The sequence below is a fragment of the Heteronotia binoei genome, chromosome 6, assembly GCF_032191835.1.
Source record: "Heteronotia binoei isolate CCM8104 ecotype False Entrance Well chromosome 6, APGP_CSIRO_Hbin_v1, whole genome shotgun sequence".
Lineage (NCBI taxonomy): Eukaryota > Metazoa > Chordata > Lepidosauria > Squamata > Gekkonidae > Heteronotia > Heteronotia binoei.
This window is the reverse complement of record NC_083228.1, coordinates 106,989,187-107,059,827: the sequence shown is the minus strand read 5'-3', so window position 1 is coordinate 107,059,827 and position 70,641 is coordinate 106,989,187. Positions and strand designations below refer to the sequence as shown.

Below are 70,641 nucleotides of genomic sequence, written 5' to 3'. Positions count from 1 at the left end.
GTATGTGGCCTAATAAGCAAAGGAGTTCCTGCTACAAAAAAAAAAAAACCTGGATTCCAGTATCACTCTTAAAGATTAGTGTGGTTATAAAGTTTAAACAAGAAAAGGAAGAGGATTATGGATCCACATAAGTTTTTCTTTGCAAAAATAAAAATGGGATCTCAAGATTTTAAAGAAGTGATCCTACCTAATCTCATGAACACAGATTTGAAAGCACAGATGTCAGTAAATCTCCCTGCCTCCTAAACAAACCCCCATATGCCTGTTGGGGAATTTTTATTTTTATATAATTCATAAACACTCTCTCTTACCACTGTTCCCCAATCAACCTTATGCTCTCAGGATCTAATACATGAGACCAAGAAAACTTTTTCAAAACAACAAATAAGCTTTATTGTACTCCAGTTTTCTCTCAGGACAGCGTGCTTAAACTATATATAGAAAAAGTAAACAGTTAAGATAGCAAACTCACATTATGCTCTCAATTAAAACACTTATACATTATCATACAGTTATACTCCAGTTTTAGTAGTTAGGCTTACAGACTCAGTTAGCAAATTTCATACAATTTTATACCTGCTAAAAGTCTAAGTTTGCTTAAAGATAACAGCTATGATTCTATCAGCCCAATTTTTGTTAGAGATCTCTAGCCAGGCTCGTGGCTTAAGCTTTCCAGAGTAGCATCTTAACTCTCTGATCCAGGCCAGCAAGTCTATGGGAAATTTCTGAAGATTGTATAGATTCTAGCCTGAGAACTTATCACTTATCTCCAGCCCCAGGACAGATGAGGATTGGGTCACTGGGGAAGCTGCCTTTACATCCTATTGGCCCATCCTGCTGGGTCCTCCATTTTCTCTCAGTGGCTGTTGTTAGGCAACCATAGTATTCTAAGCTTGGTTCTGTCAGTAAAAGGGGGGAGGTCCTATTTTGACCTTTGAGGGAGAACTCATTGGTGCCAGTCCTGACTGTAGTTGCCAGCTCCAGATTAGTGGGAAATTCCCATAGATTTTGTGGTGGAGTCTAAGGAAGCCAGAGTTCAGGGAGGGGACAGGCCACACCTGAATATATATAGACATAAAACTGGTTTCATGTTGGGAAATCCCAGTTCCCTCATTGGTTGGGACTGGGTGGGACTGCACTGCATCAATCTTTGGCCTGTCAAACTATCAATCAAGAGTACTTGCATGCCAATGATTCAGCCTGCTCCTCTCTCCTGCCCGAGTGGCTGTTACTAGCCAGCAAAGCTGATTTTCTCAGTGAAATGCATCCAACCTTAGTTCTGGCAGTTATTGGCTCTCCCTGCTTTCCCATTAGCTGAGCCGCCTTTCACACTGATTCACAGAAAGAAACTCTAACCTAGAATGACTGAGGGACAGAGAAGGCAGGAGATAAGCCAGAGAAAGGTTTCCTTTGATTGGCTGAGAACTCCTTTGGAAAGGGGGGAAATGGTGTCCTGTGCCAACAGACCAAATACACAGAGACAGAGAGGTTGCAGTCCTGTGCTTAAGGCCAACAATATTGTTAGAGAGAGACTGTTGGTCTGAAAGGTCTCACTACAGGTCTCTGAAGCAGAACTCATTGGGACCAGTTCTGACTATGGCTGCCAGTTCCAGGTTCTGTGGTGGCGTCTGAGGAGTGCAGAGGAGTCAGGCCTTCAGAGTGGGGCCTGCCAGCCCCAGGTTCTTGCTATGGGAGCTGACTGGGTGATTTTGAACCAGTCACAGACTTCCAGCCTATCCTGCCTCATGGGGTTGTGAGAGGAGAATGATATAAGCTGCCTTGGTTCCCCCCATCCCCCTACTCCCAGTTAGGAAATTCCTGGAGATATAAGGGGTGGGGCCTGGAGATGGTGAGGTTTGAGGAAGGGTGGGACCTTAGACAGGTACAATACTATTTCCCCCTGGGGGATCACTGTTGCCAATCTCCAGGTGGCAGCTGGAGATCATTCAGAATTACAACTGCTCTCCAGATGGCAAAGATCAGCACCCCTTGAGATGGGGAGAATCAATGCCTTCAATTGGGTGGGTGGAAAGATGGCAAGGGGAGGGCACTCGCCCAGAGCCTCTTTCTAGAGCCCATTTTATTTTTCTTCACCTTATTCCTAGTAATGCCATAAAGTCCACCCTCCAAAGCAGTTATTTTCTCCAGGGGGAGAGTGATCTGTTGTCTGGAGTTCAATTGTGATACCAGGAGATCTTCAGACTCCATCTGGAGATTGGCTACCTTAGACCTCACAGCATTCTCTCTGGGTGACTTGATGCCACCTGACTGGCAAGACTTAACTAGGCCTGGCTGCTCACTACTGTTCAGCAGCAGCCCCCCATGACAGCCAGTGCGGCATAGCAGTTAACACTTCAAAGCAAGGTCTGCCAGGCCCAGATTCTTGCTATGGAAGCTGACTGAGTGATTTTGAACCACTCACAGACTTTCAACCTAACCTACCTCACAGGGCTGTTGTGTAGATCAAAAGAGGGAGAAAAGAATGATGTAAGCTGCTTTGGTCCTCACTGTGGAGAAATAATGTACTTTTCCTAGGTAGAGGCTGCAGGGAAGGGGGAGGAGATGGAAAGCTGAAGTCAGAGGGGCAGATAAAGGTAGATTGATGGTTGGCTGAGAATAGTAAGTTGTCTTGTCATCTTCTTGCTGTTGAACAGAAAACTGTGGGACAGTGTGATGTTCATTTTTCATTGGAGCATCTAGGAGCAGGGTCATATGCTTTTAAAGAGGAGGCCATATTTATGTTTCTTCTTCACTTTGATTTCTCTTACAGAACTTTACAGGGATTAAAGTATGCTAATGTTGTTAAAATGGAATAACAGAGGGAATGGGGTCTAAATAAACTATTTTGATGAACCATTGAGAAAACAAATTGTCCAGAATTTTTAAATATAAATCTTCTAGTTCTAGAAAAGTGAACCAGCTGATCCTAAAGTAGGTTTTGGAAGCGAACATCTGTCAGATATAATTTACATTTAGTGAATTATTTCACAGTTCAAGGGGTTGCATCCTAAGGGTCTGTGCCAGTCTTGTGATGCTATATTTAATATTGTATTAGTGGAAGCAAAAACAAAATGTACATGAAGTTATCGAGCAAGAAATTTTGAACATTTCAACAGCATTCAATATATTAAGGTCTAGTTTTAAATTAAGGTTCTCTTTAAGCTGTATACACATGCACACACATTCACACAAGCTTGTTTCAACTTACAACTTACTACATGAATAGTGCATGGAAAGGTGGGTTCTTATATAAAATGTAGACAGCACACCAACATGTCTATGAAAGGGCAATGAAGATTTTCTCAAGCAAAGTCATGCACCAAATGTCACTACAATGTGTTTCCACATGTACTATTTTAAAGAAAACAACCACACTAAAAATAGCTGTGCTAGGTGGCCTGATTTCTCATCTAAATATGAGTGTAGGAAACTTTTTTTCTTTGAGACTGGGTTCTTCCCCAAGCATATGACATCTGAGTGCATATTGCTGGCACACTTCTTGAATTAATAAGAGTCATACAGTGGAAAGTAGCAAAAAGACCTTATTAGAGATCCTATTAGCAATGAAATAAAATAGAAGCACCAGTATTATCATCACTACAAATTATCTCCCTTTGAAAATAAAATAAATGTGGTCCAGGCCTGGGAGCTTTGGAATCATTGAATGTACTTGAGAAAGGAGGCACAGTTTTCAAATGGGAGTAACAGTGGCTAAAGTACGGTTTATATGAAATATTGTAGAAATTAGGCAAAATGCCTAAATCCAAAGTTTTGCATCTCAAATACTGTTTTTGAGATTTAGATGAATGCTACTTTAAAATATATTTTGATACTTGTTGATTTATTTTAAATCAATAAAATACAAACTTAACCAAAATCAGTATTTGAGCACTTTGGTGGGAATCCAAAGAACCATCAAGGGAATGACTTGATGGAGGTTGCGGGGATTCAGATTAGGAAAACATAAACAAGAAACTTCTCTTCAGGCCTGGTATGAACTTGTGACAAGGGTTCCCCACATACACAACAATCTATCCCATACACACAATCTGATCAGGCATGAGAAACATCAGCTATTTCTTAAATGACATGAATAATCCATATTTTATTAATAGCTTTCAGTCTGGGTCAAGATTTGCCAAATTCCTGAACCTGAATAAAGTGTGCCATTTTCTCACTTCCAAGTGTGGATCCTGAGTATTAGCATATTCACAATAGGAATATTTTTTTTTGTTTAGAATTTTCCCCAAATGCATCAGTTTTTATAGTAAAGATTGTAAAGAAATGATTTTGTCCTTGGATGGGTAGATCCTGTTCACATCCACCGTGTACCCCAAAAAGTCTATTGTAGGAACCCCCAACAGACATTGTTTCCCTCTTTACCTTGAGCCCCGCCTCGTTCAAACGCTGTAGTACGGTGTGGAGGCAACTGGCGAATTCCTCTTCCATTGCTGCGGCGATCAGCACATCATCAAAGAATGGCTGGACCCCGGGAATCCCTTTTAAGAGAGAATCCATTAAGCTCTGAAAAATCCCCAGGGCCACGCTGACCCCGAACTGGAGTCGCTTTACCTGGAAAACTCCCCGATGTGTGACTATGGCTTGGGCCTCAGTCATGGCAGTGTCCACCGGCAATTGCTCAATCGGTGAAACTCGCAGCAGAGTGACAGCCGGTGGAGGGCCACAATGTAGTCAACGGCAGACTCGTTGGGCCACTGTCTGCTCTTGGAAAAGTCGAAGCGACAGGTCAGGACTGACAACTGTGGTGCGAAATGGGTCGTCAGGGCGGCGGTGATGTCCATGTAGGAGGCATCCTTGAGGAGGGTGGGCGCCATTAGCCCCTGGGCTAGCTCCTGGGTGTTCATCCTGCACGAGCTGAGGAATGGTGATCTCTTTTTATCCTCCACAACTCTGTGGTAGTGGATGAAGTTCTCCAATCGATCCAACCAGATATCCCATGGCTCTGGGCTGGTCACATCGAACTCGGGAATCGTTCCTGGCGTAGCGGCCATTGTCAGTGCTGGTGGTGCGTGCGTGGTGCGGAATGCCCGTAGCTGCTGGCCTCACTTACCAGGATCCCACTTTTGTCGCCACTATAATATAGTGGGTTCTATACAATAATGAGGCGAGGTGGTAGTGAACTTAGCTCCTTTATTGAATACAGCATGGTATAGCGCTGCCTACAAAGACTGAAGACTAGGGCTGCAGGGCCCTCTCTATATACACACCCAAAGTTCCCGCGCTGCCTGTGACTAGACCATTCAAGCCATTCGGGGGCTCTTGATTGGAGCAGGGGTCCCCAAGCTCTGTCCTTCAAGAACTCCAGCTTATAGATACAATTCTAAGCACATATACAACAGCCCTTCTATGTCCACTGAAGTCAATGAATTCAAAAGGATGTACCTCTGCTTAGGCTTTGCACTGATATTTGGTAAAGCTAACTATTGTCTTCTGTCACACAGTACATACTGCCAGTAACTATACCAGCATCCCTATGCAATACATACTGCAGTAGTGCATCAAATGTACTTCTGAACCCTTTGGATGGTATGCCCTTGTTTTTTTGTTGACTCTCAGTTGTGTCATTCCTAGGTCCATGGCTAAGTAGAGCATACCATGTGCAATGATGATGATGATGAAGAAGATACTGGATTTATATTCCGCCCTCCTCTCCGAATCTCAGAGTGGCTCACAATCTCCTTTACCTTCCTCTTCCACAACAGACACTCTGTGAGGTGGGTGGGGCTGAGAGGACTCTCACAGCAGTTGCTCTTTCAAGGACAACCTCTGCCAGAGTTATGGCTAACCCAAGGCCATTCCAGCAAGTGCAAATGGAGGAGTGAGGAATCAAACCCAGTTCTCCCAGATAAGAGTTCGCACACTTAACCACCACACCAAACTGGCTCTCTCCTGAATAGATCTCCTGAAATATTAGAAGCTGTGTGAAAAGGGGAGTACTGGCAGATCCAAAATTTCTAAACCCTTCACAGAAAGCTGTGCCTGCCAAAAGTTTGTCTTCTTCATAGCCAAAAAAATCTCCACCCTACTTTACATCTAGATGCCTTGTTTATGACTTGAAATGGCCCTTGTTTTTTACTGTGGTTGACCTTCCTAAAGCTTTTCTACAGTTGCCATAGTCTCACTATAGTTGTCATATACTAGGGGTGTGCATCTGAAACTTAAGTAATTGGTAAAATCAGAAAGGTTTGTTTCCAGCACCCAACAGTGTCTGCCTTAATGTTCAAAAAGCTGAAAGGCATGGAGACAGTGAAGCCGATTTCCCACTAGCCTTATGGCGCTCTCACTCTCCTCTTCTCCGCAGGGCTTTCGTTGGATTTCACACTACCTGCCCCAAGGCTGCAACTTGCTCCACCTCTTTCACACAGCAAACAAGATCCTCTAAAAACCAGTTTCTGTTTGCCACATGAAAAGGGTGAAGCTAGTTTCAGCCCCAGGGCAGATAGTGTGAAATCTGATGGAAGCCCCAAAGAGAAGAGGAGCTTGAGAGCGGCATAAGGCTAGTGGGAAATCGGTATGAGATGAGCAGGATTCAGCAGATCTGTAAGTGAACAGAATATTTACCATTCAACAGACATATTATAGGGTTGCCAGCCTCCAGTTGAGGTCTGGAGAGATCCTGGAATTATAATTACCGTAATTTCTAGACCACAAAAGTCAGTTCAAGAAAATGGGTGTATTATATTCCCTCCATTCTCCAAACCCTGCTCTCCCCAGGCTCTGCCAGCCAAATCTCCAAGAATTTCCCAAACTGGATCTGACAACCCTACATACAGATCTTGTCGGTAAAGATGCTTGTGCTGATAGGTCTGTCTATCCAAAGGGTACCAAGCACTGTCTTGGAGGAATGACGAACTGATTCCATATAATCCTATTGGTTCCTGTCTGCAGGCTAATTCTTCTGTTCTGTCTTGGATTGAGCATGGCAGGTAAAAAGCATTTTTTCTTCTTCTTTGCTCATGCTACCATACAAGCAAGCAGTGCTACGGACCAGGAAGGGAAAAGGCATATGCGCACTTTCACCCCTGTCCATCCACAGCAACAGGCAGCAAGTCTGTTGTCATCTTAACATGTATGTGCTACGATCAGCAGCACAGAGACAGAGAAACAAAGCAGGACCAAAGCAGATGAGACATAAGAGATCAATGATGAGAATGAATCTACAATCTCTCAACATTTAATTTCATTTTAAAGCAGCCACACTGTTTTCTTGGGGAAAAATCACACCCACAGCTGCTATTAGCCCAGTAGGATCAAAAATAGGCAGTTTCATGTTCACACAGTAAAGAAATTGTCGAGAGAGCTGTTCTTAATTTTTGAAAAATATTGTCATGTCTTACTGAAAAACCTTAATGCTGCCCCCTAGCACTTTCCTTTTCCCTGGGGTCCATTCATTTCAACCCATGCTAGCTCAATTATGATGCTGGAGGTGAGATATCAGACAAAGGTTCCCCACTTGGATGACTGGGTTGTGTGGCTCAGTGGTAGAGCATCTGCTTGGCATGGAGAAGGTCCCAGGTTCTGTCCCCAGCAGCTGCAGATGAAATGTGGTACTAGGTGATGCAAAAGACTGGCCACTGTGTGACACAGAGTGTTGGACTGGATGGGCCACTGACCTGATCCAACTTGTCTTCTCTTAAGTTCTTATGTTCTTACTGTCAGAGACCCTGGAGAGCTGCTGCCAGGCGAAGTAGATAATGCTGACCTTGATGAACCGATGGTCTGATTCAATATAAGGCAGCTTCATATCTTGTTCATGTGTGTGTTTAAGCACTGGGTCACAGAATGGAAAGGAAATGGCTTTTCCCTCAAATCCAGGCAGGGTTGGCAGCAGCCTGGGGAAAAAAAACCTCTGTCCTCCTGTATGGAAATGGGAAGCCAAAGCTTTTCATGTCATGGTGGTAAATTAAAAAAATTGATAAATAATGCCCATTTAAGTCTGTTAAAATGGCAGGAAATTTTTCTCCGTGTGCTGTTGGGGGAGTGGAGGGATTGTTAAAAATAAGCTCACTAGAATTTTTTTGTCCACTACAGCCTGCTTCAGTCAGCAGCTAAAGATCTGCCTCTGCCACTGTGAAAGTGAACATTCTAATTGCCTGTAAAATGGGGGCGAGGCTGATCTGCTGAAATTGGGCTGGGAGGATTCTTTGGGTAAGAGAAACCATCCTGAAGAACTTCATCCCAGGTGGCTGAAAGATAAACATTGCAGGCAGTAATAAAGAATAGAATAAAGACAATGGACATTTATGAGAATGACAAGAAAGGAAAAATCAAATTTAAAATGAGTGGAAAGGGATGGAAAATGAATATTCCTATGAGGAGCACATCCCACATGGAATATTGCAAAGAATGACCATACCCAATTAAGCAGAGATGAAGTAGTCTATCGAAAAGGTGACCTGTAGCTTAGAGGAGCTTGGTGTAACACTTATGCAGTTCCTTTTTTCCAAAATGGGCCTGTCTTTACAGAAGCAATTTTGATTAATGAAGAAGTATAACCTTTTCTCTTATTCAATGTATGGCTTTGATGTTAGAGAGTCAAAGGCAAGCTCAGATGCTGAAAGTCATTGCTAGATTAGTTATCATGACTGTCTTTACCTTTTGTTTTTCTTCTAATGACTAGTTATAAGGTTTCACAGAACAGTCCCTCCACCATTCGTCCTTATATTTTTATATGTCCTTCAACCACCTATATCTCTTGCCCCACTTATGACTCAAACATCATTTTCTGAAAGCCTTTCAAAAAAGTAGTGCACACAATTCTAATCCTATCCCACACATACACATATGAGTTCTTTCATGATCCTTGAATGTGGAACCCTCTTCATATAAAAAAAAAAACTGGAAAAGCTAAAGGTGATTGATAGCTGCTTATTGTGTATTTGTTTACTGAATTGAAAGGCAACTACTAGAAGTTAAAATAAGATCCTCCCATGTATGATGGGCAGGAAAACCGTGTTCTACCAGCATCTGCCACCTAGTGCAAATTCTTCACCTTACTTTGGGTTATGATAAGGCTGGGCCAACCTTGAAATGCCTGCATTGGGCTGTTGCACAAAAAAAGAGAGAAAAAAATCAGGAAACCTGATTGAGAGAGTTTGCCTCAGACTTCTTGCTGAGTGTCCACTCCATTTCTGTTTGATTTGCTTGAAACTGTGGACCAGGATTTATCAAGAAGGCTTGGGGTGATGAAAAAACCAGCATGACTAGTAAATCTGTGGCAACAGGACGAGCACTGACTTTCCTCAGTCAGTTGCTGAGGAAAATAGGTACAGGGGAAGTATTTGTCTCTGGTATCAAGGCAACCAGGTCTACGCCCTGGGCAATGAAGCTGTGGGAAAATGAGGCTTGTCACAGATGAGAGTGACAGCTGGCAGCACGTCTCTTCCTCTTCGTTTCTGTGAAGGGGAATTCACCTGGCCTCCACAAAGTAAAAGCATAACCGCTTCCCCTGAAGGAGCAGAAAAGCATAAGGGCCTAGCACAGCATGTTAGGCCATTACCAGATCATCAGTAACCACATGTGAGGATGAGCTACCCACTTGCAGTCAGGCCCTGCGCATAATATATCCGGCAGACCAGAGTCCTTAAAGTTGACCAAAAGCAGCTGGTAGCTTTCCCACAATGCTGCAGCTTGTCAGCACATATGGATCGTATTTGCCTGCCTGGTGTTAGGTTTGGTTTAAATGGTTTTTGCAACAGGAGCTGGAGCCAATTTGTCTTCTCGACCACATCACTATGCTTTTCAATGTAGTTTGTCATTTGGTATGCACTGCCAGACTCTGGTACAGCATGTGCTGCCACAGATCTTTTCTCTCCCAAGTGAATTCAGATGACATTTTTTCCCCTGACTCTGAAAAAAAATTCTTCAGACATTGCATGGCAATGAGCATGCGGAAGGAATTGGACAAGGTGAAAGGTCCGGCATGCATCAGGATCAGAGACTGATATAAATTTGGCTAAGCTCAGAAACCACGCTGCTGAATGAGCTTTCCCCCTCTGGGCTAGATTACAATTTACACCTCAGATGTTTGGAGTGTGCATCTAAAAACATTAAACTGCCTGCGGGGGGGAGGGGTTGTCTGCAACAACTGTGTCCTACAAATGTGTGATAGAGTTGTATGGGTCCAAAGCAAAATCCCAGATCCAAAGCAAACCAAAAACAAAACGCATATAATAAAATAAATCTGTTAGGACAAGCACAAAACAGCAAAACAAGCACAAAACAGCTCCAGAACTCTTCAACAGGCTTCATATTAAAAGAGAAAACAGAGAAGAAATTGGTGTTTCAGTCCATTATCTTGAGACCTTTTATAAGCATCTTGTGTTATGTAGGTTATGTAAATAAATGGTACTGTGTGGAATCGATGTTAAGGTGAATCTTGTTAGAGAGCTCTGATTGGTTGTTAGAGAGCACTGAATGGAGATTCAGTGGCAAATTCTGGTTTGTGTGTGGGAAATGTATGCCATAGAATACAATGGAAATGTACAGTCAAGTGTTATATCAGAGCTAAAGTTGAACCAGCATTAGCTTTTGAATCAGAGCCAAGACTCAACACTGGAACATATGAGGTAATAATAAAGAGTGCGAGTTTCTGAATCTTTGTCTTCCAGGCTGACTTGACTATCAGTATCTCTCAAACGAAATCAAGCAATGATTGTATCCCTCTATAGATATAAAAACAAGTGTCCTGGATGACTGACTCATCAATGCCCTGCCCAAATCCCTGGGCCTAGAAACCCAAACTTCAGGGAGTGCATTCGTTCCATGATGTAAACACCCACTCTGAAGCGATTTTTAGAAATTTCACCCCTAAGGGGGTGAAAAGGGGTAAAATGTGTTTCCACAAAGAGTAAAGCTTTGCGGTATGCCTGGCAGGTTTCTGCCTGCTTGCACACACCTCTTTCTGATTGGTCAGCTGTGGAGCTCTGTGTTCTAAGGTGAAAATCAGTTAACAGAGACTGCAGACAGTTGAACAGGTGTCCTGACTGACTCATCAATGTTCAGCCCAAACCCCTGGACCTAGAAACCCAAAATTTGGGGAGTGCATTCCTTCCATGGTTGCCTGGGAAGGAGATAGGGTTGCCAACTCCAGGTTGGGAAATTCCTAAAGGTTTGTGGGGTGGAGCATGGAGATGGTGGGCTTTTCCTAGGTAGAGGCTGCAGATAAGGGGGAGGAGGTGGAAAGCTGAAATCAGATCAGTTCCCCTACAGAAAACAGCTGCATTGGGTGGTTGAGAAGACACCAAGGTTGGGGGGAGTAAATGCCTTCATGTGAGTGAGTGGGTGGGAGGTCAGTCTCCTAGAGCTTCTTTCTAGAGCCCATTGTATTTCCCTTCACAACAGGATTTATTCCTACTGCTATTATATTACAAAACCAATTCCAAAAACAAAGCACCCTTCCTAAAACACAAAAAGCTATATACCCAGAAGTATTATAACTGGATTAAAGGTAGTTAAATACTGTAGCAAAGCAAAGGTTTCACTCTAGTCAGTGAGAGTGTCTTGAACTTTGCATATTAAAATTAAAAATGAATAACAGTACAATCCCAAGCAGAATTAGAGAATGGTTTAAGTGTATTTTAGACAGTACTGCTATCACTATTGTGTTACTGCTGTTGTGTTCTAAACTAGAACCTAAATGTTTTGCTTCCTGTATTGCCTAGATCTCTAGCTGACAAATGTAAAGAGAGACAGTTTTGTGGAGCAGAGCAGATACTGAAGGGGCAGCAATATGAGTTTTATCTGCGGACTCCATCTTCCTTGAACCAGCCCCAAAAAAGTTCTTTAATCTCCTTTAACCCCAAATACTTTGCAAAGTCCTCCTCTTATATATCTCAGCTGTTTATTGGAGGAAACAGGATTAAAGATTCCTTTTGAGAGGTTCACACTGGAAAGATAGGAAGCTAAAGGACACCTTGACTATGAACCAGGTGATTCTCACTATCCCCTCTGTCATTATAGCACTATACTAAGGTCCAGGGCATGATTTAAAATCGTATTTACTTCAGTTCTACACAGTATATTTACTCACCTTATAACAATCTCTCCCAAACTAATTTTTCTTTATATGTTTCCACTTATGAGCCAGTTTATACATTATGCAATGCCAGCTTGTAAGCAATTATGGAATTCTGGACTATTCCCCTTCAGATTGTAGGTGGGGGCTCATTGTTATGAATGTCATATTGCATAAAAAGCTCTCTTGATATAATAAACTGACTATCAAAGAGTGGGACCTGTTGCTAGAGGTGCTAGAGGTGAGCACAAATTCTCCCTCTTTTGCTGCTTCTGATATTTTTGTGAATAGTTTCAATTTCCCTCTTCTGGCTGTTAATTTTGTAGATTTCTTTGCATTTTGTACACATTATTCAGTTTTTCTGCACAACGTGTGAAAAGGTATAAATCTAATACATGTCCTATATGTGTAATATATGTATCATATATAATGTTAACTTATTGATATATAATTAACTTAGAAAAACATGTACATTTATAGGGAAATTTTAATGCAAAAGAAACAGAAAACAGTGCATAAAATTAAAAAAATGAATTTAGTTCACACAAGGTAGAAAGGAAATGCATTTGGAAGTTAAAATAGCAGGAATCTTTTCAAAATCATCCCTATTTATTGCCTGATGTTACTTGTCTGTTTAGAGTTCATCAAGGCTTCAGTGGTATGAGAACCACCCATAGTGATAAAATTAGAAGTGAGTAGTATTCAATACACAAATGAGAAAATAAAAATATCATTTTGATTTGAGCCTTTTAAACGTACTTCGACAGGCTTGAATGCCTAATGGGCACCCCAGTGTGGGGTGCAAAGGAAAGGTAGGTTGGCTGGCGATAGGAAGGAGAGAAAAGGAGCTGGAAAATGGGAGAGGATGAGGGGGCTGCCAGGAGAAGAGAAAGAAGAAATAGCACACAAGTAGCTACAGGGAGAAATGAAGTGCCTCTTGCAAGTCCTTGCAGGTCCTCCACTTGTTTATTTTATCCAAGTGGAGGGAGAGCATATTACACTGAGGCATGTGTGATAATTTTGCTAAAATGAACTCAGTTCTAACCCTTTGTTCCTCATGGATTTCATTTCAAGACTGAATATGCCTGAACCACTCTAACAGGGCTTACTCCCAGGTAAATTTGCACAGGACTGCAGCTTTACTTTGAAGAGGACTCCATCTAATGGAATATCACTGGCTACTTAAGCTTGAAATATTAGATAATAGACAATGTATCATAGACCACTTTATAAAATAGTTATTGTCCAACTCCACGATGGATTCACTCAGCTGCAAAATCATGAACCAACTCCAGACGTGCAGGTAATTTTACTATATCATTGCTGGCCCTGACATGTCAACATAGCTGCTACTTTAATTATATTTTAGACTAGAGTAGTAAATAAAAGTTAAACACCCTTTCAGTGACTATCAAGAGCAGAAATACAACTGCTTGAATAAAATGTCATTTCCAATTTATTTCCATGTAATAGGGTTGCAAGTGCCCAATTTGTAGGCTCAGTGCACAACAGCAATAAGGTCAGAACCTGGAAAAAAAAATTGTGATCATATTAGCCCCATTTCCAGATGACCTTGTAAAAATGTCTTATAACTCAACACATGTTCTACCATGCAAGAAGAATAGCCTGCCATATGATTTAACTCAATAGAGGTTTATGTAAAAATGATTCACTGGTGGCACCTGAAATGGCAGCTATCCGTAGCTTTCTCTCTCAGCCTGCTCCTGGAATTTAAGAAGGACAGGATGGGGTTGTTCCTAATAGTAAAACATATGTATTAAAATTTCATGGTCTCTGTAGAATTCTGTGGACTACAGTCATATAAATTTCTAGGGTAAATGGCAATAAGTGATGATGAATAACTCCCCAAAAGTACAGCATTTGGGAAGCCATATCCTAATCCTGAGGAATATGAACCAATGATGCTTATTTTAAAACATTTTGTTTGACTTTCAATAAGACTGTCTACACCAGAATTTTCAGCAGAAATACAAATAAGCTGGCTGAACATAAAAGTTAATGCATTAAACGTTGAGCACTTGCTAAGAGGTAGTAGCAGCAAAGACAGTGGTCACACAATCAAGCATAGAGTTAGTCACATGGAAGTAGTTATATCAGTGGCTTAAGCAAGTCCAGCACTCTTGGTTTAAAGCTGAAATTAAGAAATTCAAATTCTGTTCAGCTTTGGAACTTGTTTTGTAGCTTTGCATAAAACACTTTCCTTCTGCACTTCTTAACAGAATTATTGTGTGACCCAGTTTGAGTTTGTATAATGCTTACTTGAGAGTAAATCCCATTTGTATATAGTGATACTTACTTATACGTGTATAGGACTAGCCTGAACATTGCTGAACACCTGAATGGTACAAATACAGGGAGTGGTGGTCTCACAACCATCATCTAACTGGACCCTTTTATCACAATCGTCCTCTGAGGAGTTCAGAGCACAGAATACATGTGCCCTTTTTTCTTTTCTTTTCTTTTTTTGCAACAATCCTGTGAAGTAAGTTAGGCTAAGAGAGGCAGAGGCTGCCCAAACTTACTCAGTGAGCTTCATGACAGAGAAGGGATTCGAACTGAGGCCTTCATCTAAAGTGACTCCCTTGACTTTGTTTACTCAAGAATTGACTGCTGACATGTGCTTAATATTAAATTGTCACTGATGACTATTTAGAAGCTGAAGTTGATATGAATGATTGGCTGACAGGAGTGCAAAAAAACCAGTAGTCCAGCAAAGTCCTGCAGTTTGCTATACATTTCTGGGCAGAATATATTCAAAAGCAGGCCTCTGTATTCCCAAAAAAATATATAGCTGACAGATGCAGCATAGGACATCAGAATCCCCAAGGAGCCCTGGGTTCCAAACCAGGCATGTAAACCAGTACAGGAAGGACTTATAGAGGAAGGTACAGAGAAGAGCAATGGAAATGCATGTGTATCATATTCAGGATTCCTCACTCAAATCCCACATAGATCTAGCTACTAGTCAGTCCGGGAAGGACACCAACAGCACAGCTGAGGTTTTGCAGCGTCAAACCCAACCACTTGGGATGTCACTCATGCTGATTAGCTCCTCCATATGCCATTCATTTTGGTCAGCACCCCCTCCCCACACACACACACACCATCCCTTTGCTGCACGAAGGAAGTTCATTAGCAGCACCTGTTCCTGTTCGTCCCCTATCATTCCCCCCCTCAAATGAGTTGACTGCGTGGCTTATCAGACATCATCAGTGATCATAGGGATGAGGCAACCTGAGTGGTCTTCCCCACCCTTTGCTACAGCACAACTTTGCCAAACAGTGAGAAACACCTTCAGCTCCCTCCCAGTATGAGTCCCATGTCGATGACAGCTGAGGTCAATCAGGAGTGCATAATGGGAACTGATCCCTGTCCACCAAACCCCAATCAAACAGAGATGCCACTGAGAAACAATCTGCACATTTCTTGAACGGGAAGCACAGAGTTCCAAAAGCAAAGCAGATGAATGAGGTTGTTGGCTGTCTTTGTCCTGCAAAGCTGCTTTATATTTTAAACCTGCACTAACAAAGAGCAGGATCCCAGGTATAGCTGTCCTGGTCACTGCATATCCATGAGAAAGGCAATGACGCTCGTCAAATTGTCCGGGAAACAGCTTACAATTGTGCTTACGCTAGGATGAAATAAAAGAATAAGCAACCAGACAGCAGGGCAGCTAAATACATACTGGATTCTGCTGTTGTAGGAGCAATAGAAGGTTGTCACTATATGTGAACAGAATCCACCCTCTTAGTTTCTCGGCTCCATGAAACAGAGGCCTTGAAAGGGGCCTAAGGATACTATTAAGTAAAGTTTCACCTTAGGAGAAAAAAGCATAGTTCACATGGCACAAATATGGGTCACAAATATGACACCCCCCAAGGTGGTGGTGGTGGGGAGAAGCCTCTAGGTGGTTTCTTAACAGTTTCTTCAACTTCTCCCCACCACCACCACCTAGAAGAGTTCTCACATGGTACAGCTCACCTACCGGGGGATGTAGTGTAGTCTCACAACCAATATTTACCCTCCTATTGTAACCATTTACAGTGGAACTATAAGATAGTGGGCAACAGAAATATTTGACCAGTAGTAGGAAAGTGGAGTGGCTGGTAGAAACCCAGGACTGTAAATATGCTCTCTTTATTCCCTGCTTGTAAGGGAGGTCACACCAGCATGACACCAGATAGATCATACAGGACAATACTGCCAGTATATTGTATATCTACAATAGTCACTTGTTCATCCTCTTCTGCATTGTGCATGCTTACTGCAAGCAACTCTTTAGACAGAAGTCACTGCTTAAGAGAGGGGAAACCTCTCCCTTTCCTACCTATATGAGATACATTGTACTTACATCCCTAGCTAAAGAAGTGAAGGCTCTTGTTTGATGTTTTGTGTCCTGAGGCAATGTACTCATGTGAAGTACTTTAGCACAGAAGTGTTACAAATGTGCTACAACAATGTTCATTCTCCTTTTCTGTGCAAAATACTCCCCCTTTTTTTGTGCGAAGTGCCCTTTCAGTGGACTTCCCATAGCAATCATCCTTAAAAGTCCCACCTCTCCTGAACCAATCTTTGTGGTTTTGGTCCCATGCAAAGCCAAGTGACTGTCAATCAATGGAACACCACTGGATGGGAGAGGGAGTGAGCCAGCCTTACCTTAAGAAGGGTGAAGACCCCTCACCCTTTTTGGGGTTGGGAATTTTGTGGTTTTGGAAAGCAGCATCAGCTTAGCCAGGCTTCTAAGTTATATTTGGGTGACAATTAAGCATCCAGTTACGGGCCCATCATTCCTCATCCCAGGGCCATAACCAGCAGTGGAGTACGGAGGGCAGCACCCACTTTCAAATTAGGAGCACCCCTACCCCACCCCTTCACTTTAATTACTTTAAGCTGCAGCTTCTTCTCTGTGGCTTCTCCTTCTTCGCAGCTCCCCTCCTCCTCCTCCTCACTCAGAGGAGGAGGTAGTGGCAGAGGAGAAGAAAGTATGGAGCATCACCAGGAAGGGAAAGGAGAGCTTGAGCCACATGGGTCAGCCAGTTGCTGGAGGGGGGTGTTGAACAGGCTGTGGCAGGGCTATGCATCTGTACACCTGGCTTCTGTCTGCCCCTTGTGCTGCCTGAGGGGAAGCAGAAGCACTCTCTCACACACACTATCTGGATTGTTTAATTTGGTTTAATTAGTGGTGCCCCCCAGCACCCCCCTGGAAAAATTAATGGATACAGCCCTGCCTAATCCTAATAACTGTGTAGGTTCTGTGATAAGGTGCCTTGAACCTACTGAGGTAACTTGTCCACAGAAAAGGGAATCAAATTCTCCCTCTGTGGTTATTTCCTTTGTTAGAGAGCCAGCTTTATTTATACATCATATTTACCTTATTAAATACTTTATGTTCTGTTAAATAAGCCTTTGTTCTTCATCTCCATCTGTTTGTCTGTCAAGTGAAAAATCTAAGAGGACGGGTTTCTGTTTACCTCATATATAAGTACAGCCTTAGTCTATCAGGTTTCCAGATAGGGACCACATAGCTCACACACCCTACCAATCTTTAATTTAAAGCTTGTGTCCCTCTTTTTATTTGTGTGTGGGCTGTTGGGTTATAAAGAGTCTACAGGAGAGGCTGGGGGTGGGGGGTGGTAGGACATTTTTCAGACCAGATGGCAGTTGCCTGAGAGCTTCCCCTACCCCACTCACAACCACCACAGTTCCCATCATCAAAGACTCCCCATGTAAGTCTCTCCAAGTGTGCTTGACATAGGGCCCTAGAAAAGTAGTCACATGCCTTCCATGCTATAATCTGAGCTATGGGTCTCCTGACTGGGGATTGTATTGTCTTTAAAGCAGCTAAACTGGTTGTAGATGTATTTGCTATCCTAAGTCATCCTATGGCTTGAAAGCGTGGCAGTTGTGTTTCCATTCTCTCTGGATTTTTTCCTAGTTACACTAGGCTTGTTGCCAGTGCAAGACCCAAGCTGGAGAGGGTTAAAATGCCATTTGAGGCTTGTTCCTACCATGATGGTGGTGATGATGATGATGACAATGATGAATTCAATTTATATTCCACTCCTTTCCCAGAAGCAGGGCTCAGAGCCTCCCTGGTGCCCCTGCTGCTCCTCAGTTTTACATCATTGCTAGAGTTAAACTGGCCCAGTGCCAGCATAGCACCATTAAAGCCTGGCATCAACATATTTTCAAGTTACATCTTGGCAATACTTCAGTGTAGGGCTCAGTCAGTATCCAAATACTAGAGTTTTGCTCCAAAAGCTCTTCCTATTCAACTTAAGAGTGGTAAAGCTAGAGAAGCAGGAAGACCACAAGGAACATAGGATGAAAGGCAGAAATGAGGCAAAGCTATCGGGGAGCTTTAAAGGTTTGTTTGTTCTGACAGTGATGAGCATCTAGTGACAAGACCTGAAGCAGAGTGCAGCATGGGTCTGAGCAATGGGAGAGGTGAATGATATTGGCAGCAGACGTTTGGACACAGGCAAGAGAACTGAAGTATGATGGAACAATGCTGAAAAGAAAAGAATGAGAGCATTTGGCAGCAGAAGTCCAAAAGGAGTCAACATAGTTGCCTATTCGGGGGTTTTTAATTTAAAAAAAAAATCTAACTACATTGCATATTTAAGGTATGTTAGGGCAAAATATACATTTAAATTAAATTAATGTATAAATTTTATTTGGAAACAAGTGCCATTGATTTTAACAGATCTCCAAACTTATTATTTGGCTTTCAATTAGTAATAATGCTATTTGGCTTATAAACTGCCCTGAACCATGAGGAAAGGTGGATTGTAAATGTTTTAATAAATAGAAACCAAATTCAAATGTCTGGCCTCAGGAAAGGTCACTGTTCATTGCACTCTGCCAAAGCTCCGAAAACCAGGGATAATAAGAACTTATTTTACAAGGTTGTTGGGCGATGATTGAGATAAGGATCGTAAACCTCTTTCAACATTAAGAAAGACCATTAAATGGGTAATAATAACACTCCTCCTTGCCAGCCCAGCCTCCTTAAGACTCGTGTCAATGCATGGTATTTGGTAGATTTTGAAAGGATTCAAAACTGGCATATATTTTAATGCTTAAATCCCTGAAAAGCTCAATGCTGCATAGAATCACCAGCTAACAAATTTGCTATGGGCAACACAATCTTATCGGTACGGTCCCCATAATCTTTAGGGCTGTTTGCTTATACCAGTGAAATGTACAATAATTCGGTTGTATGACAGCTTCTGCAATTCTTTAGAGCTTTGCCTTATCAGACTCACAAAATTTTAGCTTTTTTCCCACAAGAAAAAGTGAACGATCTTTTGTGAACAAATAATAGTAGGATCCAAAAACCTCTTAGCTCAATCTCTTCCGAATCTCCTCCTAACTACAGCCTTCATTCTATGTTGTGGCTCTTTGTTATTGCAGGTCCTATGATCACCAGCACAGCAATCTGAAAGGTCACAAGGGACTCCTGCTACCCTTTTTCACCTGACAGAAGCAGGTTGAATCCAACTGCCTATAAATAAACTCATGCATTTCTGATACAGGAGAGGAGGCAACGTAGTATAGCTCAGTCTCATTAGATCTCAGAAGTTAATCAGGACTAGTAGTCGGAAGGGAGACCACCAAAGAAGACTCTGCAGAGAAAGGCAATGGCTAACTACATTTGCCTCTCAATGATCTTGAAAGCCCCTTGCTAGGGTCGCCATAAGTCAGCTCCGACTGGATGGCACCGTACACACGCATTTCTGATACAAGTATTTATTTGGATCAAGTCCAGGAGAAGCTGCATGAATTCTAACTATTCCAAACAAACAATTCCCTTGAGATAAACATTTTAGCAAGCATCAGTACTTAGCTAGGGATTTTTAAATTTAGCATTCAGTTTTCAATTTGCTTTTTAAGGATAAAAATCATAATCATCGTCTCAAAAGTGCTTGTCATTTTAAATAGCTGCTAATTTTTCCTTGCTTGCAGCTTTTTAAAAAATTACCATGGGATCATTTACAGTATACAATAGATATAATATAAAAATAGTACACGACAACAAAAACACTATGAAATAAAAGCTGATAAATGGCCATTTTGAACTATTCCTGTGCATGCTGAATATTCTGTACCTCATCAGGATTTTCACACGTGCTGCTCTCAAGAGCGAGCTTTTTGATTGTTAGGAGTTCCAAAGGGATCAACCTTTAGTATGTAGTAATGTAGTTTCATTAATTTCTATAGTGTTGCTATGTTAGAAACTTGTGTTTATTCATTAACATCAGTTTTATATTTGCATACAGCTTGGATAAATACATATTGTAAAAAGCAAAGGAAAAAAGTCCGTGGAAACATGTATAGTCTCTGTTATTTGTACTTTTAATATCATTATTCTAGACAATGTAGGACCTACTTTCTTTTTTATGGAAAAAGCACCTCTATGTAGAAAAGTGTGTGCGACCATTGCACATGCATGTATTTTGCTATATGTAGACATACCTGGAATTATCACTGGTTAAGAAAGGGAGATACTTTTTGTCTTTCTGACATCTAGGTATTTCTCACTTTGGTCTTTCACACTAGCAGTATATCAGATATTATATCTCTGAAGTGAAGCAAGGAGAAAGTGAAAGGTCTTCTTTGTTTTTTCTAAGCCTAGCAGCAAATTTTACAAATTATTGAAGAAGACTACTGGGTTTTAAGATTTTTTGGTCTCTTGGGAAGTTGTGTGGTATAGAACTCATTAAAAAACAGAAATCAAAGCACAAACTCAGATAAATTCCAAATTATGTTTGTAACAATTAAGAATATTTAATGTTGTTTTGAATTCCAAAGTCAGAATTTAGAGTGCCTTGGACCATCTTCCATGGATTCTGTGGAGCTATTTTGTTACAATCAAGGGCCTGGGATGGGGCCACAGTCTTTTTTCATAATTCAGAGGCAAAAGTATAATTTCACAAAGATCTGAATTCCCAATTCCATGAACCTACAGGGCAATTTGTTACTCTCTTCAGTGCATTAGTGTTCCATCTTTTTATCTTCTGAATCACAGCACCACCCTGAGTCCATGGGAATAGGTGGGCTGGAAATAACAGCTCTATTTGCAACCCAATTAAAATGAAGTACTTTTATTTAAGATGAAATAACCCCATTGAAATCAATTAAGTTGTGACTCTAGCTGTCAATAAATAAATGAACTGCTTATGTACAAATTGGTTAGAATTGCATGAACACTAGAAAGGCAAACTATTTTAGTCTCTAGTTAGATGGCAAATTATTACATTTAACTGGCCCTCCTCTAAGGCCATGTCTATACTGTTGCTTACTCCACCTCCGCGTGGAACAGAGATGGCTTGTAGTTTCATAGCACATTTGAACCTGGATGTCTGAATAATGCCTCCTGGGTCATCATATCTTGAAGTATTCTAGAACAATTGAGCTGTTCCTGGAGGTCTGCATCTATGAGAATGGCTTGGTTTCCATCCTCCTCCTTGGGTCTCCCATTTTGTATGGTTTCTACTATAGCAGAGCTGGGCATACACCAATTTCCTTATGTTTTCTTCAGCACAGAATTCATAGCTCATCAAATGCACACTCTGTATACCTCAGTACTGATCTTCAGGGCAAATTCTAATGCATGCAAGGCTAAATCACACTTTGACTGATTGGGGAGGTGGGGGAGAGAGTCTCATTGCTTTTTTTTCCTCCTCAAAGTAATATATGTCCCATCACACAGTCCAAGAGCAGTTAACTTCCTCTTTGAAAAAAAGAATCTATGGAAAATTTAGTGAGGAGACACCGAACAGAATGTAAGACAGAGAAGCATTTGAGCTTCCCCGACACCACTCGCCTTGAAGCCACATGAAATATTGTTTTCAGAGTTAAGAGCAACAGAACATCAGGGCTTTTGAATTTATTTTAGGGTGAAGTAATAATAAGGGTGTTAGAATGACTCTATGGGACATTCCAAAACTTGTTTGTGTGCAATCCATGATTGTCAATGAGGTGCTGAGAAACTAGTTTATCAAATCAGGCCATAAAATGGTGTCACATACAGCTGAGCAACATGTTGTCACAACCTCTTTGTAAATCTTCCAAGATTTACACTGCTGTACGCCAGAGCAATGGTATCTAATATTTATATTCGTTCATTATTTTGTTTGCCTTGGAACAAAACCGACAGACTTATCTAAAATCCAGCATGGTGTGTTAGAAATAACAGGGCTCACTTGCAGGATTTATTGTCGTACACAAAGCATAGACCCAGCGCAATAGTAATTGCAAGCTACCAAACAGCTGCATGGCATTTACATAAAATACTTATTGAGAGGACTTTGAAATGGCCTCACTGGAACTAGGTGATGTTACAAAAAAAAAAATCCATTTATTTTCAGTTAAAAAATTAGAAAAATTACAGATATGCCAGAAGCCATGTTGTCATCATCTTCTCATTTTTGCCCTGGTTTCTGATGGAGGATTTCTATATTAATTCTTTGTTCAGAAAATAAAAGTTTCTAGCTCTCATAATTTATGCTGAAAAGCTTCCGTGTTTACCTGACTTTCATCTCCTCACGCACACAACTATAGTGACTCTCAATAAACACATATTTCCTTTTACTGTCACTCACATAATCTATTTACAAACATAAAAACTCTACAGTCTGAAAATAACATTAAACGCCAAAGTCCCACAAATATTAGCTGCTATAATTTAAAATATAATGAATGCATACAGAATATGCAAAACACATATATTCTAGATGTTTTATATATTCTTCAAAGCACACAGTATGTGTTTGGGCAGATATTATTAAATCATGCAAAAATTAAATTGATATAGAATCATAGCTTGGTCTGAACAAGAATCTTAAAAAACTCAAGATGTTCAGCATCTGGATAACATACCGAAATGTTACATCAAATAGAGGAGAAGGAAATGATGCAAGATGCTCTGGGTTCCCATTGGAAACAAAGATGAGACGTAAACTGAGTCAATAAATAAATACCCCACAAATAGAAGAATTTCAGGTTACATGGACTTTCCCCTGGTGGACTCTAATCCTGAACACAATCACTTGCAATCAGATAATAGTTGCTGTGATTTTACTTACTTTCAGGTAATTGTTCATAAGACTAGGAAGTTTGGCTTCTGTCATTCTCTAGTACAGTACACTTTTTGCTTAACAGAGATTTTTACAGGACAAATGAGAGGTGTATCTCTTTTCAAACCACAGGTTTGAGAATATAAACATTTTGCTTTTCTGTCTGGTCCTTTAACTGGGTAAGGAAAGTATTCTGGGTAAACTTTCCATTTTGTTTGAATCTCACATTCCACAAATGAATATACTGTGATACACTGGACAGTGCAGTGTGGCAAACGCTCTCTAGCCACAACCCAGCACAAAATTAGGAATGTTTAAACTTAGTGGGCATGGGTTCCTCCCTGGATTGTGGCCCCTACTTGAAAAGGGGATATTAAGGCTTGTTGTTCATTAAAAGTATGCAAAAGTGTTTCTTTTCCAGAGTTTGCTGAGCATTTTAAAAGTATCAATATGGTGCCAATGTTTTCTTTTAACAAACCTTTGCATATGGCAAAAAAAAAAAAATACATAGGAGTTTACTGGTAACATAAAAGATGTGAAACATTTCACTTAAACACCATACATATTTCAGCACTTGCAATGGTGCACCACTATGGCTTAAAATGGGAACATCAATATATTGGATATATTTGTCATTGCCCTGAAAGAAGTTATTGCTGTTCATTGAGAATTCTGCAAAACCAAGGTATAATTGGGCTTTGGGTACCGTATGAAAATTTCATACATTACTGTAGAATGCACACTGCAATGAACTATATTATAATGGTCTCTGAAATCCAAGAGACCCTTCTTAAAAGAAATTCCTAAAAAAACTTTTAGGTATAAAGGTATTCTAAATAGTGTCTTTGGTTTGGAAGAACTTTTTTGTGTTACAGAGTTCTCAGTTGCAGCAAGCAAAAAGAAGATGAAAATGATTTCCTATATTTTTGCATTAATTGACATCAGTGAAATAAGTCTGGTTTTATTTGGTGTAAATCTATTAATATTTGTGTTAAACCAAGGCTTCAGAAGGCACTAAATCCCAAACAAACAGTAATAGTTATATAATATTGGCAGCAACTAATATGTTGCAAACTAGTGAGCAAGTTTCCAGGTTTTCCAGAACTGGATGAAATAAAATAAAATATACGAACACATGCACATAACCACACACTCACAAAGAACAAAGATGCTGTTGGGCATGATTCTCTCTCCCCCCCCTCCCACCCAGGAACTAACATGGCTGGTTGCAAAGTTCTAACAATATCCAAATACGTTTATATGCTAGCCCTCTGAGCAGTTGTCACAAGGATCCCTCTGGACCTATAACGTCCTACTTTATGAAAGTAGCCACTGTTATCTGGATATAGCTCTACTTTAAAGCTGGACAGTGGAGTCCAATGAGAAAGAATGAAGGAAAGCTGGACTGGTGTACCTTACAGGGGAGTAGCCCCATCAAAAATAAGCAGGTGACTCCTTAAACTGTGTTTATCTTCCAGGTGTCGTAAGACTCCTGTTTATATGTACCCTACAGTCTTCCTTAGTCTTTTGAAGAGGCAAAATTATTCATTTTTTTTTAAATGACATGATTACTTGGTGTCCTTGGGTACTTTAATGGCGGTAATAAGCAAAGGCAGCTCTGCACCTGTGGACCTGTTTGTCCTGACACCTGCGTTGGAAGGGCAGCCCCTGCGCCCAGGAAAGCAACAGGAATCTCCCAGCTGACACGGAAAGAAGAGGGAAGACCATTGCGGAAGGTGCATATTCACAGTGCAGCTTTCCCGCGCCCAGTAGTTGTCTTAAAACAGTGATTACTTAGCGAAAGAACTCCTTCCAGCTTCTGGATTTCATTTGTGTGGCTCACAAACATTCACTGGAGGGCTTTTGAGCTACTGGGCAGAAATTCAAGCGGGCAGCCGTGTTGGCCTGAAGCAGTTGAACAAAGCAGGAGTCAAGTCGCTCCTTTAAGACCAAACAATTTTTATTTAGAACGTAAGCTTTCGTGTGCTCTTAAGCACACTTCATCAGACGAGCTGCTTCTATGGGGGGAGCGAGTAGGATGAGCGCGAAATGTCCACTCTGTTACTCCCCCCAAACACACTAAAGAAAACCCCTCTCTCTTGGTTTCATTATGTGAAAGAAAAATCCTATTGCCATCAGTGGGACTTGTTCACCCTGGTCGTGTAGTGTTAGATGATATTCTTAGGGTGTTCTCTAGAAAACCTGACGTTGACTTCAGGTGGGGGAGGTGCTGCTTCCATGCACGCTCATGTGCTCTCCGCCCGAAAAGGCTCGCTTGGACGGGCGCCCAGAGCTAGAGGTACGGCGGAGTTCTGCCTTGCAACTGGCGGGCTAAAAGCGGAGATAACAGCGGTGGGCAGCAAGCCCTAATCTCCAGCGCACGCAAATGTGGAGGCATTTCGTTTTCTAGAAACTGTGAAGGAGAAGGAGGGGGGTGCGGGGAGGAAGGCAAGCATGAGTAATTAGCTAAATGTTCTGGAGATGCAAAGAACTAAAAATGACGGACTGCCGGATGCAGATAGTACATAAAGTCTTTTCAAACGGGCTTTTATGTACAGCCTTGCAATCGAGTGTGAAAAACCGGGATGAAAACGCCGCAGCTGATGATAGCAGTTTTCATTTATTTCCAGCGCTAGTCTGTTAGTAAGATATTGTCAGACAAGTGCCCGTTTTGGATGCCGAGTTGTTCTGCTAGGTCTATTTTTAATCCTTCTCTGACTTGCCGGCTCTGAAATTTCGGAGTGCCCCAGCTTTTGCTGCCCCGCTGAAAGTCTGCCATAGGGCAAGTTCAGGGGCACGCTGAGATGCTCTTGAAGGGTTCCGAATTCGACTTGGGGGGGGGGGGTGAGGAATGCAGCGGGGCTGGCTTGAGGCAGCGCAAGACGCCCTGCTGAAAAGGGGACTTGCAAGTCTGAGAATATCAGCAGTGGACTTGAACCTCTCGGGCTTGTTCCCAGCACGGTCAAGCTGAAGTATTTGCATTTAAACCGATGTGCGCCCGAATCCTAAGAGCAAAGCGAAGTGGGGCAGCATCGGGAGATTCTCCTGCCTCGTCTCAGCTGGAAGGGAGTCCATCCCCACAGCTCGGCTGAAGCCTCTGTGGTTTCACTGGTCATGCCCTTTCCGCCTGTGGCTTGACAAATGCGGTCCGCTGCACCTTAAGCCCCGACCATACCCAAAATGGGCCTTCTATCCAAGTTGGGCTTTCATTCCCGTGGGCATCCTATCATGAGAGCGGAGTAGTTCCTCAGCTCGGTTGTGTGAATCGAGCTCAGTCACGATATTACTCTGCTTTTGATGTTAACCTCTCCTCAGTCTTCAATAATTTTCTTTAACCCCCTGGTCCTAAAGGAGCCGGCCGGACTGCTGTGATGCCCAAGAGGAAGTGCCAAAGGACTGTAGCCTCCAGGGCCAGACCGGCTTTAAAAACACACCCAAACACCTTTATGATAAAATGGACCTGGCTATTGTACCTGAGGAAGCGCTTTTACACCTTTTTATTTGTACCTGAATCCCCTTGACTTCATTGGAATTTGCTTCCAGGTGAATGCATTTAGCCCCGGGATGCCAGTCTTCCAGATAAGGCTGCCATGATGTTTTGGGGTTCAGTCTACAGTGGAGGCAATAAAGGAGGCCCTTTTAGGCTTTTATGGGAGGTATATATGTGTCGAATTCATCGAGGAAAGGGCTCAGCTATATACCGGTGGCTCATGGAAGCTGCAATCCTAAAGGTACTTCCTACTGATTGAATCCCATAGGGAACTGCTTAGTCGTCCTCGCTCCAAGCCTAGACAAAATGGCAGCGCTTGGCTTTTAATTCCAAGCTAAGGAATAAGATAGTAGAGGTTTGGTGAGTGGTTTATATGGATGACTTCTCTGTCCTCCATATAACTTCCTGTTTCTTATGCGTTTATCCTCGGTCATTTCTTTTACTAGGGACATACTCAAGTTGTCCGGAGATGGTGGGTTTAAGTCCCCTTGGTCTGCTGCAAAAGGGAATGGGATCAAAAGACACCGTCTTGGAGGAATGATGTTCAGACTCAATGTAACGCTGCCACTGCCAGCACGGAAGCCTCGGTGACTTCGGCGGCAACAGCATCTCCCTGGTAATGACGAATCCACAGAGAGGTTCAGCCCTACGCTTGCCCGCCCTCTCACTCCATACCACTTGTCGATGGTTGCCAGTATACAGAATGCTGGATCTCTCTGCCCATCTGCCTGCCCAGACTTTGCCATTTATTCATGACTCAAAAAAACAAGCAGTTTTCTGGTCCTGGGTCTTTTGCAAAAACGATTTAGACGCGTTTTTCGTTGGCGCCTGAAAGGTTTAGACTAGTGAAAACTACTGGGAAAGTCGCCTTTGGTTGTCCTGCCCTTCTGGCTACTGGGTAGACCTACATTAGTCAGGAAAACTAATAAATGCGTTGTTACACCCACGGGCTTTAAAACCGAAACTCCGGGTGGGAGCAACTTAGCAGAGAGGCTAGCCGGTGCCCTCGGACAAGTGGACAGACCAGGGGGAAGGCGGGAAAAGGAAGAGGGGGGGCTGTCTCATGCAGTTATAGGGACATAATCTCTAGCTAGGCGCCCGGACTTGGTCCAAATACCAATGGCTATATCCCAGCAAGCGGCTTGCGCCCCTGAACTCCCTGCAAAACAGGAGGGCGTGCTGACCCTTTACACGAAACCTACTCGAGGTAGCAATACCTAGACAGGCAGTTATTTAACAGCCAGGGGATCTCGGGTTACTGCAAACGGGTAAATCTGATTGGAAAGGGGGGAATGAAACCAAGAAAAGAGTCATAGTTAGGGGTGGCAAGATGGAAGGGGGGGGGTTGTTTTGTCCCGTAAGCAAAAAAAAAAATCATATCCCCCCCATCCTGATTTTATCCCCCGAGTCGACTGAGTGCATAGGTTTAATCTGCCTGAAAGCTTTGAAGTTTGCATTTACACACCGGGGTCTCTTCTCCTTCCTAAAGTGCGCCCTTTTCTTTTTTTTCCCTTTCTATTCCTTGGGGGGGGGGTGCACAGTGTCCACGCGCTTGTCCGCCCTGCGAGAGCGACGCACCACTTGTTAGCGCGGCCGCCTCTCCCGCGCCTGGCGTGGCTGCCTGCCCCAGAGCTCTTCCTTCCGGGCAGCCGACGGAGACTCACGTCCAAGCTCTCGAGAAGCGGCAAAAGGGCCGTGAACTTGAAGGTCGTCGGGCTGCTACTTCCGCCGCCGCCTGCTCCTTCTCTCTCCCTCCCCCCCGGGGATTGTCTCCCCTCCCCACCCCCACCCCGCCCAGTGTGACTTCCAGGACTGGCTCGAGAGGGAATTCCGGCTCCCGTGAACTTTGCTCAACTTGCAGAGCCAGAGGATGAGCCTTTGCCCTGCTAGCGGGACGGCGGGGGGAGGGGGGAGGGCCGAGGGGCAACCCTCATTTGCACGCCGTCTCCCACCAAGGCGTGTCAACGAAAGGTCAGCTCTACGCAGCAGTTATGTTCACTTTCTTCTTTTAAAAAAAAATGAAACAAAGGAGGGGGAGAGGGGGGAACGCAAAGAAGAATCCAAACGAGCCCTCGCCTAAATACCTGTCCCCATCCCTCCGCGTTGCACTTGGCGCACTCAGAAGCCATTGCAAGGTTTTCAGTTCCCCGAGTGCCCCTTGCCTGCCAGGCTCGGGCACCGAGAAGTGCTGTCTTGGGGCGGGCGGGGGAGTCTGGGTACTGTCCTAAAAACGCTGGCTCCTCTGCGGGCCCGCAGCCTTAAAAGAGCGAATCATCACTTTGGGACGTTCTGCTGTCACAAGTCAGCCAGCAACCCAACGGCCCCTTATTCCTGATCGAGGGCTCCGAAGCTTCTCCCCCCCCCCCGCCTCCGGCCGGGATCGCTTGCAAAAGGCTTGCATCTTTGTGGCCTGGTAGCGCGCGAGAGGAGGCAAAGGCCGGCCTCGGCGCAGCTCCCGAGTAGACTGGTCGGCTCCAGCTTCCCTGCCCCCACCGAGTCGGTCTCGCAGCCCACCGCCAAGCGCTCTGGGGCTGGCTCCTGCCGAGGGTTTAGACCGCACCGGAGTTGAACTCTCTTCTCCCCGGATGCGAAAACTACGCGGGGCTGAGCAGCTCGGCTGGCAGACAAAACCACCCCAACACAACACTACACGGCCACACGCCGCACTCCCACCCGCAGGAGATGTCCCAGCAGTGCCCTTGTGCTATGGAGAGCGCATCACTTACCCAGACGGGAGTCTTAAGGTTTTCGGCAAAACGCTGCCAGTGGGTCTGAGAAGTGACTAACTGGAGAAAAGTTGGAAGAGGGGATTTTTTTTTTTTGGAAGCAAAGAGCGGAAGGGAGAGCAGAGCGCTCTCTACTCTTTCTGGCCGCCACCAGCGAAACAAAGATCTGGGAGTTAGGAGCCCAAGACCGTGCCAGATCTATACAGAAAGAAAGAGAGAGAGAGAGAGGAGAGAGAGAGGAGAGGGGGGAGATTAGAGTCAGGGCCAAATCTCTATGACAGTCCCTCCGGCTAGCGCAAAGGGTTAACAGTCCGGGGTAAGAGACTGGGAAGGAGGGGGGGGTTATCACGCCAATAAATATTATTTTGTAAACAAAACGGCTTTCAGACGGAGCTCCAGGCGGATGTTGCTTTGTTTTGTTTACTTTTGTTTACTTTTGTGTCCCCCCTCCCCCGGCGTCCTTTTAACCAAATGGAAGAAAGAAAGATTTGAAAAAGGCTCGATGGTTCAAAGGATCTCAACAATACAAGAGACGTCTCGTTCGGATTGGGTTTCCCTCCTTCCCGTGCATTTGAGGGTTATTTGTTTGCCTTTTATTATTTCCTCGGGGAGGAGGGGGGGGAGCATGTGTATCTTTTACTTTAACGTGGTCCTGGAAGAGGAAACGGCGATTAAACCGGGAAGATGGAGTATAGATTAGCTCCATTCAGCCTGGTTAGGCGAAGCAATTTCGCAAAGTGTCAATACAGTGCCGTGATCTTTAAAGAAGGAGAAGGAGAAGTCAAAGGGAATCAACAGTTTAGGGTGAGCGGGGGTCTTTCCCCTCCCCTTGGGTTCCCCCCCCCCTTTTTTGAATGAACTGAACCCATCTGTTTACAGAGAGTCTGACTAGTCAGTCACGTGGTTCTTCAGGTGTATGCGTGGGCATCCCTGCGCTTCAATCCTCTTTCACAAAAACTCATCCCCACCTCCTCCTAGCTAAGAATACACTCCTAGAGCTGCGTTGCTAGGTTGTAACAAACGTGCTTTCGGGTATTTGATACGTACGTGTTTGTTTGTTTAAGGGCTTTTAAAAATTTCGACCTCCTATCTAATAAACCTGTAGAAAAGTCTGAAGATCAAGAGCTGCGGTTGGACCTTTATTCATAGTTACAGGCTGTTTTACTCGCCTACGTCTTCCTAGGTGTCTGGGGTCCAAACTCGAATCCCAGGTGTTGTTGTTTTTAAACAAAAAAACCTCAACAGATTATTTGACCGGAGAGAGGAAGGGGAGGGGGCTGGAGGGGGAGGTGGTCTGCAGAGAAGGCTGTGTCCTCAAAGGAGTTGAGGCCCATTCAACCCATAATAGCCCTTCCGCTAACGCTGGGAGTGAGAATCGATAGGTCGAACTAGGTGACCGCAGAGAGCCAGTTTGAGAAAGGCCGGGTGACACTGCCGTTAGGAATCTGGATTTCGTGGAGGGGGGGGGGAGATGCTGCTGCAGGAGGCGGCTCAGATTCCACTGTATTGCGTGTTTCCTAAATTACAGTCGTCTAGTCCAATCTGCAACTCAGATAAATGTAAATACTTCTAAGCGTTCAGCCAGCGCCTTTTGAAGGATTTTGGTGGGACGCTGCAGGCTGAAATTTACCCGCTTTGACTGACTTGCCAACTTGGGTAAATCCAGAATAGCCAGTCCTCTGTGGTTAACTGAGAGCCAATTTCCCCTTTATCACAACGTGCTACACTTGTAATAACTAACCAACTATATGTAACACACACACACGATTTATTTTGTATTTATTTATTTTCTCCGGAGTAGCTACAAGTGGACTTTAAGCGTCGTTTACCTGCGAAGGGAGTTCCAATGAAATCAATGTATTTCCTGATTCCAGCTCCCGGACAGAGTTCGTGCTGTTCGCCTTTTGATTCAACAGCACAGGATAAGCTCTGCAAATAAATTACGACGTGGTGTAGCGAGAAATGCAACGAGATACTCGGAGCAGTTCAGAGCCAAGGGACACCAGATCCATATCGCCTTCTCTTCTATTTCTTCCCCCCTGGGCACGCGGCCATCTCAAGCCACAGAAGGCTATTGTGCTAAGCGGGCAACTTTATCTGGGGGGGGGGGATTAATAAAGGAGGGCCTGGCTAGAAGATCCTATAAATGCGTTTGAAAGAATTCCACATCAGCATTGCTGTAACTCTGCCTAGGATGTGTATTCGGCATAGGATCGCACAGCCTATTGGTTCCAGTGCGTTTAACGACAGCAGCTCTGCATAGGATTGCCCGGTTCCTTCAGCAAGGGAGAGGGAGAGCGAGCGAATGGGGCAGACAAGGAGGGGTGATGCGCCGAAGGAAGTGCTGGGGATGCCGCGAAAAGGCAGCGAAACGCCCATATTGGGGCCTAAAGGAGAGATTTATTCGAAGCAGATAATTGGGTCCGCCTAAGCGTGGAGTAAAATGAATTTGCTGATATCATTATTAATAAGAAAAAGAGAATGGCGGATTATTTGGGGGTGGGGAAGAGACAAGCCCTGGGGATCTGCTTCGTAAACAAGGCTCTGCAGACATCTCCAGGGCTTCCGGGCTCAATCGGAGTAAAGGGATTGTTGTAAAGCTGCTTGGAGAATCGTCTTGCAGCGGCGGCGGCGGCCCTCCCGAGCGCTCTAGCTTTTTATTTTTATTTTTCCCCCTCTCTCCCTCCAAGGTTTTATGAACCTTCTGCGCCTAGTTGGATTACGCTCTGACTTAAACCCTCGATGTCTGAAAACAAACACGTGCATATATTCCCCCCCACTAAACTATTTTGGGAGCCCAGCCAGCGGTTTCCCGATGATTTAGGCTCTGTGTGGTTACCTTCTCTAGACAGTTTAGGAAGTGCAGAGAGTTATAAATATTCAACAGCACGTGGAGCCTGTGCCCAAGGAGGGGGAGGAGAGGTGAGGCGCATGCGCCCTGAGGATACATCTAACGCCGGGCAGCGTGTGTGTGTGGGTGTAGTTAAAGAGAGCAGCCTGTTTCATGTGTGGCAAGGAGCTCTTGCAGAAAGCCCTGGCAGCAGCGGCAGCAGCCCCAGTGCAGCCAGAAAGCACAGCCAAGCTTCTCAAACCGCCGCCTTGCCTTGTTGTCCAAAAACGCGCCTTAGCCAAAAAAAAAAAAAAAAAGAGGGGGAGCGGGGAGAGCATGTCTCCTTACCTGTCTCCCGTTTCCCAGGCTCTCTTGCCTGAAAAGTGGCACTATCAAAAAGAAAATACACGGTCTTGCAGTTGTTGTTTTGTTTCCCTTTTAAAATGCGATTTCTTCACCCCTCCCCCCCCAACACAAACGCAATTGGCCTTGGGTTCCTAACGTACGTTTAAAACTCCCGTGCGCATGGGGAAATTCGGTGCCTTGCTGTAATTTAAGTATATATATATATATACTTATATATTATATATATATATATACTTATATATTATATATATATATACTTATATATCTCGGTGGTTGCCTCGAGAAATGGACAAGCATCAGGTAAATATGAACACCTGAAGGTCCCCGTGTGGGTCTGTTTCTGCGCTGAAAGAATGGTTCTGACGCACACCGGATTCAGCTCCCGTTCATTTCTATGGAAGCGGTGGGTTCACGTGTTTCACACCCCTTTGGAAATTAACGGGACTTAGCATAACGCTTGAAATGTCTTTTGCTGGATACACCACCAGCTGTCTCTTTTCTTGTGCATTTATTTGCGTGTGTGTGTGTGCGTAGTACACTGCTGAACAGCGTCACGTATGTACACAATATACAGGAAAGTTTTTTGTTTTTATATTATCTTGGAGAAGCCAGCCTGACTGCCCCTCGCTTAAAGGGCTACTTAATTGGATTTGTTCTTTCTCCAAAAGCCTGTCTCCAAGGGGAGCGTCATCTGGAAACTTCATGCTATTTTATGCTATCATTCTGAACTTGAAATAAATGTTACCCATTGATGACAGCTTCCAGCTGCACGGTAAAAATAGCCCTCTCTGCTTCCACATGATCCTGTTTCCTGGAGGATGGAGCAGACCTGACTCGCGGAGCAGACCTGGTCGCCGAGGAGAGGGGGGGCGGGCCTTTCGTCACCTTCCAGGCCTACAGGAGCCGTCCCAAGGCGTGGTGTGGCGGTGGTGGTGGTGGTGGGCAGGTGTAGCTAGGTTTGTGCAGGCACACGTGCTTTTTTGTTTCTTGTCCACAGGTCATAGGAAGGAGATTTGAGATGGTTTTCAATATTTATATATATTACCTTTTCATAGTCACAGGTTGGAGCAAGCACCCTAGAAAGCTGACCGGACCCGTGGAAGAAGCTGGAAATATCCAGGAGAGAAAAGTGTGAAGAGTGCATGTGAGACATTGTGCATAGATGCACACGGGTGTCTGGGGGTGTGTACCTGAAAGTAAAAGCCAGCTAACAGCAGCAGCAAAATAAAGCCAAATTATAATTATTTTTAAAGCCGATATTTAAACCATCGGTGCTCTGAAGCACTATACAGAAAATCTTCAACCATCGCAGTTAATAAGTGAATAATAGCATTATTTGGTATATATTTATATTCTACACAAGAAAACATGTATATGTACAGAGTAAGCATAAAAATCACACTACACAATATGCAGGTCAAGAAATCTATATAAGAGCAAACACTGGCCGGTAGCATTTTTTTAAAAAAAAATCCTTAACACTATCTTCTCTACAAATGCTTACTTAAAAAAAAAAATCGTCAGAATTCCTGTGTTCCATCCTTTGTCTGCAATTGTTGTTCAAAATCACCTTTGCCAGCCCATTCAGGTTGCCTCTACTTCTAGGGACCTTCCAGTCTGTTCTTCTTCCCTTGAAATTGTCATAATCTCTTAAGTAGCCATTTGCTCTTGGTGAAGGGCTCAGGATCTGGTAGGCACACACTCATTCACTCACACATACTCACTCGCCCAGGCCACTGTCGACCGGTGCCCACAAAGGTGAAACGGGCACACGAAGACACAGAACAGTAAAGTAAGTGGGAGGGATGCGCGGATGTTATCCCGATATACCAGATGAGGTAGCAACCCTCGTCTTTTGCAGGTCCCCGCTTCATTAAAATGCAACTTTTTTTTTTTTGTTTTTTTTACCGAAAACACCAGCTTCGGTTTCATGATCAGAATCCCATTGTACATTTTTTGCATACTAACTTGCAGGAAAAAGGCGCTGAAGGTGCCTCTTCGTCTCTGCTCCCTGGGCCTTTCCTTCTCGCCTCTCCTCCCCCCTTCCTTAAATTCCAGTCATCAACACTTATTTGGAAATTACTCGATTTATTGAATTTCAGCAGAAATCCCCTGATCATTCCATCATTACAAATGGACTTGTATTTTCTGATCTTTCCAATAGACTACCAGTAGGGATTGGGAAATGCATATTATTTTATTCAATACAAGTTTTTTAAAATGCACACACTAAGAGCTGACTATTCCTAACACCCTCAGAAATTTCCAGCAACCTTCTTCATATTTATTTCCATCACGACTCTTTCTCCAAATGCCCATGTGTAGCCTAGCCATTTTTACGCCGAAGTAAATCCTTTCGGGTTCGATTGGACTTCTAAGCAAATAGGCTCCCTGCGACAAATGCTGCCTCTCTCTTCTATGTTTTTTAAAGGGAGAGAAGGGATTGGCCTCTTGGAAGGAAATCCTGCTCAGTCCTCGTTCTGGGGGCTGTCGAAGGAGGCAGCCCTGCAAAAGGCCAAGCAGCCCGCCTGCCCCTCCGCTCCCAGTCCCCCTGGCCACTTTTAGGCCGGGCTTCGGCTGGTCTTCAAGCGGCTCAGGATGCGCTTTAGCCGAGGAACCGGCAGAAGCCCCCTTGGCCGAGCTGCAGGCGCTGCCGGCGGTCTCCTCGGTGCAAACCCCGCGGCTTCGCCCGCCTAGCCGTCCCGGCTCGCTGCTTTGTCTCGGGCTCCTCTTAAACACGCGCTAAAGAGTCCCGTTTCTCCCCCGCCCTTCTCACCTTTCCATATCTAATTGTTCTTGAAGAAAAGTATGAAACATATATCTCGCCCAGCAGAGGCTAAAAGTACCCGCGAAGGACAGAGAGAGCGCTGGACTTTTAAAAGGCCGTTTCAGGTACCTCTCTCGCCTCCGCAGGCCTCCTTTGTCAAGCCTTGTTTTCTTTTTCTTTTTTTAAAATAACAATCTTCGGCAGGTATTGATTTTTACAGTAAAGGCACTATTAGGGTTAACTGTCTCTTTCCTTTTTAAAAAAAGTCGCCTAGTAATATTTTTGAAAAAAAAAATCTGTTCAAATCTGGATAATCTGCAATGAACAAGATATTATTTTATTTCTAGCATAACTCTGATTTATGTAACCGAGCTGGTTATTTCAAGAGATCTATTATCTAGACTGCTTTTAAAAATAATAATAATAATAATAACAACAATAATAATAATACAGCACAACTTTTCACATCAGCAAAACTGGATGTCAGATACCGGCACATTTCGAGACCTAAGAGAAAATTCAGTGCATGCTCAGGTAAAGGTAAAGAAGCCAGAGGTAGAACCCTCTAGAAATAGGCGTATCTAAAGCGCTACAAGAAGAATTTCTTCAGGTCACCCCAAAACTCCTGGATTTCCCTCCTGCTTATCTGAATTCTGCTGCGAAATGGGGGGAAGGGAGGAGGAGACAGAGGCAGACTTGTCTGGTACGCGAAGGAGGCCTGCATCTCCAGCCTGACATTTCGGACCAGGACGCTCCCATCCCATCTCTACGGCTCAGGCCCCAAACTTGGCCAGGGGTCTTGCCATTTCCTTGGGCTTAAGCAGTCGCCGATGCTTTCGGCGACGGCTGCTCCCTGGGAAGCTTCTCTGCGTTTCTCTGCAACTTTCTTTCCAGTAGCTACAAGCCCAGCAAGGTGGCGCTCTTGGCACTGAAGGCGCTGCTGAGAAAAGGAGCTGCTCGACTGAATAACAATTTCCAGAAAGTGAAGTTTTTTAAAAAAGAGAGAGAGAGAGAGAGAAGGGAAAAGAAAGGAAGAAAAGACCAAACTGGACCGTATCGGACGGTTTCTTTGCGTCTGGAGGAAAAGCCATCAGAACCAGCCCCTGTCATCCCTATCTTCAAGGCAAGGCCTAGGGAAGCTAAAAAGGCCCAGGCCCAGCCCACGACTATGTTTACTGTCTCCAAGGCAAACAATATACATTGTGCCCTAGGGCGCTGGTTTGCTGGGCCTATGTTGGGAAGAAGAGGTGCTTCCTGGATCCAAAGTACAGACTTTCTCCTCCTCTTCCAAATCCTCTGGGCCCTAACTGTTGGCATAGTGCGGCTAAATACTGCACACAAACACCTTCTCTCGCTCACTCTCTCTCTTGCTCTCACCTAGAGACAGGTTTTAAAGAAGCTTGTGGAAGGCCATCTCGGCCTTGGAGAAGGTGAGCAGGTGCCTTTCACCCCGTGACATCAATCCCAGAACAGAGAGAGCGAGAGAGCGCTTGCTTGCTTGCTTTCGCCCAGCTCATGATCTGTGTTGTCTGTTGATATGTTGTCTGCTTAATGGGGCGGTCATGCAAGCTACGCCGAGGAACAAAGCCCAGCGGTTCCTGCGAGCCTGCGCGAAGTTAACGGAAGCGCCGCTGCTTGCAAATCTATCAAACTAAACTGCAAGGGAGACAATCTGATTTAGAGAAAAAGGCGTTCTGCCACAGTCATTAAGCACAAGTAATTTAGATTTTTTTAAATATATATTTATATATATCTATATTGTCTTCTCATTTACAAATTTACTGTATCACCGCCAGCCAATGGAACGAATTTCTTAAGTAAATGGGGGGGAAAATAAAAGAGATAATCAAACGGCATCAACTCCCAGCCCTCCCTCCCTCCCTGGATTGCTTCATTTTGTTGGCGGTGGGGTGGGGGGGGGACTATTAACGCCGGCGAAACAGTAGAAATTATAATAACAACGACCATAACACAGGACAGGATTGATTGAAATCAACATCAGGTTGGGAAGAATAACAATGAGGCGTTTTTAGGAATATGGAACTGGGGCGGGCAGAGAGGAGGAGAAGGAGGCCTGGCGGAGATGAAATGCTTAAAAGAAGCTGGAGCTACAGCCTCTCTATTTACAAAACAAAACCACTCACACAAACTCCTGACAGAAATTATCTCAACCATTCCTGCCGATAGCAAAAAGCATGTTCATTTTAAGAAATTGTCCCACTCCAAGACAGATACGTGGAGGGGGGGGGGGGTCTGCACTATTGACATCCATGGGGCACCTTGCATCTATTATTATTATTATTATTATTACATCATCTGAATTACATTTCAGTCTCAAACTTTTAAAACATACAACTATGCATTACCGCATCACTCTTAACCTAACGCCAGCAGAGACATGTTGGTCGCTCCCATTGATATTAAGGTGGCTGCTTTGGAGATGGCCGACTGGGCGATGGGCGGCCGAAGGGGTTCTGGGTGGGGGAACCGCCTCGTGGGCCCAGTCCAAAGCTCACTGTCCTAGACCCTAGCTGCGTTGCAGCACCAGGCTGAGTCACAATAAGGATTCCTACCACGGCATTCTGGGATTTCAGAATCTTTAATAAGGTACGAAATGTTACCAAACAGTTCTGTAAACTAAATTGTACATACCAATTCTTCTATCCATAAATATTGAATATCTGTAACATGTATAACCGGACCTTTACATGCGGATAAATATGGAAAATTAGGAAGTATATACAGTATGTGGTTGTATTTTCCAAAAGCAACGGAGAGGTTATAGTTTATAGCTTTTTTTTAATATCACTTTACATAAACAAATGTAACAGTTTGACACGCAGATCCAGGCTTGCACTATACGAATTTCTTGACAGGACGTGTAACAACATTTTACTGCACTACTTAGACTGGACTTGGCGACGAAATGTTTGCACTTTATACAAAAGAAAAAGCACATTAATACAATAATAATATCCTTGTTAGATCGACGTTTAGACTGTAATAATACAAAGTAATTCACATTTTGGTACACATTTACTAGAACATCCTTGCCATTCAGTACAAATAGTAGATTTACTAACTCCTCCCTCCTTTGCCCCCCCTTCCACCTCCTCCCCCTCCCTTCCCCTATTCCCCTCCCCCCACATATATGCAAAGACCACAATTCCACATATCCCCTTATTCAACTTGTGGTATGGCTATTTACAAAATCAAACAGTACATTGTAAGCTAATATTTCTGTATTTACAGAAAGAAGGAAGGAAAGGAAGAAAGAGAGGAAAGAAAAGAACCAGCAACCAGGGCCGCTGCCCAGAAAGGACAAGCACTTCGACAATCCCAGTCAGTGGTTTCATTCCAAAAAGCCCTGCGACGCTGGCACAGACTGCCCGGGGAACCCTGCTCTTCTCAGGCGCCCCACAAAGCCCCTTCCCAAGCCTTCTGACCCAAACGCGACGAAACCCAAAGCAAAACAACAGAAATGGAAGGAACGACCGGGAAACGAAACAAAAAGAAACCCAATCTAAATGCTTGATTTGATTCAGTCTTGGGTTTACTGGCAGCATTAAAAAAGAAAAAGAAAAAGAAAACAAAAGCACCCAAACCAAGCCAAAAAAAAAAAAAAGTCGATGTGTTCATTAATTTTTGGAGTCTTTTTAAATAGGCTGAATTTGCGTTCGTTCGTTCGTTTGTTTAAACGTACCATTCGTTAAAATTTGACGTGAGCGTGCTGTGGCTGGACGTGTGATGGACTGCTGAAGACGAAGGGGATAAGGAGCTGGTGGTTTGGTTTTCTGTCGATGGAGAAACGATGGTTGGAGGGGTAGAAGATTCGTAACCCGAACTGGCCGCGGGAGAAGGCTGCGATCCCTGGGAGGACGACTCGTGGACCTGGAAGACAGCGAAACAGATCACAGGAAGGGAAAGGGGCGCGAGGCAGGGCGGGGCGGGGGTGTGCCCCGCAGACCCGCGCGCAAGTTTCTCACGAGAGAGCTCTACAGTTGTACAAACAGAGAAACCTACACTGGGGTGAGGGGTGAGGGGGGGGGACAGTCGCCGGCCTAACCAATCCAGCTCGGTTTCCAGGCTGAACTCGAAATGCCCCTGGAGGCGGCTGCGGGGGAGCAGGCCCGTGAAGGTGGGAATCCGGCCTCCCAAATCAGGCGGTTGGGCTACTTTCGGCTCCAGCTTGGACTCTGACCTCTCCCGCCCCAAGAGCCTCTTCTCTGCTAACTTGCAGCCCCGGGAGACGCAAAAGACCCGCCAGAGCAAAGCAAAGCAAAGCTTGCAACAACAAGGCGCGAGTTGGTGTGCCTGCCCGCCTGCTCCCCTTTTCGTCTCCCTCCACCCACCCAACCGCGAATTCGTGTCTTCCCTCGAATTCCCTCCCCTGCAGCCGGGCCCCGCCTGAAGCAGCCCAGCCGGAGACCATTCGCTCGAGCCCAAGAGCCAAGCTTCCCTTCCAGCGTCCGGCAACGCAGCTCCAAAAGCCTGCCAGCCACCGCAGCCTCCCCCTCTTGCAAGCCCCTTGGCAGCAGGGCGAAACAATGCGGGCCAAAGGCTTCCCGTTTCCTGCCTGCAGCCTCCAGTCGCTTCTGTTGAACCCCCCTCTTTCCCCCCTCCCCTCCTCCCCGATTCCCGCCCCCCCTCCCAGGGCAGCCCGGTCCCCAGCAGCGCCTTATCGGAGCGGCTGGGCAAAGCCGAGAGGCGGCGAAGGCCAAGCGGGCTGCGAAGCTCCCAGCGCCTCCGGAAGTGCGTTTACCTTCATGTGTTTGCGGAGGGAGCTCGGGTGGGTGTAGGACTTGTCGCACATTTTGCAGAGATAAGGCTTGTCGGAGGTGTGGACGTGCATATGCTTTTTGCGGTCGCTGCTGTTGGCGAAACGCCGGTCGCAGCCCTCGAATTCGCACTTAAAGGGCTTTTCACCTAGCGCAGAAACAAACAAAGTCGACCCAGTTAGAATTCGGGCGGATACTTTTAAAAAATATATTATTATTATTATTGCTTTTGAATTATATCAAGCAAGCATACTGATCTACTGGAACTTCAACTACAACTTCCTGCACACACTGAAAAACAGAGCCTAGAAATTTTCTTTCTTTCTTTCTTTCTTTCTTTCTTTCTTTCTTTCTTTCTTTCTTTCTTTCTTTCTTTCTTTCTTTCTTTCTTTCTTTCTTTCTTTCTTTCTTTCTTTCTCTTCTTTCTCTTTCTTTCTCTGCCTTCATTTTCACCACCTGCATTTTTATCCTCAAAGGGACGTCTGGCAACACAGTATCCCCCCCCCCACTCCAAGGACAACGCCTCTGGGGTTCAGTTGCCGCATTTATGGCTAAATCAAACTGTTATATTATCGCCTCTTTCCTCCACCCCACTTATTTAACATGCAGCATCCATATATCCTTCTGCGACTGTACAGTTGTTAAACTTCCAGCGCATTATACAGCTCTGAATAAGCTACTCAATCATAATAGCTACCGCTCCGGATTCTTAGATAAACAAACGGCAGTTTAAAAAAGAGAAAGGGGGGTGGTGGTGGAGGAGGAAAGGACGAGGCGTTGGTGATTTACAGGAGATTTCAACGATCCCAGCCCCTGCGTGCCCGTGTAATAACAGATAAATCCGTACAGCTCAGATTACTTACAATTGCGCCACATAATTAAATATTTACAGAGGGAGGGGAAAAAATTATCGCTGCGAAAGCTGGGTCTCGCCAGTCATATATTTACCAGGCGTTCTCACTGCAAGACAGTCAGGGCCCGAGACTACCAATTAATTAAAACCAATAAATTTTAACAATTCACATCGCTGCCATCTTTCTCCTTGCTGCCCCGACTCCCTTCTTTCTAGCCTGCTCGATTCCTTCTGCCCAAAATGTATAATTCCCCACCTCCCATTTAAAATAGGTGTGGGGGGGAGAGAGAGAGGGAAAATAATTTGAGCTCCATGGCACACATTTTTGAAAATGAAACTCCCCGGCTGACTGAACGGGGCTCGGCGTTGATTTCGGGAAAAATCCGTCTCTCGGGCTCCTCCCTTTCGCCCCCTCTCACAAAACTGCCCTTAAATTCCTTGGGAGCAAGAGGGACCCCCCGAAGGCCGCCGGGCCGGTGTTTGGGCCGGGGGACGTACCTGTGTGCGTCCTTTTGTGGATCTTGAGATTCTCGGAGCGCGCGAAGACTTTCCCGCATCCCGGGAAAGGGCAAGGAAAAGGCTTCTCGCCGGTGTGGACTCGAATGTGGTTGACCAGTTTGTATTTGGCTTTGAAAGGCTTCCCTTCGCGGGGACACTCTTCCCAGAAGCAGATGTGGTTGGACTGCTCGGGCCCGCCGACGTGCTCCACCGTGACGTGAGTCACCAGCTCGTGCATGGTGCTGAAAGTTTTGTTGCAGGACTTTTTGGGGTTGGCCAGCTGCTCGGGCTCGATCCACTTGCAGATGAGCTCCTGCTTGATGGGCTGGCGCATGTAGCGGAAGAAGGCCCCGGCGCCGTGGTGGGCTGCCATGTTCATGTTCATGTGGCCGTAGCCGTGGAGCTGGGGCGAGGCGTAGTGCTCGGAGCGCGGGCTGGTCACCTGGCCGTACTGTTCCGGCCGGCCGTACATGTCTCCCGAGAAGCCCAGGCGCATCTGCCCGTTGACCACGTTGGGCGAGGCGTGGCCGGCCGCCTGCTCGTGGAGGCCCGGGAAGAGGAGGTGGCCGGCCGCCTCGCCGTGCCCGTGGGGGCCCCCGAAGCCGCCGGCCGCCGCCGCCGAGGCGAAGAGGCTGTGCTGGGCACTGGCCGCCGCCGCCTCGCCGAAGCCGCGGTTGCGGAAGAGGAAGTCCCGCGTGGAGTTGAAGGCGGCGGCGCTGGAGTAGGAGCCGACGTGGCCCGGGTGGTGGTGGTGGTGGTGGTGGCCCAGGGCGGCGGCGGCCGCGTAGCCCGGCGCCTGCGAGGTGAAGGCGGTCTGGCCGGCCGAGGCCAGCTCGTGGCTGCTGGGGTTCAGTTTGAAGGCGCCCATGCCCGCGTCGGCGAAGGGGTTGATGCCCAGCCCCACCTCGCGCTCAGACACCTCGCCCGCCGAATGGTGCCGCGAGGAGCCGAAGGTCGTCACGCCGATGGCCGGGTACTGCGGCCCGGCGTCCAGCAGCATCTTCAGCGGCGGCCGAGCGAGCCGAGCGAGAGAGCCGAGCCGGGAGGGAGGGAAGCAGGGAGGACCGAGCAGCAGCGGCAGCCGCGGCCGAGAGAGCCAAGGAGATTGCCGGGAAGAGCCGCCGCCGAGCCCAGCAGCTTCTTCTTGCTCTTCGCCTCCTCTCGCCTGCTGCAAAAAGTCCGCGTCCGGCTCCGCTAAGGCGACCACATCAGGAACAACTCCCCCCTCGACATCCGCGCACCAAAAAACCAAACAAAAAAAGCCAGCCAAAAAAAGAAAAAAGAGCGATCCCAAGCCCGACAGACCCACCGCCAAAAACCCGAGAGGGGCGGGCGAGGGTCGGGGGAAGGTGGGAGCCGAGGGAGGAGGGGGGGGAGGAAAAGAAATCTAGAAGCAGAGGAAATCGGAGGGAAAGAAAAGGGACATCGGCGCGCACAAAAAGAGAACGAGAGAGAGCCCCGGTCGCCCCCCTCCCTCGCTTGCCTCTCGGACTGCACTTTCCGGGGGGCTCCGGTGGGGAGGAGGGAGGGAATTCAAAAGACCCCGCTTGCAAATAACAATGGGGAGGCGAGAGGGAGAAACAGGCACATCGCGGGAGGAAGGGGGGGGGGAGGAGAGAGAGGCGCAGCCCCAAATTAAACTTCCTTCAGCCCGGGATTTATATATATATAGATATACGTATATCTACGCATATAGACACACACACACACACATACACGCATATATATCTACAAAAGAGGCTAGAGGAATGCAGGCACCGAGCAAGCGGTTTTCTCTTCTCTTCCAGCTCTTGCGCTCTTTTCTCCTTCCGTCTCTTTTTCCCCCTCCTTTAGCTTTTTTTCCTCTTCACTTTCTCTCTCTCTCTCTTTTTGCCCTGCTTTAGAGAGGGGAAAAAAAAAAACCAACCCGGCGCAAATCATGCACAATATTGTCTTTTGCGGTTTATCTTCCTGGGGAGAAACTTTCACCTCCTCAGCCGGGCGGTGAACGCGAGACTGATAGCGGCAATCATTCCTGCAGATAAATGAATTGAAAAGACGACACCGTCCCCCCCTTGATGAATGAGAGAAGGGGGAGGAGCGACGTGGAGGCCGACGTCGCCGATCATTGGTGCCCGCCAGCTCCCACTGGCGTTTGCAGCTCCCTCCTTCCTCGCCGACGAAGGGTGCGCAAAGCCTCGCGCCTCTCCTGATTGGCCGGCCCTGCTCATCAATCCCAGGTATTGTGAAGTGCAGTGACAGCGCCTTTGACAAACAAGCTCGTCCAGGACTTGCAACTTTTACAGATACATCTCGCTATAGCTATACATTAACCAATAAAAGACAGAGCGGTTTTGTTGTTTGGGGAGGGGGGGCGCTTCCCTCCCCCCCCCCCCTCATTTCGAAAATATGCCTAAAGAGATTCTGAGCTTCGTCCTCGTGCCTGGAGCCAGAGAAAGAGGTCGAGGTGGTGTCCGTCCCTCTGGCTTGACTTCTTGCTTAGGACGGTGGTGATGAGATCCTGGCGGCCGAGACCCTCTGAGCAGCACTGAACAACTTTTCGGGGGGCTGGACCGAGGAAGTCCTGTGGGGACTTGTCCCTTTTTGCGTGGGGCGCTTCCCTCTGGCCGAGGCTCTCCAAAACGCACAGGCGGCTTCCATTAGAGCCTCGCTTTCAAACAACAGGCGTGATTTCTGTGGGAAAGCGACTGTAACCGTCCATCTCTCTCTTTCTCTCTTTCCCATTTTTTTTCCTGAAAAAAATTCTAGCACCCATCAAAAGGCAGGTGGGTGAGAGCGCTTAACTTTCTCCTTTTTTGTGTGTCCTGTTGATGTTGTCTCTCTCTCCGCCCTCACTTTGTTTCTTATTCCTCCCCCCCCCTTTTTTTATGCGATCTCTTTAATTCAGGTAGAAAAATAATACCCTGTAAATTTCCCTAAAGTTGCTTTTGTCTCTTTCTCGGCTGCATGGACCTCTCAGATCCTGGGGTTTGAGAATGTATTTGAAATCCTCGCTAGATAGAAGCAATATAAATTTTCGGGCGCTCAACCCTTTTCTAGTTCACAAATCAGTCACCCTTGTCACATTTATTGAAATTCCTCAACTTGCCACTCCAGGACGTTGGAAAAAGCAGGCGGCGCCTTTGTTGCCTGACCAGGCTTGTGATCGCCAGAGAAAATTTACTTACCTTCAGATGAGTGAGCAGAAAAAGAAATAACACTCCCTTTGATTTAGTTAGGAAAATGCAGACATTTGGATTCAGTGCAAACATACAACACTTGCTTGTTTTCTAGATGCAACCCCTCGATTAACCTGCCTTTCCCCAACTCAAGTCTATTGAAAAACTGCGGATAGCTCTCCTTTGTCCCCGCTACAAAGAGCCATTGACTATATATTAAAATGATTGTCGAGATGTAGAATGACCGTGCGTAAAAGGCGAAATCTTTGTGACTCAAATCAATTAAGCAAAGCAACATTCGAACAGGGTTTCCCAATGATGCCCGGGTGCTGAGGGGAGGAAAGGAAACGAGGTGGCGTTTTACTGAAAATATAGGTTTTTAAATCTGACCCATTCACTTGTTCCCTAGTCTCGAGAAGTGGGGCCAAACTACTACTCCCCCCCCCCAAAAAAAAGTAGAGATAGAAAAGCTAACCAGCTCAGAATTCTTCGGGGTTTGAACTTTTGTCCAGACTATAAGTGATTTCTTACTGCCCCACCCGTCTCCATCATCACCCCCAAACCCTGATTGCTCTTGTTGCTTGATTAAAGGGGTTAGGAAACAATCCTCTTGGTAAAGATGCTGCCAGAAATAATATTGCATACTCCAAAGTTGTTCACTTTAAGGAATTAGAGGGACTGGCAACCTGGCGCCCGGGTCTGATCCTTTTTGGGGTCCTTCCATCAGTGCAACGCGGCAGTGCAGATCTGCCCGCAAATTCAAGAGATAACAACGCGGGGTTGGGGGGCACTGAGCACACATCTTAGCGGCTTAGTTGCTTACCACGAACCCGGAGCTGGGAGAGGTGGTGGTGGGGAAAGACACGCAGAAATTTTTAAGATGCAAAGCCGTAATGCAACAGGTCAGGAAGAATCGCCTCTGGATAAGAAATGCATCTGAGCTTGCACGTTGCCAGAGAGGCGAGCTTACTTTTGAGCTAGAGAGAGAGAGAGATGGGACATCGTTGTGTCTCAGAGAAACCTACAAAGACCCATGGAGGTTGCCAAAAGCTAGTCCATGGGTCTCTCCAAAATACACAGCCCTTCCCTCCTCTCTCGAAGACCTCTGAAATCGTGGAATGCATAGTCTGGGAGATTTAAGGAGGACGGTCGAATATAAGTCTCGCTGCTTGTGTTGCCTACGTATGTGCGTGTGTGTGTGCAAGTGTTGTGGGTTGTAGAAGTTATCAAGTGGGATTTGCGGCGTGCTCTCTGCAGGAAACGAACGCGGCTCCAGTTCAAAGTCACACGCACCAACGTGACATATAAGCCATTAAAATATCATCCTGGCGGTTCCTTTCTGCTTCATCATATATTCCCCAACTGCTCCTACAAAGCAGGGAAAAGAAGAAATGAAGGATGACCGCCTCGATGGAGTCGCTAAAGAGGTCTTTTGGTTTCGTTTGATCCATCCACTGCCCACCCCAGACCCCCAACCTCTCCTCTTCTCCCTCCCCCCTTTCCTCGTCTTCTTTTTTTCCGGTCGGTTCTTCTGTCATGCTAGGCAGAAATGAGGGGACCTCTGCTGCAACAGGTGGCCTGGGGTAAGTGACTGAGGCGGGGGGCAGGGGTAGGACGGGTGGAGGGAGGGGGGGGAAGAGCGGCTTCCCTTCGGCCCAAGGCAGGCCGAGCGGCGGCGGAGCAGCCTCTCACCTCCAGGGGGCTTGGCATGTGCAGGGAGAAACCTCAGCAGCCTCGCCCCACCTTGCGGAAGTGCCTTGGCACCTTCTCGGACGCGTGGGGGAGGACTTGGCAGCGCCCATTCCTCCAGGAGAGACGCAGCTCAGGCGCCCGCAGCAGCCCCAAGGCGCAGAGTTTCCTCGCCCCGACTCGAAGGTCCTCCGGGCCAGAGCAGAACAGCTTGGGAAGTCCTCGTGTTTTCCCGCTTTGGATCTCCAAGGAAGGCCGGCCCGCCTTTGGAGGGCAGGCGGAGAAACCAAAAGCGAGAAGAGGCTGCGGGCCCCTAAAAAGCGGGAAGCCAGGGGTTGGGGGGGGGGTGTCGCATCCTAAACGGCAGTGCTTCGGAATTGTTCCCTGGTGCAATTCAGCAAAAGCTATCTTTCTCCGCCGCCCCCCTCCACCCCACCTAGTTTTGTCCTGGGGTTGAGATTAATGGCAAGCAGCGACCGGTCAGGCTAAAGTCTTTTCCCTCCAGAATTCTGCACCAGATTCCTGCTTTCGCTACTTCTCTCTCGCTCTCTCTGCCCGGGGCAGTAACGAAGGAGTTAACACCGTCTGCGGGTAAAGGTCTAGTGGCCAAGACTTTGTAGCTTTTCACAATGGAACCCTCCACCCCCATCTCGATCGAGAGCTTTTCTTAAGCCCAGGCTTCAAGCCCCCCCCCCCCTCGGTTCCTTTGACTCAATCGAGTCTACGAACCTGCTCTATTTCACTGCTCAAAATGACGCCACCATCCCTTCCAAATCCCTAGCCTGCCTGTCTGCCTGCCTGCCTCTCTCTCTCTCTCTCTTTCTTTTTTGGGCAGAGGCGGTACAGAGCTTTGGGTCATTCAAATTTTATCGAACCTGCAAGGGTTGCCCTAAAGTGAGCTTCTCTCTCTCTCTCTTATGCACACACACGCACAGAGAGAGAGAGAGAGAGAGACTGGCAACCGGTCTCCCTTGGGCTCTGCCCATTGCTCCCAGTGGCGAGAGAGGTGAGCCTGCTTCATTTCCGTGGCCACTGTTGATCATGTAGTTAATCAGTTTGGATAAGTGCTGAAGGCTCGAGCTCTTGAAGTGGCCGGCTTTGGAAACACCCTGGGCGTTGACCTCTGACCTGCGACCGAGAACATGTGCCAGGCCCACAGTATCCGGCACAATGACTCGAGTGTGTAACTTGGGGAGGGGTGGGGAAGAGAAACATTGGTTTGCCCTTCCGTTTCAAAGGACTAGCCCTACCTGATTTCCTTATCTCCTTGGGAGAAAACAGCTGCTCAGAATCTTCCAGCAATGAGTTTTCAGGACCTTGAAAGACAGGCCTGGCCCAATCCGGTCTTCTTTCTCTCCTAGCAAAGAGGCAGAAAAGGACCACCTTGACTCCTGCGTATTCATTATCTAAAAAGCGAATTCTTTGTAGGCATTATTTATGCTTGCTAAAGAAGACATGAAATTTTACAGGAGCTTTTCCAACAGACCAAATCTGTTGGGAAGCCAGAATAAGCTCCTCAGGAGGAGAAGATCCCTCCCTGTTTGGCCTGATCACTCAGAAATTCAGCTGAGTCTGAAATAGTTGATCTACAAGTTTATTGGAAGGGGGTTCCGCATGGGGGTCTCCTTACCAGCAATGTGCTGCATACTGCCAAAGCTGTATCAAGGTCAAGCGTTATCTGGATGTACACACACGCGCGCGTATACACACTCGCCAAGGGTTTATTCTATCTCATCCCCGAAGTTCAATATAAAAAAAAATCTGATCATATATGTATTAACTTTTTAAAAGAAACAAAGCATAGGCACTTCAAGTGGCGGAAGTGACTTATGCCAGGCTTTCATTTTAAGTCCACTCGAAGGTCGTTTGTTTTAGGGGAAGTGTGTTTTAAACTCGAATTGGGAGAAGACAAGGGTTAATCAGTAAGAAGAGAGCATCTCTCCTAGGTTTGCATTTAGGGATTGAAGCATCTTAAAATAGCCTCTCTCCTTCCCTTTGATGCAGAACGTTGTTTGCAAAATGTGCTTTCCCTCCTTTCAGCTCGCACTGGAACATCCTCCCTGCTCTGATTGTATGCCTCAGTTTCATCTGATACTCGGACAAGTTTAAACTCTCTTTGAGTCAACTTGACCTGCTTTTTTTATTTATTTAGTTTGCTTTTTGTCCCGTCCTAAAAGTCAACTTGTCTTTACGAAAAAGATACAAAGCCTGCCTAGAACCCGAATGTTTAGCAGCCCGAGAATTTAACACTTTCAAATTGGGAATCTTTCCACCAAGCCCTTCCCTACCTCGGTGATTGCCTCGTCTGTCATAAGCAACGCATTTTTGAATTAGAAATAGATCACATTTCGCATTTTAATGCCACCATATGATTTCAACGACCTATACGATTTTTGCATGGTTCCTGTAGAATCTCCACAAACCCCTCTCCTCTCGGGCACATACATCTTGGAGGGGGGGGGGGGGACGACAAATCAGAAATTCTGCGCATTTTTATTGCTGTAGCTACGGAGGAGGACTGTTGCATATATACATTCTATTCACAGATGGCATTAACACTAGGATTTGGGTTTGGGGAGTTTTAAAGGCCCCTCTCAAGTTTGTTTGAAAAGTGTTCTGAGACTCTCCTTTGGAAGCGGAGGCAGCAAAGCGTCGACTTTCAACACCGGTTCAATCCACCGCGATACCACTGGATTTCAACCTTGAGAGAGTCATGTGGGGTTGGAGCCGTCTAGCCAAGGCGGCCAAGTGTAATATCAGCTCTGGAAGGTCTACAAAAATGCCGTCAAGTCAGTAGTAACTCCTCAGTTCTTTGCCAGTAGGTGTGTGTCTGATCAAAGCAAAAGTGTATGTGTGTGTGGAGTTTGGAGGGGGAGAATCTACTTCTGCCCTTACTTCAATCAAGGCTAGGGTTGCCCTGCACAATGTGCGCCAACCTGGGGGGGGGGGGGGAGGAATATATTTATTTATTTCCTTGCATGCCCTCTTCGGTCTGTCCCGTCCCATTCTCGATAACTTGCCATCTTTGGGAGACACAAAGACCGTGTCCCCAAAGCGATGCGAGGCTTTTCTTCTAAGTGGAGGGAAAAGATTTCACGCCGCTCTCCAATTCTTTATCACTTGCATATAAACGAGACTATTTTTCTTAACCCGCCACCCCCCCTTTTTTTTTCTGAACAGGAACCGGGTCAGGAAATAAGGCACAAGTTTGCCCCTTGTAATGAGGAAAAGAAAACGGCTTTACAGAGCCCCCTCGGAACAGTCAAGTAAGTTAAAATATGACTTTTAAAAAATATGTGTATATGTTCAGAGACATATCACTTTTGTTTCCGCCTTAAGTGTTTAAGTTGCTTGCACAAACACAGATCAGCCACCCAAGGTCTCAGCAACAACTGCTTAATCTCACTCCCTGTCTATTCATTTGGAGGTTCTAGGATTAATATTTGACGAGGCTCTGATTGAAACAACCGCCCCCCTGACCCTCTCTGATCGCACCGTCACATTATTCTATGACATATTCATCTTGCATTCATTTACGGAGGATTTGATTGGAATGAGGTTTGACACGTATTGGATCCTATTTAAAAAAAGACCCTTTGATCTTGGCGGTGAGGGTCTGCAGGATACTTATCATCTATGCCCGATATACCAGCCCTTTCCAACGTGGCCGCTACCCAGCTTCCACCGGGCGCGGACTCAAACTGGCATTGATTGACATCTTATCTGACAGGAATACCTTAATCTGGAGACAGTGGATTAAGAATTCTATTTGAAATAAGCATTTGATTGGGTTGATCTTTGGGCACTTCAGGTCTGAAAACTGGCTGGAGAGGACCCTTCCTTCAAAACTAGCATCCCCCTTTGACTGCAACCCGGTTCGTCTTCCTTCTGTTCCTTCCTCCACTTAGGTACAACATTTCCTGGCCTTTCTGGTTTTTGTCAAAAGAGGCAAGGTGAAAGATGGAAGGATGCGGAGTTTCCAGCCTCTTTCATTAATGAAAGATTTCTCTGACCCAACATCTTACTAAGAGTGAACATTCTGACTTTTCTTTCAATCTTGATATTACCTTGCTAACATTCTAGGTCGGCTTGGTGAGAGTCCTTCCCATATGGTTCTTCCTCATGTATCAAGCTATCAAGTCCCTGCGATCCCAGCTTTCCTTTGCCCCCCACGCCAATCTGCGAATTGCGTAAAGGCTCAGTGAGTGATCAGGAACACGGATTTTCCCCTGCATTATGCTCTTACAGCCCGTCAACAATTCAGTTAATCCTCCAGATAATTTGGTTCGTGTTTTCGTTGAAAATCATAGGCACCACAGAGCCTTGAAACCACATCTTGGAGCTTAAAGCAGCTTCTTATGGGACTGTCGCTTTCCCCTATTTCCAACGTGACCACGTTGAGTTCGCATTTCAGAACTGGACCTTGAAACGTTGTTTTTTGAGGCGATGGGGGAGGGATGGACGGGGGTGGCAGGAAAATTCTTCATCAAACCTTCCTTCTTCATAATCAGTGGCGACCTTCTTGAAGAAGGTCAGCGCTTCCCTACACTGATTCAATGACCCGTCAGCGAGGCGGACAGAAAGCCGGGGGAAAGTTTCTGCGGCTCTGAATCGCCCGGAGAGTTGGGTTGCTTTAACTGAAAATGAAAGGTCAGATTCTGCGAAGAGATACAGCCGAATCAACGCTGTGGAAAGAGAAGAGAGGAAAGGGAAGGAAATACCTGCGGCTGGGAAGGCCAGATGATTGCTTGGCCTGAGAAAGTTTTATTTTAAAAAAAAATACCCCCTTCTTTAGTATAATAGAGTGGATCCACCGGGCAATAGCGGTTGAAAATGAAGCCTCCGCCATTGTCTAGTATCACACCCACGTGGGAGCATCCACAAGGGAAGCCTTCAAAGGTAAGGGCTGACTAAGTGCCGTGGAGAACATCAAGATAAACCTGGAAAACTACAGTGTAGAAAACAGCGACAGGAGAATCTCAGTTTTTATTATATAAACTTTAGATCTGCAGAAGGGAAGATTTGCCGTCACTCGAAGCAGCAGGTAAAAGATGGTATTTGGGAAACACAGCAGTTTGGCATTTGCGAATAAATGGCATGTATCTGTTGCTGTGAAAATCCAATCCCCGAACCAATGGAAGGAATTAAGACTAGACCGAGTCTTCCAGCATCTGAAACCGCCCAGTTTTCGGGCGAAGATAGCACAAAGTAACAGAAGGCTGAGACCCTGGGGCCACTTTGACATTCAGTGTGATCCTTTGACATTCAGTGCGCTTTCCCTGGAGTAAGCTCTCTTCAACAGACCTGAGTAGGAGTCTAAGGAGACCTGCTTAGGATGACGCTGTTGGTTGCCGCCGGAGTCAAAGGGACAGAGCGCACGTTCCAGGATAGAGGCAAACCAGAAAGGGAAGAGTGCCCACACCACCGGCAGCCGCTCAGCTTGGCGGCCCTTCTTTGAAGTTGCGCTTCTTTTGGGTTACCTGGCCTTGTCCTTCATGAAACCTGTCTCTGTCTCTCTGTCTCTCTCTCTCTCCCTACATTTCTGACAGGTCGAGCGTGTGGATTCCCTGAAGGCAGCGGCCTAGCTAGAGTGAGGAGCGTCACTGGCTATTCAGATTCGCCCCACTCGGTTAAGCCGACGCAGAGGCGTTGAGGCCTGTCGAGAGAGCTCCGTGGGGTGCAGCCGGCGGACTGCCCTGTCCTGCGGGGCCCTTCGCGGTGTTCTCGGGGAAAGAAGAGCGAGGGGCCTGGATTGCAGGGTCTTTGGGGAACGAGGCAGCCTCAGCGAGGCCAGCGAAAAGAAACCCCCTCGGTGAAGCTCGAGGGACCTTCGGGGCTACCTGGCAGGGCCAACCCAGTTACAGGCCATCGCGTCGCCTCGCCTTCTGAGGCTGCGACCCTCGGCAAGAGACGGGGATCGCTCCGTGCCCACTGGAGCGAAGACGCCAAGGAAGATCCGCCTGCCGAAGTCGCCTTGGGGAAGTTGGAATTCCGCTGCCGGCTGATGGGCGCGTTATTCTTGGAAAGGGCCCTTCGCCTTGTCAGCAAGTGCCTCCGCGCCGATATTTATCTTACAAGCGGAATCCCTCCGTGAGGGCCGTGACAGTTTTCAAATATATGACCGTCGCCTCCCTGCCCTCCAGGTTTGTTTACGCGCCGAGCTGAGAGGCAGTCCTGCCCTCGCGGTAGTCTATTCACCGCGAAGAGAAGCGGCAGAACAAACAAGATTGAGGGGGGGGGGGGGTGCCGAGATCTAGGAGGTGGGGGTGAGTTGGACAGAAAGCGCTCACCGGACAGGTAAAAACAGTGCCCCAAACATTCTCCTCGAGAAGGGTACAAACTTTCTCCAGGTCCTCCTCCTCGCTGTTTTCTCCGCCTTCTGGTCATGTGTACAACTCCATCCGCCACCCCTACCACCCTCCCTCTCCGGCTTTCTCTCCTCTCGTCACACACACACACACACACACACACACACACACACAGAGGGCAGATATGTCTCCCAAGGTACACAACAAATGCTAGGAGTGAGAGTACTAACTTCACCTAATATAATGAGAGAGACACCATGGGCCATTTCTTTTCCATTGGATTCATGCGAGGAAAGGGGGGGGGAGGGGGGAAACCCCTGTGAGGAACCTCAGGGTTTTAAGTAAGAGCGGATAAAGCCATTAGCGTTTGACAAGAAGCCATGCCAATATTTTAGAATGGCCTAAGCCAAGCGATTGGCGACATATATGTTTGATATATGGTGGGTTATTATTTTTAAAAGGAAATTGATAAAGTGTTCCAGATATTTTCTCCCTTGACTGAGGACTGTCAGGATTGAAGGATGTCAAGTGTGTAGAGATGGAGTGGTGGTAAGGCGGGAGGAGGAGGACAGCTATATTTGGAGCGCACCCTCTCTCGGTACCTTTGTAAGTAACAGCTTCCCAGAGTCCTGCTTCCTAAATGTTTGTTTCTGTCTTGTGATCTCCTTCGGAGGCGGTCAGGGGTGAGGAAGATGGGGGAAATGGGGGGCTTAGGGCAAAAATACTGGCGAGAGAAGATTGTTTGGAACTGCCGGGGGGGGCGGTTAAGTTGTCTACGTAAACATGTTATGTAAGGAGGGTTAGCTAATTACTGCGGGTGCGAATACTCAGGTCCTCCGGGCATAAAGAGTATGTGCACCTTGCATTAGCTTGGTAATAGGCATTAGGGCTAGACTTGCCTTTTGTTCTGTTACCAACTTGGAGAGGCAGTGGGCAAAGAGATGAATCCGTCCACTCCTAGAATTCCTCCTCGGCTGTAAGTGAAATTAAATGGCCCGTAGAGAATTATTGGGCATCTTAAATCCAGCCCATGGTACAGAACTGTCCTGAAAAGACAGCTGTTTCATTTTTAAAAAAAAGAAAATGCCAAACGGCTTCCTATTTTGCTTCTTAAACATGAAATTGAGCGATACCAGCGGCTTGAACTGTGATTTTATTAATGGAACCATCATAAAATGTATTTGAGCTATCAGATGACTTCTGAAACGTTAATAAGGTTTGCAGGGCTCTCTCTCCGGGATGATTCTCCTTAAGATACAAACTGAACGCAAGGGCTGCTTTCAGAATGCAGTCAAATGTTGTTTGCCAAGACATTCAAGACTAAAAGTACTTTCTTCTTTGGGATGCTACGAACAGGGGTCATTGCGTGCTGCGTCTGACATCTCCTCTTCGCCATGAATAGCAAAAGAAATGTTTGGGCTTGTGTTTTAAATTTGGGTTACAGTTTCCCGGGGGGATTTCTCTTCCTCACATTCTCTTTGGCTCAAATTCCGGTTCTTGAATATGTGAAAGAAAACTTTCCACGCTGGTGAAACGCAAGCTCAACCCACCCAGCCAATGAAACCGAAGTAAATTCGAGTGAATTCCCCTTCTGTCCTGTGCACGGTTTCTTGGAAGTTAAGTTTGGCTAGGATTGCGGCTTTGATAACACTGGCGTCTCCAGCACTGGCCAGCATTATCTCAAGGGGGCTGAAATGACAAAGACATCCTAAAGCAGGGTTTTGGGTCGCGCTGTAAGTCTTCCAAATCTTACCAGCACGTTAACCTGGGACAAAGGGAGGCAGAGATCCCGTTTTAAAAGAGCTTGTGGATTGTGCAAGCTAATTTGCTATGACATATGCCCAATTTTTCCCCCTAAACAACACTCTCCCCCAGACCCCTTCCGCTTTTCAGCACGCTCTTTAAAATATATATACTTTAAAAAACTTCGAAGTTATTTGTCCTGTAGTAGATTTCATCAGGTCTGTACTTTCTTGATTGCATTTTCGAAAAGCCGACTTAAGCACACTTATTCTTCAGAAAGTAACCTCTACCTCCATGAGTTTGGCGCGCTAGATTTTCATAGCAACATCTTGAAATGTGAAAAGCCGCTCCATTCAGTACCTTCACCAGCTAGCCTTTAGGAGTTACTTCAGTGTATGTGGTATGGGGGGGGGGAGACGGGGGGGCTGGTTCCCCATGTATGAAAAAGCAAAACCCCAATCTTTACTTTCATACTGAACATCCCAGGCTTTCAGCCCGTTTGTTTTACCCCGAGGCCTGTCATCCAAGCGGTTCTGTTGTTGCTCATGGACCTCAGTTTTGCCGGTTCCTCCAAATGAAAGCAGTCTACTTGTCAGAGTGAGCGAGATAGAGAGAGATCTTCCGGTTGACTCAACCTGATTTTCAGATGCTTTTCAGTCCTCCTTGCCAAACAAAGGTCAACAAACTTCTCAGCTGCTGGGAAGTTCTTGCACTGAAGATGCGGATGGGATTAATGCTGCAGTTAATGACAAGTGCGAGGCCGAGCAGGAAGGAGAGGGGGAGGGGGAGAGAGCGGGAGAGAAATCCTGCGATCGTGGGAAATGAGGATGTGGCAGAGCTTTTGTTGTTGTTTGCTAAAGGCCCGGTTCTCTCGGGCCGCCAACAAGTGTCAGAAATCTAAAGACCTCCTTTCGGCCGGCTCCGCTTCCCAGGACGACGTCTGTATGCAAAGCCTGTCCCTTCCTCATTGTAGCCCTTTCTGTCGGGGACGGGGCCCCCGGAGATTTGTGAGCGCTATAAATAATCGGCAGTCAAACGGATGGCGGGGTTGGACTCGGGTAAGGCAGCCCGGGTGGCGGCGACGGCGGCGGCGCCGGAGGTGGAATCTGTCTGAGCCCACCGGGAGGAGCGGATCCTTCTTCGGGAGCCTCCCGCGGCGTCTCCCGGGCTTCGGACTCACAAAACTTTCTTCACCCGCCCCCCCCCCCCCATTGGAGAAGGCTGCTCCCGAGGAGAGACCGGCGGGCTTCCCCCGAGGGCGGCGGGCAGGGCGAAGAAGGGCCCGGGGGTTGAGGAGAGCTTTTCTCACGGGGAGAAAGTCCTCGGGGGCGCGGGGTTGCCGAGTTGACTCACGAGCGGGACAGGGAGAAGGCGGAGAGAGGAGAACGAGCGAGCGGCCCTCTCCACGCTGCCTTCCCCCTCCAGCGATCTCCCTCCTCTGGCCCTCCTTCCTGACGGATCCCTGCGGCAGATTGGCCTGGGCAGGCGAATCTCATCCCCCCCCCCGCCGGCCCCCATCCCGCAAAAGCGGAAGTTTTGATCCGAATCCCTGCGTGGCCTCCTGAGGGGCGGCTGCCTCCCCTCCTTCTCCCGCGCTTTCTCCCTCTTTGTGGTTGCAGGCGGGCAAGGGGCAGGACTGGCGCTGGGGGGGGGGCGCTGGGGCAGCCATGCCAGGAGCTCGTCGGTGGTGGCCAGTCAGGCCCTCCGAGCAGGCACCGCTCTGAGCTCGCCATTCGAGCCTCTGCTTCTCTGGCACCTAAGTGGGGAAGGAGGATGGGAGGGCCGAGCCTGGGCCCAAGAGCCAGGAGCCATGCCGGGACATGCGCCGGCCTAGCCCAAGGCGCTGCTGGGAAGTGGCCGGAGAGGTGGGCAAAGCAGCAGCCCTCCCCTCTCGCCCGCCCGCCTGGCTTTGCCGGCGCTCCCGGGCGCTACCTGCGCCGGCTTCCTCGTGGCCAGGCTCCTCCTTGGGCAGCAGAAACCTCTCATTAGCGCTCCAACGCCTCGGCGGACCCCTCGGCTTGGCCCAGGGAGACTTCCTAGCCGTCCTTAAAACTGTCAGTTAAAGGCAGATTGCAGGGAGGGGGGAGGGATGCGGGAAGTCCATGCAAAGCCCAGACAGGCTCCGGGTTAGGGCAGGGGGGCGGGGGGTTGCAGAGCAAGACGAGGAGGGGGAAGAGGAAACATCCTTTGAAAGAGGGGCAAAGGAGGAGGGGGAGATTGGAGTCCAGAGCTGCGTCTGCGCAGATCTCCCCGCCTCCTCTTCCTCCCTCCCCGCCCCTTCCCCCCCCCTTCCTAAACCTTTTCAGACTTCAGCGGGGACCTGTCATCGCTGACGTCGGTCAGGCGACTTCGGCCAATCAGCGGCCGCCTTGATTGTTTCGCTCTCTGGGTTGGAGCCCGACTCTATGAAACTCTATTCAGCAGCCGCCCAGCGTCCCGCTGCTGCTTCTCAAAGCGTATGGGATTCCACGTAGGCATTTAAAAAAGGAGGAAGCCAAAAGGGAAAAAAAAAAGAAAGAAAGAGAAGAGAAGAGAAGAGAAGAAAAAGGAAAGGACAGGGGGGGAGGAGGAGAGGGAAAAAAGAGGGGAGAGAAAGAAGTAAAACCAAAATAAAGGCAAATAGCCCAGACCAAGAGAGAAGGGGGGGGATCTTGGAGGGAGGGGGGAAGTTTGGGAAAAGTTCCCCCCCTCTCTGGCTCCCCCCTCGCTCGGTCCCCCCCTCCCTGCTGTCAGGTGACTTTTTACAATTGCCGAAGCCTGTGAGCGGGGAGGTTTTTGGGGAGCCCAGTAATGGACTCTGCGGCGCTCTCCAAAGCGAAGACGACGCAGAAATTAGTAGGCTTGGCAGGGGCTCCTCCTCATCCCCATCATCCCCACCACTCCCCTCCGAGCATGACAGGCTTCGCCGGGCATCCCCACTCCATGGTTCCCACGCACCCTGGGGAGCAGGCGGCGGAGTCCCGCCTGGGGCTGAGCCCATTCCGGTCCGAACACATGGGGCACCACCGCCACCACCACCTCCATCCCCACCACTGCCCACCTCATCCCCACTCAGCGACCCTTCAACTCAGCCCTGCCCCTCCGCCGCCGCATCCCCAGCATCCCGGGGCAGGCCAGGCAGAGGTGGTGCCCATTCCGACCGGCGCCTGTGGCCCGACGCAGCCCACCGCAGTCCCTTATGCCGTCCCTCACCCGAGCCACGCACTGCCCGCAGGTAGGGACTTTTTCCTGCGCAGAGATCTGACGGCCCCCGTCATGCCAGGGCTCCCATACCCACAATCTGCTGCTGCCACGCGTTCTCATCACGGCATGTTTGTCTCAACAACAGGTAGCTACCCCGGACACCATGCTCCCCACCACCACCACCACCACCACCACCACCACCACTCAGAAGCCGGGACTCACTCGCTTTTCACTGGACTCCACCATGAGCAACCTCCCCATGCAACTCCAGGTGGCCATCTAAACGGACAGATAAGACTGGGGCTACCTGGAGAAATGTACGCCAGGTCTGAGCCTTTCACTCCAGTGCCAGCCTCCAGGACAGACCCTTTCGCCGCTTCTTCTTTCCACGGCTACGGTGGCATGAACCTGAACGTCAATTTGGCCCCCCATCACGGCCCGGGGGCTTTCTTCCGTTACATGAGGCAACCCATCAAGCAAGAGCTGATCTGCAAGTGGATCGAACTGGATCAGACGCCCAAAAAATTATGCTCGAAAACTTTTACCACCATGCACGAACTGGTGACTCACGTCACGGTGGAACACGTCGGCGGGCCCGAGCAGTCCAGCCACATCTGCTTCTGGGAAGAGTGTCTCCGCGAAGGGAAGCCTTTCAAGGCCAAATACAAACTGGTCAACCACATCCGAGTCCACACCGGCGAGAAGCCTTTTCCTTGCCCTTTCCCGGGATGTGGGAAAGTCTTCGCGCGCTCCGAGAATCTCAAGATCCATAAAAGGACGCACACAGGTCAGTATGGAGAAGCCTTTCTGAATATCCCTTTCTGTTCAGCCGTCTACTCAACCGGCGATTTATTGGCATGTTCTGGTTTTAGTAGTAACACTACCGGAGAGGAGAGTTTTTAAGTTGTTGCTCTTGGTTTGCAGAAATGTCTTTCTCACAGACTAGATAGCGATTTAGCGGTGGAGGGAGAGTTAAAAGCCCTTGGAGATGGCAGAAACCCTGGAATTTTGGCGCACACTCACAAATAAGGAGCGGACGATAGAAAGTGCAACTTGTCCGCACAGTTTTGAGTGACGCCTCTGGGGCTGCTACTTCGGCTGTCTTCTCGTGAGAAAAGCACAGCTGCAACGGTTTCGTCTTTTTGTTCAGAAAAAGGGACTCCGCGGCGTTTCGTTCTAAGTCCTCCGCTGGCTCCACAAGGCCCTTTCCTTCCGCTGTCTCTGGCAGCCAGGGAAGGTAGGCAGGTCTGGGAGCTCGAGGGAGGGGAGGGAAAGAATTCATTTTGGCCTGAGCATTTTCAAAGGTCATTGGCCAGAATCCTGAAGGGACCCGGTGTTCAAAAGCATTTGTTAGTCCTAGTTAACACAGAAAGGCAGGGAACTCGGAGGGAAAGACCTCGCAGAAACCCTGGTTGACCCCGTCCGGCCACAAAAGCCTCGATAACGAATGAGGCTGCGCCTAGAAAGTTTTCACACTTCCAGGAGCAGGCTGTGAAGTTGTACGCTACGGCTGAGGTTAGCAACCAGAGTTTGTAATTTGTTGTGCTGCTCCCTCTCCCCTCCCTTTCCCCTGTCTTGGCAAAAGATAAGAAACAAGCCCTTTTGGAACTTTAAATCCGTTCCAGAGCGCAGTCTTTTCCCCACCCATGCTCAGCACTCACAAACACACACACACACACACACTTCCAGCCTTATATCCTGGTACGGAAACGACATAATCCTATTGTGAGATCCGCTTACAGCCCGACGAAAGGTTCGCGCCCTGCAGTTGGAAAAGGCCCCAAACCCCAGACTTGGTCTTAGCCTTGACCCCGGTTCGTTTATTTATTTCCTTTTTCGAAGCATACATGGGAACACGTACAGTCTCCGGAAGTGCATTTAATAGCCACGAGAAGGACAACAAGCACAGGGTCTCCGTCCCGCCCCCACCGAGGCATCCTTGTGTCGGGGAGGCGAGCAGCCGAGGAGGCCGGTTGGTCCCCTTAATTGCAACGCCTTGCTTAAGCAAACAAACTTTTACTGTCCCTTTCGCTGCCGTCCCCTTTGAAGTCTCCCAAGCAGAAAATGGTCAGATTCTTCTTGGTACATTTGACCTACATCAGCGCACCCGACTGAATGCGTGAGAAGGATGCTGGCCCATCATCCAGACGAGCCGACATTATGGATTCTTTCCCCTTGAACTTTCCCCAGCTAATTAATTTTCTTCCAGTAGTGGGGGGATGGGCGTGGAATATCCTGTAGACACCCTTTAAAAAATAATCATTCCAGCGCAGCATTTTTTTTTTATGAGCCACCCCTCCCCAGATCCTCAAACCCAAATGTTTCTGAAACGGCATTAGAACGGCCTACAAATTATTCATGAGCACCGTTCTAGATTCAAACGAGAAAATAATTGCCTCCTTAAATATGAATGACGTCGCGTTTCCCTTAGTCTGGGCGAGCAAGGAATGGGCTTTCTGGAGAAATTCAGCCGGAGGGGGGTGGGGAGAGAAGAAGGGGGAGGGGGGAGGCTAATTCTTAACGGCCTAACCCAGATGGCAAGGGGGAAAGCAAAAGCGCGGTCTTACCCTTTGAGCCGGCCAGGGAGGACAATAGTGACCAACTTGCGCTTAGGCCGCAGTCAGAGAAAGTCTGTTTTAAGGTGTAATTTATAGCTCTAGGCCGGGCGAGCGAAACCTTCCTCCTCCTTTCCTCTCCCCCTCCCTCGAGAATTTTGCAAAGACTTTAATCCAGTCCCAAAGTCGGGAGGATTATGCTAAAATCTCCGGACGGGGATGTCTTGGACTCAATAGCGAGTCCTCGGAGAGCTACAAGTGTCGGTAGAAAATGGCGGTGCAGGCTCCTCGGGCGGCGTGTGGTGCTGGCTGCGTGGATGCCGTGCTGCTCGCCCCCTTCTCAGGTCACCCGGCCTAGTCTACAGCAAATGAAACGTGCCAGAGAACGGTATTAAAAGGTATCTGCCTCCCTCACCCCGCAACAATACATCTTATACTCAGGAAAATCCTTCCCTTTAGCTGAGAACTCTTCCACGAGCTCCAGACCTTGAGGCCTTGGGAGAAGGCCTGGCAACCCAACAATGAAGATGTCCTTCCTTGTGCTCAGCCCCCCCCTCCCCTCCCCTCCTCTCCTTTGCCCCGATTCATTCGCAAAAAGGAGTTAAAAGAAGTTAAACCTTTTTTCTTTCCCCTTCTGGAGAAAGGAGAAGCTGCATTAGGCCCAGTCTTACCTGAATGCAGCTCACAATGGCTGGCTTTCTGACGGCAGCGTTCCCCAGGGCCTCCTAACTTACCGCTGCCTTGTGCTACACCGCTCGCCTTGATTTGTTATTTCAGCTGAGGAGCGGAAGGTCAAACTGTGTCTTTACAAGGAACTATAATTAAAATGCTTAAAGAGGCATCGAGATTCACGGTTGATCTTATGCTCCCCCCTCCTTCCCCATACAAATGAGTCCATACCCTCTTCGGCAGGTACACAGGGAGTCAGGGCTGGCACTTTTGGTGTACAGAAAACATGGACCTTGCTTTCTCAGGGCCTGGGACAGATGTTTGTGTGTGTGTGTGTGTTTTTTTTTGGGGGGGGGGAGAAAGCAGTCATACCTTTTGCAGCTCCATCAGCCGTTTATGGACCCTCCCCCACAATTAGCCGCCCACTTTTCAAATGTCCCTTAACTGGCATATAGACAGTGTGTCCCCACTGTTTAAAAAAGAGGAGACTCTGGCTGGAGTCTCCTCTCTCTCGTTAAAAGTGTTTTTGGCCTTGAATATTCAGTGGGCAGGTCATGAAGGCCTAAGTCGCTTAAAAAAAAAAAAGAGTGAGAGAGTAAGTTTTGTATTGAAGTGGAAATCTGGAAGTCGTGTTTAAGCAAGGCCGCACAGACACACTCACCCCCCCCCCCAACACACACACCCCTGAACTTACCCAGCTATATGGCCTCAGAATGCTATTAAGAAACACACAGTAGATTGGTTTGCATTCCCGTCTCAGTCCATTTCTGTGGGATATAGTTTTCTGGGCGTCTTTTGTATACTGAGCATCGCTCTCTCGGTTGATTTTTCAAAATAATACAGCCGTGGCCCATCGAGACTTTACAACACGTGACTTCCACATGGATTGCTTTAACAGTCTCTTCAATCCTGCCTTCAGAACCTAGGGCACAAACACCTCTCGAGTAGCTTTCCTGGAAAGCGTGTTTTCTTCTCCCTGAATCTCCACCCCCTTCCAGTGCGATCCCTATGCAGATCCATTCAAATCCGGAAGTGTCTTGCCACTGACCTCAATACGCCTAGTCTATGTGGCTCCCCTGCCAAATGCGTACCTTTCTGTTCCTTACTGTTTGATAGGGAAAAGGCAAGCTTGGCCTAGTCTTGTTCCCCTTAAAGCCATTAAAGCTGGATTTAATAAGACGAATGGCTATCACGGGCAGAAATACACATCAGGCTATTTAATGGTGCCCGATGTTAACAAGGGAAAGATACTCCATCGTAATTCTGGCATTTGTACCTTGTCCTTCCTCCAAGGAGCTCGTGACAGTATACATGTTTCTCCAGGTCTTTCTGTTATTTTCCGTATACTAAAACATACACAAACCGAAGAAAGAAGTTTGAGTCCAGTGGCACCTTTAAGAGCAAGAAAGTTTAATTCTGGATATAAGGTTTCGTGTGCAGGCACCCTTCCTCAGAGATAATGAAATGGAAGTTACTAGTTCATATATATAGACAGCCAATTAGCATACAGCATAATGAAGATGTTTATCATATTCAAGGACCAAACAGGAATAACAAGCTTAGATTATATTGACTGGGTTTAATTTCTGTGAAAACATAGTGAAGGAAATAAATATGTCAAAGTTGGAGATTGATGGGCAGATATAGCCTTCATTGTGGAATGCTGAGAGTAATTAACTGAGATCCTGCTACGATACTCCATCCATCTTCTCTCAAGTATGGAGGCACCTTACAGCATCTTCTTCTTTGAAGTGGGGCAATTGTATTTCTCTGGTCTGGGGACAGGGAGATTACAACTCTACACAACCAGAGTTGTTGTCTCCCCTGTCCTCAGACCAGAGAAATACATTCCAATCTACCATTCTAAATTACATTACACTCTACTATTCATTAAATTACATTACAAACTACTATTCTAATCTACTATTGCAGATAAGAAATAAAATTAAGAGGATGTATGGCCCTTCTGTGAGATTGGTTAGAATACTGTAAGGTCTCCTCAGTACTTGAGAGGAGACATATGGAGTTTAATAGCAGGGTCTCAGTTAATTACTCTCAGGATTCCACAACGAAGGCTATATCTGCCCATCAATCTCCAACTCTGACATAGTATTTCCTTCACTATGCCCCCCCCCCCCAAATTTTACCCAAACAAATGATAATCATATAAACTAAGCCAGTTATTCCTGTTTGGTCCTTGAATCTGTTAAACATCTTCATTATTTTGTATACCAATTTACTGCTCACCCTCTGCCTATATGTATGGACCGGTAACTTCCATTTCAATGTATCTGTGGAAGGGCGCCTGCACACTTTGTTGGTCTTAAAGGTGCCGCCGGACTCCAGCTTTGTTTTGCTCCTTCAGACCCTCCTGAATATCCGGAATAAAGGGTACGAATGACTACTTCCGCCTGGAGAATGATAAGAAGTATTTCAGAAATAAAGCACACTAAAAATCACGTCTCGTATCTCGGAGTGTGCGCCATATTCGTCAGCCATGGAGGACTTGGGCTCCTCGCTCATTCATTTCCCCTCTTCAGGTTTGCAGTATTTCCTTCAAAGCTCGTCCTAACCTCTTGTTTGCGGGGGTGGGGAAGACCAAGGCCTGAAGAGACAGGCAGGCGGAATTAGTGTTGCGTTGAAGGGCCAGGGAAACTCGTGGAAAGAGTATTCGAAAGATAGCCGGACGTATGTGAGAATCGTGGCACCACCACCAGGCCAAAATCCATCGCTAGGATCCGGAGTATTACAGCCAGCCAGTCAGTACAACGCGGCAGATTGCCGGGGGTGGGGGTGGCATTTGCGACAAGGGAGAAATAGCCAGTACAAGCCGAATCAAGCAAGTCTTGACTCAGGGGTGGGTCAGGTCAGGGAAATGCTTGGTCCTGGCTGGGGACCCCAACTCCCCACCCTCGGCCTTCTATCCAAATTCTTTCGGTCTCCAGGAAGGAAGGGCATTTGGAGGGGTGAAGAAGACGCCCCCTGGCAAGCAAGCTCACCGGCTCCTTTGCCCTTTCAGAAACTCCCACACCCGGGTCACACCCTCGCCGTCTTGGGCGCTGAGCGTCCTGTTCTGTAAGGCGAAAGGTGTCCTAAACTGGGGTACCAGTCGGAAAAGGGGGGGGTTTACAGACCTGAACTTTTGACCCTCAGACAGTCCCCACTCCCCCTGCAGCCTTTCCCTGCCGGTAACCCCGTTTCCCTGCCTTGCCTTTCTTCGCAGGCGAAAAGCCCTTCAAATGCGAGTTCGAAGGCTGTGAGAGGCGCTTCGCCAACAGCAGCGACCGGAAGAAGCATTCCCACGTGCACACCAGCGATAAGCCCTACAACTGCAAAGTGCGAGGCTGCGACAAATCCTACACGCACCCCAGCTCCCTGCGGAAGCACATGAAGGTCCACTGCAAGTCCCCTCCGCCCAGCTCGGGTTACGAGTCGTCCACCCCTTCGCTAGTGTCGCCCTCGTCGGACTGCGGCCGCGACCCCCCGCAGCCTCCGCCCCCGCCGCCTCCCCAGCCGCCCGCCGCTGCTGCCGCCGCCTCCTCCACGCAGGCCGCGGCCAACCTGAGCGAATGGTACGTGTGTCAGAGCTCAGGGGCCAGCGGCATCCCGACGCCCCCCAGTAACTCTCCGTCGCCTCGCCCGGGAGAGGCCGCCTACACGAACTGCGGGGAGGCCCGGCCCAATTACTAGAGGCGTTACGGTAGGAGGGCCGCCCGCCAGCGAGACTGCGTGGGGCCTTTCCGGGGTGCTGCGGAGCCTTGGCGGACGGAGGACTGGTCGGCTGGCCTGGGGGCGGGGAGGGGCGGGGGAATCGACGGCCCAGGGAGCAAGCCAGCTCCCTCCATCCTCTCCCTCCCCCCGCTCGCCTTCGATCAGAAATGCTGCACAGTCCACAGAAGAGAAGACACACTGTAAAATAACCCCCACCCCCTCACCCCATTTTGTATTTATTAAGGTGTCAAGCACACGAGACGGGAACTCTCCTCTCCCCCCCCTCCTCATTTTTACCCCTCCTTCCTAGGGCAGGCGCCTCGGATCATCCCCTTCCTTGTACGTTTACAGAGACCTCGGTCTGAACTGAACCCACTCTTTTTCGTATCAATCAACCAAAGTGTTTTACTACGAATTTCTAGATGTACAGGCTGCGACCGTCGGTGCTGGTACTTTGTGATGGTGTTTTCCTGGACTCTTTGATTAGCCCACTACTGTTCCGTTCCTTTCTTTTTGTTTTCTTTTCTTTTCCTTTCTGTTTCATTTTCATGTTTATATTTTTGACTGTGTGAGCGTGTGTGTTTAAACAGAAGGACCTAAGTATCTATAAATACATTATTTGTTACCGAAATTGTAATAACGAATCGATCCATTAAATACTTTGATTAATTTACCCGTTCACTTGGCGTTTTTGAACAGAATCTCTGTTCTGGTATAATTCCCCTCCCCCTCCTATTCTCCCTACTAATAAAACAAGCCGGGGGAGGGGCTTAATGATTTGTGGTACATTTTAATTTACACGAGCAGTGGCTTTAAATACAAAAACATATTCTTTTGGACTTTCTGCCTCCTCCCTCTCTCCCATATTACTTCTGTTGAATTGTGACTAGTTGTGATTTCTTAGTGGATGGAAGGTGAGATCCATGTTAGATGGAAGGGGGGGGGTGTTATGAGTGACGTCATTGTGGTTGGGGTTGTCCAGAAGGACTCAGGACTTTGTCGATTCGCTCTGAACCCATCGTGTAAACCGAGTGCTGGTCGTTTTCAAACGCACAACGTTTGTAATGTACAATAATCTTTCGGGATAAGAATTCTTTTCCCTTCTTTTCCCTTTTTTTCTTTTTTGTAAAGCAAAAAATAAAATTGTTTTCAAATCTCGAACACATCTAGATGTCTTTAAAGCTATTCTTCTCATGGACCCAGCTTGATGCCCCACTGGGGGAGGTGGGGGAAAGAAATGCATTCTTGATTAACAATTGGGATCCTAACACAGCCCAAGTGGATTGTAGAGCCCAATCCTATGCATGTTTATTAAGTCCCACAGTGATATTCCATGGGGCTTACTTATAGGTTAGTGCACGCAAAACCCTAAAAACATTGTTTTTTCAGTAAATCGCACATATTTCCATAGATCTTACTTACAGACCATTCATTCATTCATTCATTCATTCATTCATTCATTCATTTTTTCTAAACCGCCCTGCCCGGCAAGCAGGTCTCAGGGCGGTTTACATCATTTAGGACTGGAGCTGATTCTCTCTCAAAGCCATAGAGGCCGATTCCCAAACAGTCTTTCCACGCAGTGTTGCGGACCACCCCTCCCCATCCATGCCTTGGGTCACCCAATGGCGGAAATGGTTGCCCTGAACATTTGTCTACCACACCTCCCATCCAGATCTTTCCCTGAACTTTCAGGAGTCTTTCTCCTGTGTAAGTTTACCCCAGAGTAAGTATAAGGAGGCAAGAGCCCCGTGTTGCAGAGTGGTAAAGGTGCAGTTCTGCAGTCCTAAGCTCTGCTCACGACTTGAGTTTGATCCCGGCGGAAGCTGGGTTCAGATAGCCGGCTCGATGTTGACTCAGCCTTCCATCCTTCCGAGATCAGTCAAATGAGTACCCAGCTTGCTGGGGGGAAAGTGTAGATGACTGGGGAAGGCAATGGCAAACCACCCTGTAAAAAGTCTGCCGTGAAAACGTTGTAAAAGCGACGTCATCCCAGAGTTGGAAACGACTGGTGCTTGCACAGGGGACTGCCTTTACCTTTAAGTATAAGGAGACTTTCCCTAGGCAGTGTAAACTCAATGGTACTTATTTCCGACAATGACGTTGTTAACAGTGCAACCCTAAAAATAGTTTCCTGAAAGTAGGCCTTGTCGTATTGACGTCAGTAGGATTCTGGGAAGACTAGTCCAGGACTGCGATGTTTAGTCCTTTCCTTATTCCCGAAGATGTCCGACCGTCAGCCAATCAGCCCGTCAGTCTGTCTGTCTCTACTGTTTGGAATAGCTTCATGGTAAAGGACCTTCGCCACTCATCTTTCGCACTACCCCAGTCCACACGTGGAATGGGTCGCCTGGTCAACGGGAAGAATGTGCAAATAAAGAAACATGCCGTCGTCACCCTCCCGGCTTAAAAAACCTAGAAAGAGGCTTTGGGGGAGGGGGAGGGAAGTTACCGGTCGGGACTAAGGAAGGATACCCCGTGGATCTGAGAAGGTATGGAGGTCCATCTCCAGAGGAGAAGATGTTTCCACCTTGCCTAGAGCGGTCCTCCCTCCTCCCCTGCACCTACCCCTCCCCTCGCTCCTTTTCTTCTTCATTTCTTTCTTTGCAGAAGCGAGCGTTTTGGGGTTGTTGTTTTTTTTAAAAATGTGTAGGCTAATCACCTTTAATTTTTCATTTGCTTGTTACAGATGTCTATCCCGTTGCTCTCAAGGTAATCTAGACAGAGGCAGCTGAAAGGCCCCGCATCTTATGCCTTAGACATCAAAGCAGACTCTCACAATGCAAGTATTTCTCCGCAACGGTGAATCTTCATGGTGAGTTAAGATTTCTAAAGCAATAGACAAGTCATACTTTAAAAGACTGAAAAGCGAAGTCTGGAGCCCGTCCAGTCTTTTCATGAAGGACATAATATTTACGTCTAACAGATTCTTTTAACCCCCTCCGCCCTTCACGCCCCTCCAGTCTCAGTCTTTATTTTTTGCGACCCCCCCTCCTCCCTTGTCTCTTTTCTTTTCACCAAAAAAAGAAATCTATCTATTTATTTGCATTTTTTTGTATCCGTAATGGACGTCGAGGGCATCGTTTTTCTCGAATTTCCGGGGCAAGAGAGAGGGGGGAACCCCACGCGAATGGGGGCCCTTGTTCTAGCCCCCTAATCAGAATGGATAAGAATGTCAGGAAGAGAAAGAGGGCCGCTTGAATCGCCGCCCGTCCGTCAGCTCACTTTTGTTTCTCTTCTGGGCCCTGATCAGAGACGGCCTTTGGGATTTGATGGCGACTTTTTCTAAAGGCGAGGAAATGGGTTTGAAGGAGGGAAAAGAAAAGGAGAAAGGTCTAATCAAGCCCGGCCTTGTTCAAAAGCTCTGATTTTTGGGGGGAAGGGGGGTGGGTTTGAAAGTGTGAGCTTTACGGTGCATCAACATGCCACGTTAGGATCGCTATGGTAATGAGCGGAGCAATAGCAAGCGCCGCTGAAAGGGAGGCACACTCCATTCGAGACAGTCTATTAAGATACATTTGCGCTGACCTTTGGTTTCATGCTAGCTTAATACATTCAAGCTGCTCTTCCTCGGAGATGGACTTCCTCCATCTCGCCCCCTTCGCCCTGCCTGGCTTGCTCGCCTTCTTAAGGAAGGCTTTTGTTACCGCAGCTTGGGCCTCTGCGATTAAGAGACCCAAAGGGCGGCAAAGGGGGTGGGGTGGGGGGTGGGGAGGATGAATGTTCTGCATCCCTGGAAATCGGTGGGACTTCAGTCTCCTTTTATTTCAAAGCAGCCGAAAGAATTCGAATGGGGCGACTCGTGAGCCAGTCAGTAGCCTGCCCGAATCGGCAGTGCCGATTGAACAGCAGTCACGTTTGTTTGTCTTCTTCTGTCGTAACGCATTGTCCCCCCCCAAACCTCCCCCCCCCCAGAAAACCAAACAAAACCTCTCTCTCCAAAAAATCTCCCAGTCACCAGAGTAAGTGTGGAGCCCCGTGGCGCAGAGTGTTAAAGTTGCAGTCCTAAGCTCTGCTCACGACCTGAGTTTGATCCCGGCGGAAGCTGGGTTCAGATAGCCGGCTCGAGGTTGACTCAGCCTTCCATCCTTCCGAGGTCGGTCAAATGAGTACCCAGCTTGCTGGGGAGAAAGTGTAGATGACTGGGGAAGGCAATGGCAAACCACCCCGTTAAAAGTCTGCCGTGAAAAAGTTGTAAAAGCAACGTCACCCCAGAGTCGGAAACGACTGGTGCTTGCACAGGGGACCTTTCCTTTCATATTCATATATGCTGATCTCCTCCAGGCTTTTAGTCACCTCTCTACGAATGTTTGACTGACTCTAGTTCTTGGCATCCTAGAGTGTTCCCAAGCGCTGTGAGATCGATCCGCTCCCTCCTCCTCTCTCCACGCTATTTATGTGATGCACTTATGTGATGCAGCCCCTATGCTGGAGAAGGAAGGGGGCAGAGAAGGAGGTGCCAAGGTGGTCCGACGGGCTTCCAGATGAAAGCCCAGGCAGGGCGGTCTTTTGAATGTCTTGGCTGGTGCACTGAAACAAACAAATAAACAAGCAAACAAAGAACCGATCGGAGGTATGTAGCGCAAACAGTATGGCAAGTCTGAGGCCATGGGCGATGGGGCAGGGTCCCGGGGAAAGTTAGAAGTCCATGTTGTTGTAATTGTCTTCTTGTTTATTTTATCCAAGTACCCCACTGAATAGGGGAAAAATAAACACTCTGCCCCCCCCCCCCGCAAAAAAAATTCAAACAGTCGAGTCGTCTTTAGTGCTAGCCCTTGTGGCTGAATAAAAAAGGATGGTCCAATTTCTATTGAGCTGAGAAATCTTTGAAGTGGGAAGTTATTATCTGAGAAATTCCTGCTCGTCGCCCTAACAACGCTGATGAAACGTAGAAAGGTTCTTTGTCAGCGATTTGTTCTCCTCTCTGTCAAACTCCCCCTGCCCCGTTCTGTGGGACCGTTTCTAAAGAGATGAAACCAAACTTCTTAAAAGATAAGGTTGGGATGGAGACAGACATTGCCCCAGCCGGCAACCCTAGCGATGCCTCTACCTATGTCCTTCTCCCCTTCTCTCTGGGTGGGGGGAGGAGGTGTGGTCTCTCAGCTTCTGGCTCGATGTTCCTTCGGGGCCTTTTTCTCTGGAACTTGTTTGTTTGTTTGTTTGTTTTTAAGCCATTGCCTTCTATTCAGAACCCAAATCCTTGTAAGCTACACGCCAGCCATTAATACTACTAAGTCTGTAACAAGTTCTGACCCTCCTGCTCTTCCCTCCGCCCCATAATGAATGCAATCCCACACGCAAGCCTTTATCCTGGTTTTGGCTGACATTAACGCTGGAACTACCTATTAAATGCACGTTTCTCTATTGCAATGCACTAAAACGGTCCCGCCTTCAAAGCGATGGCTTCCATATGTTGCCATGTTTTATTGTCAGCGCCTGGGAAGGCAAGTCATACACAGCCCCTGCTTGGAAACCTCAAATGAGAAACGCAACAGTCGGCAATTAAAGGATGTCCTGGGGTGGGGTGGGGGCCCGACACATTGCGCATCAGTTTTGCACGTCTTGCTACTTTTATGAGCTGGGGTCCCTTTGAAATGATGGTCTCGTTGAGTACCATGGGATGCTGCCACGTGCTCTAAACTGGAAGGCCAGTGGGTTGTTACAGGAGGCCAATCAGAGTTCGGACACTGGGGCCCATTTCATGGACATACCTGGAAGCCGTAACTCGCAGCCAGTCCCATTGATGATTTAGTGAAACAGGAGGATTTGCAATTTCAGTCCATTGCAACCGAATCCCACAGGTGTGGAGCTAAGTCCCACTGAAATTCACAGTCATGGCTCCTACAAATCACGTTTGCTGTGGGAGTGATAGTCTCTCGCTTTTCGATGAGATTCCTGGAGATCCTAAACCATTTGCAGAGAAGTGCCCCCTCCCTTCAAATAAATACTTTCTTCTGATGGATTGTGAGTTCAGCACTATTGGCTTTAAAACCGTAGGAAACCTATACAAGACAATAGGTGCATTTCACAAATATCCTATTTCAAATGAATTTGAATTGACATAGATTCTAACCCGAGTTCAGTCCTCATCCCACCTTCGTTTATGGATCGGTCTGTTTCTCATGAATGTGGATTTGTCGATTTGGAAAAAACGCATATTTGTACTCATTCCAGGAGG

At 47.1% G+C, this 70,641-nt stretch overlaps 2 protein-coding genes across 3 annotated transcripts; one reads left to right on the top strand and one right to left on the bottom strand.

Moving 5' to 3' along the window:
* Window positions 1-38,901: 38,901 nt before the first annotated feature.
* Window positions 38,902-42,454, bottom strand: ZIC1 (Zic family member 1). The gene is made up of 3 exons (XM_060242315.1): window positions 41,448-42,454; window positions 40,081-40,244; window positions 38,902-39,209 (listed from the first exon to the last, which is right to left on the bottom strand). Exons 1-3 carry the CDS (start codon window positions 42,445-42,447, stop codon window positions 39,012-39,014), a joined length of 1,362 nt encoding a protein of 453 aa, XP_060098298.1. The 5' UTR covers window positions 42,448-42,454; the 3' UTR covers window positions 38,902-39,011.
* A 3,343-nt stretch (window positions 42,455-45,797) lies between these two features.
* On the top strand, window positions 45,798-67,435 carry ZIC4 (Zic family member 4). 2 transcript variants are annotated; one of them, XM_060242317.1, is made up of 4 exons: window positions 45,798-46,188; window positions 49,475-49,560; window positions 57,674-58,315; window positions 63,976-64,446. In XM_060242317.1, the coding sequence occupies exons 2-4, from the start codon at window positions 49,515-49,517 to the stop codon at window positions 64,440-64,442; spliced, it is 1,155 nt and encodes a 384-aa protein (XP_060098300.1). In that variant the 5' UTR covers window positions 45,798-46,188; window positions 49,475-49,514; the 3' UTR covers window positions 64,443-64,446. The 2 variants fall into 2 exon arrangements, with proteins under 2 accessions (XP_060098300.1, XP_060098301.1); XM_060242318.1 differs by lacking the exons at window positions 45,798-46,188; window positions 49,475-49,560 and adding an exon at window positions 67,153-67,435 and having other exon boundaries at window positions 57,472-58,315; window positions 63,976-64,324.
* The last annotated feature ends 3,206 nt before the right edge of the window (window positions 67,436-70,641 follow it).

What these genes read in the sequence shown, in the direction of transcription:
- ZIC1 (XM_060242315.1), bottom strand. Translation starts at nt 42,447, where the DNA reads ATGCTGCTGGACGCCGGGCCGCAGTACCCGGCCATCGGCGTGACGACC. An exon ending in CCACAAAAGGACGCACACAG is followed by an intron (nt 40,245 to 41,447) that starts GTACGTCCCCCG and finishes TTTCTGCGCTAG; the next exon opens with GTGAAAAGCCCTTTAAGTGC. An exon ending in CCCTCCGCAAACACATGAAG is followed by an intron (nt 39,210 to 40,080) that starts GTAAACGCACTT and finishes GCTGTCTTCCAG; the next exon opens with GTCCACGAGTCGTCCTCCCA.
- ZIC4 (XM_060242317.1), top strand. Translation starts at nt 49,515, where the DNA reads ATGAGGAAAAGAAAACGGCTTTACAGAGCCCCCTCGGAACAGTCAA. An exon ending in AGCCCCCTCGGAACAGTCAA is followed by an intron (nt 49,561 to 57,673) that starts GTAAGTTAAAAT and finishes TCTCAACAACAG; the next exon opens with GTAGCTACCCCGGACACCAT. An exon ending in CCATAAAAGGACGCACACAG is followed by an intron (nt 58,316 to 63,975) that starts GTCAGTATGGAG and finishes CTTTCTTCGCAG; the next exon opens with GCGAAAAGCCCTTCAAATGC.